This window comes from Amaranthus tricolor, chromosome 2 (assembly GCF_026212465.1).
Source record: "Amaranthus tricolor cultivar Red isolate AtriRed21 chromosome 2, ASM2621246v1, whole genome shotgun sequence".
NCBI lineage: Eukaryota > Viridiplantae > Streptophyta > Magnoliopsida > Caryophyllales > Amaranthaceae > Amaranthus > Amaranthus tricolor.
In genome coordinates, this window is record NC_080048.1 from 33,683,483 (window position 1) to 33,755,223 (window position 71,741).

General features: G+C 32.1%; 7 protein-coding genes across 12 annotated transcripts in view; 3 read left to right on the forward strand and 4 right to left on the reverse strand.

Moving 5' to 3' along the window:
* LOC130806363 (DNA polymerase kappa) overlaps nt 1–6,029 on the forward strand; it is a 16,157-nt gene extending 10,128 nt beyond the window's left edge. For 2 of the 4 annotated variants that reach the window (XM_057671401.1, XM_057671404.1), the window contains exons 12-16: nt 52–90; nt 792–1,123; nt 1,301–1,620; nt 1,873–4,047; nt 5,120–6,029. In XM_057671401.1, coding sequence (XP_057527384.1) covers nt 52–90; nt 792–1,123; nt 1,301–1,620; nt 1,873–1,993 — 812 coding nt within the window. In that variant the 3' untranslated portion in view covers nt 1,994–4,047; nt 5,120–6,029. The remainder of the gene's footprint in view (nt 1–51; nt 91–791; nt 1,124–1,300; nt 1,621–1,872; nt 4,048–5,119) is intronic. The other 2 variants (XM_057671402.1, XM_057671403.1) reach the window with 2 other exon arrangements.
* On the reverse strand, nt 5,306–10,871 carry LOC130806407 (mitochondrial outer membrane protein porin 2-like). The gene is made up of 6 exons (XM_057671470.1): nt 10,584–10,871; nt 10,324–10,391; nt 8,024–8,134; nt 7,854–7,940; nt 6,623–6,831; nt 5,306–5,774 (listed from the first exon to the last, which is right to left on the reverse strand). The coding sequence occupies exons 1-6, from the start codon at nt 10,633–10,635 to the stop codon at nt 5,471–5,473; spliced, it is 831 nt and encodes a 276-aa protein (XP_057527453.1). The 5' UTR covers nt 10,636–10,871; the 3' UTR covers nt 5,306–5,470.
* An 11,684-nt stretch (nt 10,872–22,555) lies between these two features.
* On the forward strand, nt 22,556–25,476 carry LOC130806419 (phosphatidyl-N-methylethanolamine N-methyltransferase). The gene is made up of 2 exons (XM_057671491.1): nt 22,556–23,146; nt 24,991–25,476. The coding sequence occupies exons 1-2, from the start codon at nt 22,902–22,904 to the stop codon at nt 25,235–25,237; spliced, it is 492 nt and encodes a 163-aa protein (XP_057527474.1). The 5' UTR covers nt 22,556–22,901; the 3' UTR covers nt 25,238–25,476.
* Nucleotides 25,477–26,283: 807 nt separating this feature from the next.
* Nucleotides 26,284–30,839, reverse strand: LOC130806381 (photosynthetic NDH subunit of subcomplex B 1, chloroplastic). The gene is made up of 6 exons (XM_057671428.1): nt 30,052–30,839; nt 28,726–28,916; nt 27,902–28,159; nt 27,420–27,525; nt 27,201–27,286; nt 26,284–26,589 (listed from the first exon to the last, which is right to left on the reverse strand). The coding sequence occupies exons 1-6, from the start codon at nt 30,628–30,630 to the stop codon at nt 26,415–26,417; spliced, it is 1,395 nt and encodes a 464-aa protein (XP_057527411.1). The 5' UTR covers nt 30,631–30,839; the 3' UTR covers nt 26,284–26,414.
* A 779-nt stretch (nt 30,840–31,618) lies between these two features.
* On the reverse strand, nt 31,619–34,363 carry LOC130806385 (G2/mitotic-specific cyclin S13-7-like). Of its 2 annotated transcripts, none has more exons than XM_057671434.1 (6): nt 34,157–34,363; nt 33,753–33,949; nt 32,557–33,147; nt 32,316–32,477; nt 32,053–32,234; nt 31,619–31,969 (listed from the first exon to the last, which is right to left on the reverse strand). In XM_057671434.1, the coding sequence occupies exons 1-6, from the start codon at nt 34,191–34,193 to the stop codon at nt 31,825–31,827; spliced, it is 1,314 nt and encodes a 437-aa protein (XP_057527417.1). In that variant the 5' UTR covers nt 34,194–34,363; the 3' UTR covers nt 31,619–31,824. The 2 variants fall into 2 exon arrangements, with proteins under 2 accessions (XP_057527417.1, XP_057527418.1); XM_057671435.1 differs by having other exon boundaries at nt 33,753–33,943; nt 34,157–34,306.
* Nucleotides 34,364–39,584: 5,221 nt separating this feature from the next.
* LOC130806390 (uncharacterized) lies at nt 39,585–47,756 on the forward strand. Of its 2 annotated transcripts, none has more exons than XM_057671445.1 (5): nt 39,585–40,432; nt 45,889–45,946; nt 46,028–46,111; nt 46,215–46,356; nt 47,087–47,756. In XM_057671445.1, the coding sequence occupies exons 1-5, from the start codon at nt 39,952–39,954 to the stop codon at nt 47,453–47,455; spliced, it is 1,134 nt and encodes a 377-aa protein (XP_057527428.1). In that variant the 5' UTR covers nt 39,585–39,951; the 3' UTR covers nt 47,456–47,756. The 2 variants fall into 2 exon arrangements, with proteins under 2 accessions (XP_057527428.1, XP_057527427.1); XM_057671444.1 differs by having other exon boundaries at nt 39,594–40,432; nt 45,886–45,946.
* A 10,496-nt stretch (nt 47,757–58,252) lies between these two features.
* On the reverse strand, nt 58,253–61,871 carry LOC130806392 (probable WRKY transcription factor 40). Its single transcript, XM_057671446.1, has 4 exons — nt 61,274–61,871; nt 60,253–60,591; nt 59,856–59,972; nt 58,253–59,072 (listed from the first exon to the last, which is right to left on the reverse strand). Exons 1-4 carry the CDS (start codon nt 61,484–61,486, stop codon nt 58,644–58,646), a joined length of 1,098 nt encoding a protein of 365 aa, XP_057527429.1. The 5' UTR covers nt 61,487–61,871; the 3' UTR covers nt 58,253–58,643.
* Between the last annotated feature and the right edge of the window lie 9,870 nt (nt 61,872–71,741).

Genomic DNA, 71,741 nt, shown 5'->3' on the forward strand with positions numbered 1-71,741 from the left:
TTATCATATTATCATTCATTTCTTAAGCTATGTTGGGATCTTGATATGCAGCAAGTTTTCAGAGCATTATGGTCATCATGCAATTTCTCGGTAGGTATTCAAGGTCCCTTTACCCTTGAGGGCCTGAGGCCATGAACCATGGTTCATTTATCAAATTTTGGTAATTTTAGTGAAGCGATGTAGGACCAAATGTTATTTGTAGTGTGTATCTAGGAATTTCTTGTCTCTTTGTGAGTAATATGCCACTTCCGGTGTTCTGCCAACCCATGCGTGCCCTGAACTTTGATTTTAAATTTGGTCGTTTTAGAGGCCTCATGATCAGAGTTTGAATGCTATTTAAATTTGAGGCTATCTACTCACAATTTCCCTTTTTGGTAACTTTAGCTCGTGTACCAGACTATAGTCTGTGATTATGTGAGGTCACCTGCTAAATTGTGCTTCTCCTGAGCTTGTGCTCTCAGTATTTGTTTAGCTTTGAGTTGATCTATTCCCTGACTGGTTTCTACGAGCCCCTATAAATCGATTTTGAACTGGCCAGTAGGCCCAGCACAAATCTTTTATTATGCGCGGTTAAAAGTCCTGTTCTGGGCATTTCTTTCTGTGCCTATTTAGCAAATCTTAATAGTGTCTGGATCTGGTTCTCTATTTCAGTCACTTACAAGATCCGAAACCTTTTGGCCCCTGAGCACAGGCTAAGCATTCACTAACCATGTTTATATGTGACCTGTTGCATCTATAAATAGTTATAAGGTAGTACGTTTAATGTGTTTTTATCTTTTGTATTTTAACAGGCCTTCGTATATCTCAGTTTAGTGAAGATAAAGCTGGTCCATCTGATCCCAAGCAGAAATCTATTACCAATTTTGTCATTGTAGGAGATACTTCCGGAGCTATTATGCGTAACAGTGACTATTCGAGGTTGATGGAAAAGGAAAATTCTTTTTCGAATGATTTTCGAGAGGATTTTTCCGCTAGTGACCTCAGTATTACTTATGATCCCAGTTCTATATGTGCCCATAATGATGCATTCAACAGTGATCAATTCTCAGATTTTTGCTGTATAGATGTAAACATTAACAATATAGACCGGAAAAATGTGCCTCTGAACAGTATTCAAGCAGAAGTAAGCCTCTACAACTTTTTATGTTTGTTTTCGTTCTTCGTTGTTAGAAACACTAATTGTTAACAATAGTATGAAATGATAGGAGTATATCATTACTTAGATCTTCTAAAACAGAAAATTCTCATTGTTTTTGGATGCTTGATTGTTTCCTTTTTCTTTCTTCTATTGTCCTCCCAGCAGAGTGCTAGGCCTGGTGGTCATATTTCAGAGGCACATGAACCTGTTTCTTTGCAATTGGAGTCAAGAGTTGGTCGCAGTAATACAAATCTCGATGAATTGACTGGATGCACCAATAATAGAAATGATGATGCTGTCCCTTCAGTAAGTCTGCAAGCACAATTCCAATGGGTGGACGAGTACAAATGTTCTATTTGCGGAATAGAATTGCCTCTCGAATTTGTTGACGAGAGACAAGAACACTTTGATTTTCATCTAGCTGAAAGATTGCAGGAAGAGTGCTCTAGTAGTAGCTCAATGAGTCACTTCTCTGAAAAAAGGTAGATATCCCATCCGTTTCCTCTCTGTTTGATGATATGTTTCTGTTAAATATGTAGTGCACCGATCTTATCATTCTGGGTAGACGCACTAAAACTGATCTCTATTGTATACATGTAAATATGTAATTGCTTTGGGTCTTTTGAAGAATATGTTGATTTTTGTCATAAAGATCTCATTGGATATTTTTGAAGAATTGACAGGCAGGTAGACTGAACAGTTTTTAATCTTTGTAATTTATTATTTCTTGACAGGTATATTCAGAAAGACCAGATTGTGAGCCAAAGTAGAAATAAAAAGCGCAAGTCATTGCCAGAAAAAGGCAAATATGTTTCTATAGATCAGTTCTTTACAAAGAGGAATCAGAATACCTAGTATTCTGTGTGTAAATGTAATCAATTTATAGCTTTATATATATCATAATGCAAATTATCCTTCGGCTGTTTCAAGCTTACCACAACCGATATATAAGCCAATACAACCACAAAACCATCCACATTGTTGGCAAAAGCCATTTTGTGGTTGAGACTAATGGCGCAACAAAAACTGCATTTTTGCACTTAGATATACAAGTCCTAGGATACAGTCATTCGATGGAAGAAATTGTTTGTTCAATGTTATTCTATGTCATTTGTTCCTGTGTATATAATTATCAGTGAATGTGTGCAATTTGTTATTTGAATAAACAGACTAATGTAAGAAGCTTGTTAGCCTTTTTTACAAGATGAAGTTTACATCTCCATTATACTTTTCCGGTTCAATTTTTTCATGTTTTGCAATTTCATAGTGTATACTGTATAACAGCTAATTTGTGTGAAAATACAATCTTATCATGTTGAGATTTTTCTTTTGCTTAATTATGTGCAATAATATGAATGATAATACACATCGCTGTTCAAGCTATTAACAGGTCAAGTGTCGGCTGCATCCTACAGCATTTGAGTAGGTATTTATTTAACGTCGATCTGCTTTCAGTTTAATATCTGATTATCAGTAGCATCTGTTGCACTGTAGGTATTATTTGGTAATAATCTGCCCTCTTATTTTTTAATATATCCGACGGAAAGTCAGTTTATTGTATAAGCTGTCTCAGTTCTTAACAGGATTTTTACGTACAACCACAATAACAGCTGCACTAGCAGCACAGAATCAGGTAATTTATCCTCAACCTATTCTTTGCCCTGGATTTCTTTCTTTTTACTTTATTTATGCTGAGCCTTGAAAATTGATATGATATTTCAGATTAATGTCATAAAGATACGCTTTCTAGAAATATCTGACGATCATAATCAAAAGGGATGGAAGATTGGAAAATGTATGTAATTTTTTTTACCATAATAAATCTGACATTTAGGTAGGATTCATATGACCGATTAAGATGTGAAATGTCACTAATTTTTATTCTTTATAAATAATCCCTTTTGTTCCATAAATTTTGCCTTAATTTTCTTTTTAGTTTGCCTCATTAAATTTACACTATTTTTCTTTTTGGCCATAATCCATGCATTTTTTTCAATTTCATTTAAAATACCATTTTATCCATTTTTCTTATTTTTCCACTATTTATTATTAGGGAAAAATCGGTGGAATAGTGCAAATACTACTTTTGTTGAGCTTTCTCAAATCGCACTTAATAGATCATCCATCCCTGAGTTTGCTATAATTTTTTATTTTTTCGTTCCATTTAATTTACTCTATTTTTCTTTTATTTAATAGGAATTTAATTCTGACAAAATATTTTATTCTCTTCTATTAACCGTGGAAATTCTCCACCTACCCTCAAATCAAGAGTAGGAATGAGTCCGTAAACTGCAAATGCAATCAGAAAATAAAATCAAGGAAAAAAGAGGACCATCATCTGCCACGTGGCCTTACATCTCCCAAGATTTACTTATCCATTACAGAATTCCACTTTCTCCTATATGCTAAACTATATAGCAAATGATTTCATCAATTCTGTATCAAATTAATGTGGAATTTATCATTTTACCCAACAATCTACAATCCCAAATCAAAATTACACTTTCCCAAAAACTATGAGTATGAGCATAGTAAGAGCATCAACAAGAACACCATCCTCAATAAGTGGTATTAATATCCCAACAATGGAAGATATATTAAAAACCTCTAAAACTAGAAATCTTGATTTAAAACTGCAAAAGTTGGGACCCTTTTTTAGAATAACAGCAAAGAGCTTAGAGACAAACAAGGAGCTTGGAAAAGCTGAAGGAGTCATTAGGGTTTGGATTGATGGGAAAATACTTCATTTGGATTCTATAAGATTGAGCAGAGAGATTCTGAATATGCATAGATCAATTTTTGGTGTGGGATTGTTCCTTGGTGCAGTTGCTGTTAGGCATGGTTTTGATTCAGGTTGTACAACTGCTCAGTTGCTTGCTATCAATGACACTGATCTCTATCATTCTAAGGTTTTCCTCTGTCCTTTCTCTATGCTTCCCTGAATTCAATTTTTGTTTTAGCCCAGAATAATCAACACATTACTGATTTCCTTCTATAATTTCAACTTTTATTAAACATAAATAATCACAATTACAAAGGGTGCTTGCTAAAAATGTACTAAGATAACCATTTGGGCAACAAGATTCTTAGGTGACCCTAAAAGTAGGATTATTTATGGTTAATCAAAAGTTGAGATTATTATCGTGAAAATCAATAAAAAGTTGGATTATTCTAAATAATTTTTTTATGTGATTTCTCTGTCTCACATTATACTTTGCATTGAATAGCTGTAATGGAACTAATGATGTATTGATATTCATTGCAAAGTTGCATGAAGTATATTGAGAATTATAGTGCAAAAACAAGTCTACATTGTACTCCATTGTGTAGATTTAGAAAAAATTGAATCGTTATTTCTTGTATTAGTAAAAAGACTAAAAGTGCAAAAATAAGTTTCTATTGTATCCCATTGCATATATTTCTCGAGTTGTGAAAGACAAAAGGGGCAAAATAATCGCATTTTAGGTTGTTTCAAAGGTTATCTCATGCTTCCATAGTTTCGTTTCATAATTGATGTTACTATCAATTTCGTTATGACCATTGATAATTTTAATTATCTTTTATTTAATAGTTTAAGGTTGATAAGAATTGCATTGATAATATTTACGATCATATCAAAAGAAATGAGTTTTTAGTGTTTTTTTATATATTTTGAGATAAATTTATGAAAATTGTGAATTTATTATTGAGGCTCTAAATTTTAAGATTAGAACGTTTGCGGCATTTTCCCACTATGAATGTAGTAGATAAGAAGTGAGATTGATGTAGGAAAAGGGGGTAAAAACAAACTTAATCCTTTCCTTTTGTTTTCTTCATCATCCATAGGGGAATATTGTCCATGGGTACTTCCTATGAACTACTCATAGGTATTCTACCACCATAAAAAGTGATTTGGAATGTCTTTAATGCTCAAACTGTCCATTTTTGTTTGTTGTATTGATCAGGCAAGTTCTATTATCTTATTTTGAAGACTTTGTGCAGCTAGTAAGGTTCTATACTAGAATGGGATTCAAGGTTGTACAAGAGGTGGATGGTTCATCAGTTGCAGACCTATCTCATATGCTAGTTTGGGGAGGGAAAGGAACACGAATGAACGCTAATGTAGAGGATCTTCTTCTGAAATGGTGCACCGTGTTCAAACCCAGAAATCCGAAGGAGAAAGACAAATAAGAGAAACAAGAAGCCAATATAGAAGTATGATTTCGATGACTGCTGCGCCAGTTTTTCGAAACAACCCAATAACAATACAATTTATGTGAATCTGTTACATACACAAAATGTAGGAGATACATACATGTCAATGAACAGATTGACTGACCGGAGGATGGCTACTCATGGCGTTAGCGCAAGTGATAAGCCAAATTTGGGGTTTGTATCAATAGAATTGTAATCAAATTCAGCTGCCATTGTTAATATGGACTTAGGTTTGAATTCATGCTGAAGAAGTGCTCCGAAATTCCCCTGGTTATCGAGCTTCAACTTGATTAATGTCAGATCATCAACAGCGTGTGATCCTCCGACTGTCAAAGTATTCCCATTTTCGGAAAATCGGTTTTTAAACTCCACAACTGTTGTGGTTCTTGCTTGATCAAGGTAATATAAATATGATGCTTTAACTAGGTCACCCTTTTCGCTCCTGGAACATGTAGCAGGATACAAACTTCGTATGGTTAGGACAATGCTATACGGATCATCCTCTACAACGAAGGAAAGAGAAGAAGCGAGCACAGTAATTAACAGCGGATTGCACAAAGAACAATGGTCTTACAAAACAAACATTAGAATGTATAAGATTAAGCCTGTAAAAATTCTCAAGCAGGAAGCACCAAGAATTACAAATTTCAACGTATTTCCTGTATTGTAAAGGTGTAATGAAAATCGCGATTTAATATCTCATGCTCCCTACTGATATTTGGAATATCAATGGCCACATCATTCCTATTACAGCATCATCGTACCATTACCAGGGCCGTTATTACCAGGGTTGTTCCTGACCCTAGAAAAGGTAGGCATTTGCCTAGGGCCCAAAAGTAGAAGGGTCTAATACCTTAAACTTTTGGTTAATGAATGAAGGCACTAATTAAAAATTTGCAATTTATTATTAGTTTTTTTATTGATGAAAAAGTACATATGACACACCCGAACTACATTTATATTGATAATTATAATATATGGTATGTCTCTGTTATTTTTCAAACACCCGTTAAAGTTCAAAATAGACTTTTTATAGAGAGGGCTTATTTCATTCAGTTTGTCTAGAGCCATAAAATGCCAGAAACAACACTGACCAATACGGCGATCGAAACTATTATCGGACCTAATCTAGACTTACTATTCTTCTTTGAACTTATTAGCCTTTATTAGAAAGTATCCAATTAAGTTTCCCGAAACCTATTTTCTAAGATGATGACCGAAAAAGCTTGAATCTTTTTAGCAGCAAGATAGCAAGTACCAAAAAAGAGTAAAATAAGCCAAGAGCCTTACAAGATAAGAGATGTACAGGAATCTGGTTTCATAATGCTTATGCCAGCATTATACTTAGTAAAATCAGCAGCTGAAGTATCATAACCAGCCTCTACACCAATTACAGTATTTGGAGTGCCACAGGTGGCTGAAACATCAAAAACAGGGGACTTGTTCAAAGAAACAGATGAACCAAATGTTGCATGTTCATGAAAGTACTGAAGCTCAAGCTGCAATGAAAATAACATAATGCAAGCACTTTAGCTATGATGAATAACGAAGCACGACAACATTGAAGTTGGTGAAACATAATTAGCTAGTTAGTTCGCCTTTTGAATTCGCAATCCGCTCAAAATTCTTCAAAAATAGCCTAAAACCGACCATAATTCACTTTTTCCGCTTCGCAAAAAAATTAGCGAAGCATGTGACACTGATTGAAGTAACCCAACTTTTAAACGTTGAATTTCTATTTAGAGTCAAATATCATGATCTTGCAACTTAACATTTTGAGCTTCATTAGAGAATGAAGACAAATGAAAATCATTGATGTGCTTTTTTCTTCTGAATGATTGATAATAGACTCCATATTAGGGAATCGGGATTAAGGCTTTGGCATTGTTGTTGAATAGGAGTAATTGATAATAAAGCACAAACGCAATCGGATAACTCTTTCAAGCCATTGGCGGAATCAAAATTGACAAATTGTGATTAAAGTGCATACCTCACAAAATCTTTTGATAAACGTCCCATGCCTCAACCCTGAGGCTTTTTGATAAATATTTACCTCCGCATTGGCACTACCTCCTTCATAAATCTTAAATAGAATGGAATTCAGGCCAATAAAATCTACTAGTGTTTGCAGTATGGTTGATAGGCATATTACACTTTTAAAAGGCAATCACTATGATGAAGTCGAGATTTCATTTGTTTTGAATTATAGTGAACTATAGTAGAATGACTAATCAATTCATGTGCACTTCTTATTTAGATGAAGTTGCTGTTGATTTTTTCTATCAAGCGTCATTCAGAAGAAAGCTCTTTGTTATCACAAGTGTAAGATCGCGTACAACGTATATCAGAGCCCCAAACCAAACCAAGTTGGGAGCCCTTAATGGCATCGAGGTAATAAAATGTAGTTTTTTCCAATTATCTTTTTGGCCATACTATGTCCTTAACCAAATTTCAACGTTCACTACTTTGAGAAAACTTAAATGGTCAAATGCCGAGAAAATGAAGATGAAGGAGAATGTACCTTGGCAGGGGTGTAGTGAGGGAGCTTGATAGAAGCTATTGACTTAAGAGATGGCACGATATCAGTTAAAGTAAGGCTCGTGGCTATCTGCCAAAACAAGAGCAAAAACTCCTAATATTTTGCTTTGAATATAAATGCACAAATGAAGTAAAAATCGTATAAGAACCTACATTAGACTGCGTATCAACTTTGACATCAACAGCCGCATTCTTGTATTTGTATTGTGCAGCCACATTGCCAACTGAATGACTTTCTTTTTGTACAGTACTGGAAGTAAGGGCCTTCATGCATAGAATACATGATTCATTAACGAAACTTGTAAGTGAGAATTTTTCGAGTATCTACTTGATACATAGACGAAAACATATCAAGGGAACAATTTATACCATGATCTCAAGCAAGCACAGGCTCTATCATAACAAAATTAGACTGAGAAGGCAACATCTCTAACTTAAGGTCAGATGACCAGAGGCTAACAGATATGGGCGAAACATTAATTATGGACCTCTAATTACTAAACATACCATTATAGGCTCCTAATTATTAAATATTAAAGCGTCATTTTTCTAACTTTTTGGATTGGCCCGGGGCACATGCCCCTTATAGGGTCGGCCCTGCAGACAGCCAACCCAAAGATAGATGTTGAAACTTTTGAGTTGTCCAAGTGAGGCCTTACCATAGAATGGTTTGAGAGGACACATATGCAGCAGTCTCATGTACCATTTAACGATAACATATGCCATCTCTATATCGATAAAATCAGTAATTTTCGATAGTGATGAATTGATCAGCGAATCTGCTTAGTGCTTCAGTAATACGCTTTATTTTAGGTTTTATCTTCCCAATTCCCATATATAATACTAGCTATTTACTTCAAAGTCGAATTTTGTTTCACAGCTTCTACTAGGCAAGACTATATACAAAAACCGCTACTGTAGTCTGTAATGTCATATTGCAACATATTAGGTATATAAGCCAGCTTCTTCAAGATTCAGTTATTTTCTAAGAAATAGATGAAAAAGAATGCAAGGCAAAATCACCAGGACAAATTTACAATATAGTTCTCATTAAAAATGGAGATTGAAGAAGAAAGAATCCAGCTCCTATTTTCTCACAAAGTAGTTTATATATCCTGTGCTATAATACAACCCACATTCTAATCAAAAACCCACCCACCAATGCAATCATCAATTTCATTCAAACTAGACAAATGTTCATGACAAGGATCTAAGCCATATCATTATTATCATCAAACCTAGTAAATTCTTGTTCATAGGATCTAAGTCATATATAATTTCAAAATTTTAACAAGCGTGGCAACAGAAAAGACAAATTCATTCATAGTTCATGCCATTGATTAGTGCCTAGGATGTTAGATAAGATATAATAAAATTAGAGTTAATTATTTTGTTGAATTAGCAATGCAGCAGTGGGACAACAAAACAATTATTGATGCATATGAAGTTGCACAAGGTCAAAAGTTGCTGCCCCTCCACTCGAACCACTCGAGCAGGTAGACTCGACGTGTTGCTGGTCGCTCGACTCGGTTGAGCAGGATGGCTCGAGTTGGTCGAGCAAGCTACAGCCAGTCTTGCGTTAGCTACTATTTTGCATTATGTTTTGAGCGGGAGCTTTCCTTGATGTCCTTTATGTTTCCTTAGCTATATATATAGTCCTATATTGCATCTAGACATAGAGAACAAGTGAAAGAATCTTGTAATGCTTAAGAAGTGAGATTAATCTAGATAGAGAGAGCCAAACGATTAGGGTTCTTAGAGTGAGGGTTTACAGTTTCCCTTTGTAATCTCTATAAATTTTCATTCTCCATAGTTAGACCTGGATTAGTACATTGTAATTAAGAACTCTAATCATTAAATTGTCTTCATTTCTTTGGGTGGGGTTTTATAGTCTAATATCAGTTTAATATTAGGATTTTCCCCACCTTCTAATTCTTGGTGTGTTTGATTCTTTTTTAATTTTGCAATCTTTTTCGTTCTTTGTTTTAGAATCTTCAAAGAAAAAGCATTTGCTCTAACATCTAGAAATTCCTTTTCTCAGTCTAAGGAGCCAAAATTTCGGATGAAATCAAGCATGATATTCAACAAATATGATGATACAATTAGGTTCCTTTCATCCACATCTTATCAAATTCTTCGTGGAAAACTTTACATATACAAATTAAATGTTTTCAGCATAAAAGTTGATTCTTCAAAAAACATAATTAAATAATCCAAGAAATAAATAATTATAATAATTTTCTACACCTTTCTCCACAATGTTTGAATAAAAACACCAATAATGGCTTCTGAATCAGTTCATCTTTCTAACCCAAGTCACACTATGCTTACAATTTAAGTTTAAGAGCCAAAAGAACTTTAAAATAGACAAAATTAAACCCAGAAAATTGCATATAACCAAGAAAAATAAAATTTTGCAAAAAAAAAAAAAAGTGAGATAGAAGAATTAATACAAGTCCATCTGCAGTTTGGGTGGTGACAATGAATTTCCTTTCATAGTCAAAATCCTTGTACAAAATTTCTGCAGAAAAAAGACAAAGAAAATAAAAATTAAATTCAATAAGCAAAATAATAAATAAGAAAAAACCATCGCATGAATCACAATACTTCAGCATTTATATATAATAACTTTTTTCATTTATTATAGGATATCGGCTCTCTAACCGAGATAAAACCCGATTCTTAACAGATTAGAATGTTGAATTGTTCATACCTCTGGCTTTTTTGCCAATGTCTGAGAAAAGAGGGAATTGCCCTTTGCTCATACTTTACTAAAATGGAAAACTAACAATCGGATTTATTTTTTCCTTTCTTATCTTTGATTGAATTCTGGCTATATTTAGTTGAGATGATGGGCAAGTGGGGGCTGGGAGATGAAGAGAATTCTAGTGTAGTGTTGTACAGAAACAGAACAAAAAATGTTGGGTTATCTGAACTTTTTCTCTGCTCAATTGCCCACTTTCCAATTTTGGCTTGTCTTTCCAGCTCCCAAATTCCAAGTTCCAAATCCCTAAATTTGAGGGTGTTGGCAAAATTGGTCATAGTAATAAAAAATTTTGAGTTGGTTCAATTCACGCGTGTTACAATCTGGGCATTTTTTTATTTTTTAGGTAATTTTCAATTTTGATCTTAAAGATATCAATTTTGACCTTAAAGGTATCAATTTTCAAAATTGATACCTTCAAGGTCAAAATTGATAAATGCGCAGAAAATTGAAATATAGTTACATGCGTGTGAAATGGGCCGGCCCACACTTCGTCTTAACTTGCAACGGTCTCGTCCAAGTTTTTGTGATTTGTTTTAGGATTATTTTGAGCGGTTAATTTTATTAGTTGGTTTAATTAGTTGGTTTTAAACAAGTTATTATGAGCAACTGGTTTAAAAATAGTTTATTTATTGGGTTCGACAAAACTAATTGATGATCCAAAAATCCGATGATTCGATCTGATATTTGATTTAAAATTATAATTTGGATATTGGATAATAAAATTTTTGGGATTTGAATATCTAAATATTTGACCTTTTGAAAAATCAAATATCTCATATTAACAAGACTAAAATTGTAATTATTTAAAAGTATCACTTTTAACTAAATTTGAATGTTGGATATTGAATATTTTAGATATTTGATTTGGTTTTTCAACTTATCACCATCGACATCGAATATCTAATACTTTATATATTCGATTGAATATTTTCAAATTTGAATATTCAAGATGAATCAAGTTAGATATCAGATAGCGAATATGCCAATTTTTGAACATCAGATATATGATCCGACTGCATGTTTTAGATCGAATATACGACTTTGCTCATTCCTGCTTATTCATACTAACAAGTTGTTTCAACCAGCTAATCTATCAAATAATAGCATCAAATGGTTTGGCCTTGTATAAATAGGTTGAAATTGCACAAATAATACAATAAAAATGTTTGGTAAATGGTTGTATGGCCAAACCATCTGACTGTCATCATACTCAGTATATTCCGTATATAAAAGTTATGATCACTATCTTGAGAGAGATAGAAGATGGTACACCATAGCCTTGTGATAGGGGCTGCAACTAGTGAGATCCTCGGCTCGGTAGAAGTACCTTTAATGAAAACAATGACAAGATAAGATACGTAGCAAGACATAACAAGACGAGTACCTAGGCTAAACAAAACTATAAAAAAATATACACAAAAAATATAAAAGTCAAAAGTTCCAAACAATAAACAAGGTAAAGACTAAAGATAACTATATTGATAATTTAGGACACAAATTAGGGGTCTCTAGTTCATTATATGGATTCACATTCATAGAGAGGTAAAATTCGTTCATGTCATTCCTAATTTCCTCATCTCACATTTTAAGTCTACCGCAAGTTCTTTTACCATGAGGTAACATTCTTCACCCTTCAAATTGGTGGGAATAAAGATTTAGCAATGGCTATCAGAAGAAAAAGACATGTTGCGTTGCGGTAGGATACTACTAATCTGAAAGAAAATGACGATCCGAAATAGGTGGTAATCGTCACTAATCGGGATCACAACCTCAACAATGGAGTCTCTAAAGAATACAACTAAAGAATTTGTTAAAACATGAAATAAACTGTCCAGTATACTTGAATTAGGGTTAGTTTAGCAGTTACATAGTAATTGGTGGTTACTTAATAGCAGTTATTTGATAGTGGTGCAGTTATATGCAGTTATGGATTGCCTTGTATAAATCAGAAACTTGTGATTGAATGAAGAGTAGTTTTTCAGAAAATAAACTTCAAAATCAGATGTTAAACCAGAAAATCATGGTATCAGAGCCGCAGCGATTCTGAATCGTTTTTGCAGCTTCATCATTTACCTAATAACTTACCTGAAATTCCAAAATGGATGAAGAACCAAGAAACGTCATAACACCAGATCAACCAGTTACGATGGGGCAAGTGTTGCAACTGATCAACCAGTTAAACACCAACAAATTACCCACCGAAAACACCAACACCCTCTCAATATCAGAGAAGCTAACAAACCAAAATTACACAAAATGGTCCAGGCTGATGCACTTGGCCATCAGTGGACGAGGTCATCTCAGTCACATTATCGACAACCCACCATCCAAGATCGACCCAGCGTACAGCCAATGGACCAGGAGTGACTCGATTGTTATCTCATGGATTTTGGAGAATATTGACCCAGATCTGGTAAATCAGTATCTCGATTTCCCAACAGCCAAGACATTGTGGCAAGGGATTGAGACGTTATACAGCAGTGGGAGAGACGGCCTGCAAATATTCGACCTAACAGTCAAAACCAACAAAACTCAACAAGGGACAAACACAATCGAGACTTACTACAGTACACTACTCATGCTTTGGAAGGAAATAGATAGAAGACAACCTAACCCCATGAGAGATCCAGAAGACATTATCATCTACAATCAATTAACACAACAAAATCGGCTATACCAGTTCTTAGCCGGAATCAATGAGTCGTTTGACAAAGACAGAAGGGATCTTCTCCTTTTAGACCCACTCCCAACAGTGGAGGAGGCCTATGCAAGCATAAGGAGGGAGGTAATGAGGCGTCAGATCATGAAGAAGGAACCCTCCCCCGATCTTGACCCATCAAGCACAGGTGGAATTTACTCAGCAAAAGGGAAGGTGTACCGACGGGATGATGAAAAGACTCACATGAGGTGTACCTACTGTGGTGGTACGAGGCACACAAGAAACGAGTGTTTTAAACTCGTGGGGTACCCGGAGTGGTGGCCGGATACTAAGAAAAGGGGAGAACGAAAGCCGGCTCGATTCACAGATCAAAATCGAACGGGGAAAGGAGCCATTGGATGGAGCACAGAAGGCCCAGCATCCATGGAAGACGGGGAGAAACAAGGAGAAGCTATGCATGTGAAGAAAGAGAAGCAGAGGAAGGACGAAGGTAACAGAAAGGAGGAAGAAGAAGGAGGCGCTCTTACCTTAGGGTTCAGGGGAGGAAATGAGGGAAAAGGAGGCATCCCTCCGTTTTTTAAAGGGAAAGAGTCACGTGACTCACCTATCCCCCAAAAAAAACCTTCACCTCCTTTAAATAACCTTTCATCTTCGTTAAATTCATCGTCTTATTTTAAAGTTTTTAAAGGAGGTTGGATCTTCGATTGTGTTGCCACTGATTCAATGTCATATGACCCGAGCGATTTTTTAACGTGTGACAAACCCATGAAAAACATCATTAAAACAGCTAATGGGGAAAAAATTGCAGTGAGCGGTTCCGGGACTATTTCTTTTGCAAAAAATCTCACTTTAAAGAATTTTTTATATGTCCCTGATCTGTCACATAAATTATTGTCAGTCAGCCAACTCATCAGAGATCTCGATTGTACTGTTCTCATTAAACCTGGATGTTGTTTTGTGCAGGATGCCCAGACAGGGAAAATTATTGGCATGGTATTGAGAGAGGTGGACTTTATTACTTGGAAGAGGAGTCTCAAAAAGGCAAAGCGGGTCTTGTTCGCGAGTCAGAGGAAGGACAGCTATGGACGTGGCATCGACGTTTGGGACATCCATCAGTAGGGTATCTAGAAAAACTATTTTCTAATTTTGTAGGGTTGAAATCTGAGTTTAAGTGTAAAACGTGTATTCTTGCAAAAAGTCATAAACACTCATACTCTAATAGTTTGAATAAATCCGATATGCCTTTCATGTTGATTCATTCTGATGTGTGGGGCCCTGCTCCCGTAGTAGGCTTACATGGGTTTTCATAATTTGTTACATTTATTGATGATTGCACCCGAATGAGTTGGATTTACTTCCTTAAACAGAAATCTGAAGTGTTTCATGTGTTTGTTGAATTTTATAATATGATCTGTACCCAATTCCAAACCCAACCTCGCATGTTTCGAACTGATAACGGGAAAGAATACATTAATTCTAACATGCAACAATTCTTTAAACAAAAGGGACTTATACATCAGACTTCTTGCCCTAATACACCCCAACAAAATGGAGTGGCAGAACGGAAAAATCGCACACTCCTTGAGATGACCCGTGCTATGATGCTTGACTCCCATGCTCCCACTAACCTTTGGCCTGAAGCTATCGCCACCGTCAATTACCTTACCAATAGACTTCCCACAAAGAGTCTTCAATACCATACACCCTTAGCCACACTCCAAACACATTACTCTGTACCTTCCTCACACACTCTACATCCTCGCATATTTGGGTGCATAGTTTTTGTTCATTGTCCAGCTCGGGTACGAAACAAATTTGAACCAAGAGCGATCAAATGTGTTCTTATTGGATATGGTAGGAATCAGAAGGGTTACCGATGTTATGACCCCCTAACTAGGAAACTCTACACCACCATGGATTGCGAATTCGTTGAGCATGAATACTACTACCACCAACTTCGATGTTAGGGGGAGAAGAAAAATGACGATCTCAGGTGGTTAGTCATTCCGTGGTTGTCCAAACTAGACCAAAACGATCAAGTAGACAATGCTACAGAGTCACCTCACCAAGATATTTTTTACCACTCCTCTACCACTCTCAATCCTGTCTGGTCATTAGGTGAGTCATGCAAATCTTGATAGTAATGCTCCAGAAGATACTAATAATGAAAATGTGATTGTTAACACTTTAAATGATGAAAATGTGGCTGTTGATAGTGTGAATGAGGAAATTGTTGCAAATACAATTGAAACAGGGAATCATGATGATCAGGATGTTGAAAATGAATCATATGTTTTACCCCCTCGTTCCACTCGAGGAGTTCCTCCAAGGAGATATGATCTAGAGTATGAATCAAAACGTTCGAGATATCCCGTAGAGAAGTCTGACGCAGGAGGTTTATCACGGAGTGCCTTAGCATTCAAGACAGTCCTAGATACAACCAAAAGCCCAACCACGGTCGAAGAAGCTCTAACTTCCGCTCATTGGAGAAAAGCTACGGAGGAAGAGATCAAAGCTCTCAAGAAGAATGGCACATGGGAAAAGTGCACCTTACCAAGTAGAAAGAAAATTGTCGGGTGTAAATGGGTATTCACAGTCAAGTACAATTCAGATGGCACAATTGAAAGATACAAAGCCCGACTCGTGGCAAAAGGGTACACTCAGACGTATGGAGTTGATTACTCAGAAACTTTCTCTCCAGTTGCTAAGCTCGACACAATTCGAGTTCTCTTCAGCATTGCAGCAAACCTAGACTGGCCTCTTCATCAATTTGACGTGAAAAATGCGTTCCTACATGGAGAACTACAAGAGGAAGTGTACATGGAAGCTCCACCAGGGTTTACATCAGGATTCTCAGAAAACGAGGGGTACAGGTTGAGAAAAGCATTGTATGGGTTGAAACAGTCACCTAGAGCATGGTTTGGAAGATTCACCTCTGCGATGAAGAGATTTGGTTATCGTCAAAGCAACTCAGATCACACCTTGTTTCTCAGACGCAGAGGAAGGAAAATCACATGTCTGATAATATATGTTGATGACATGATCATTACAGGGAATGACAAAGAAGAAATAATCAATCTCAAGGAGAAACTATTCCAAGAATTCGAGATGAAAGATCTTGGCAGACTGAAATACTTTCTAGGGATTGAAGTTCTCAGATCAAACAAGGGAATCTTCATATCTCAGAGAAAGTATGTTTTGGACCTGTTAGCTGAAACACGGATGCTGGACTGCAAGCCCATTGAGACACCAATAATGATGAACCATGGACTTCAGATGATTGAAGGAGGGAAACTGGCTGATCGAATGCAGTATCAACGTATGGTAGGGAAGTTAATCTACTTAGTTCACACTAGGCCTGATATTGCATATGCAGTAGGAATAGTTAGCTGGTTCATGCACAAACCACAGGCTCAGCACATGGACGCAGTCTACAGGATTCTCAGGTACCTCAAAGGATGCCCTGGAAAGGGAATCTTATATCAGAAGAATGGTCACCTTAACCTTGTGGCATACACAGACGCTGACTGGGCAGGAGACAGAGACGATATGAAGTCAACATCAGGCTACTTTACGCTATTAGGAGGAAATCTAGTCACGTGGAGGAGCAAGAAACAAAAGGTGGTTGCCATGTCTAGTGCGAAAGCTGAATTCAGAGGTGTAGCCAAGGGAATTGCAGAAGTTCTATGGCTAAGAAAGTTGCTAACTGAACTGGGATTTACCCCTATGAGGAGTTGTGAGCTATACTGTGATAATCAAGTGGCGATCAACATTTCAGAAAATCCAGTTCAACACGATCGCACAAAACATGTAGAAGTTGACAGACATTTTATAAAAGAGAAACTAGAAGCACAAGTGATCAAACTTCCACATGTCAAGTCAAAGGATCAACTAGCGGATATTCTCACAAAGGCAGTTGGATCCCAGTTCTTTGAAGAAGTTTTGCGCAAGTTGGGTGTTGGTGACCCGACTACCCAACTTGAGGGGGAGTGTTAGAACATGAAATAAACTGTCCAGTATACTTGAATTAGGGTTAGTTTAGCAGTTACATAGTAATTGGTGGTTACTTAATAGCAGTTATTTGATAGTGGTGCAATTATATGCAGTTATGGATTGCCTTGTATAAATCAGAAACTTGTGATTGAATGAAGAGTAGTTTTTCAGAAAATAAACTCCAAAATCAGATGTTAAACCAGAAAATCAGAATTCAATAACTCTCTCACTTGTTTGTACTCACATTCCACACCTCATACATTTTCTTATTTGTGATGCCCCTTTATAGACAAATAAATCGGAAAACAAATATCCAAAAGAACCACACACACAAAATACATGACAAACAAGCACACTACTTACTCAAAGAGTAGGTCACTCTAGACTTATCACTATGTTGTCACCCGTTGTTCGAACTAGTGACCCTTTTGCTACTTCGAGCAACCATTGCTGCTGCACCATTTTGCCTCCTCAAGGCTCCTTATTTAATGCACACCGCATCACTTGCATCCGCTTTACTCCCTTTATCAAGGCAAGTTAGTTAATGACTTGTGATGTGATCGAAATCATCTCTATTTGTGGGAGATTTTGTTCTTGCCTTTAAAACTTTCAATAATAGTGTTGTGCGACAGCGGAAGCAAAGATCGAAAACAATAATGAAACAATAAAGATTCAAACAAACAATAAAGAAAATCACACCGAGAAATTAACGTGGTTCACTATCAACGTGATAGTTACATCCACCGGCACCGAGAATAAACTTTTCACTATAAACCGGGAGATTACAAGATGAACACGAGAAACCACAACAATGACTCTCCAAGATTTTTCTCTCTTAGTTTTCCTCACTTTGTGTTTTTCATTGCATCTTGTTCTAATTCTAATTACATGGGGCCTTTATATAGTATACCTCATAATAAAAAGAAATTAGGGTTAAGAAAATACAAAAAACCGTCAAATACTAAGAGTAACCAGCCAAAAACAGTGGTAACCGTCCCAAAAGACGTTTCCCGTGAAAAGAAACTTCAATTACGCGACCCGTGTAAAACTACGCGAGCCGCAGAGTGAGATCAAAAGCAACTCTGCGCCCCACGGAGTATTACGCGCCCCGCGGATCAAAGCAGAAGCAACTCCGCGCCCCGCGGACTGCTCTTTGACCCATTTCCTCTTCATCCTATATAACGACTTGTTCGAGTCACTATATTTCAACACATAGATCAACGACCTGAAAGTAGGGATGGTCATGGGGCGGGTCTGGAGCGGGTCTGGTCAGACCCGGACCCAGACCCTTTTATTTTTTTTGGATCCAGACCCGGATCCGGACCCTAAGGGTCCAAAATTTTCAGACCCAGACCCGAACCCTACGGATCTGACAGGGTCTAAGGTCCTTAATGGGTCTTATACAAAGCCTCTTTGATTTGTCAAAATTGAACCTTTTTCGGGTCTTTTTATATTTTTGTAAGCAACTTATTATCGTATTACAAACACTTGTCACAGAAAGTTATCAATCGATACACCAATTTAACAATTCATTTCAGTACCCAGAAACAAGTCCATAATTAGTATCACACTCCGTAAACTTCCAAAACCATTAGAATTAAACAATAAACATCATAATTGAAACTTTAACTCAATGCACAATCAAATTATTTCAGTACCTAAAAACAAACCAAAATTAGAATATCGTCGCCTCCATAATTTCCAAAACCATTAGAATTAAACAATAAACACTGTAATTAAACTTTAATCTCGGCGAGCAATCAAAGTATTATACATGTACAACAAATGTGCAAATATTATCAAAATTTTAACAAAAATAAAAAAAGAAAAAAAAAAGGAGTAGAAATGCTCAAACCATTCCAGACACTAATTAGAGCTTCTTTATATTAAAACTAAGAAATCAGAAAATTAAAATATAAAATTTAAAAGTTTAGGGTCCGGGTCCGGGTCTTCACCTTAGGACCCGGACCCGGACCCGTCAAATTTTTTTGGATCCAGACCCGGATCCGGATCCGATGGGTCTAAAAAATTAAGACCCAGACCCTTAAAAAAGGGGCGGGTCCGGGGCGAGTCCAACAGGGTCTTGGACCCATGACCATCCCTACCTGAAAGTGGTAGTAAACAATTTTGATATGATAATGGCCAAATTATCAGAAGGAAACTCACACCAAGTAGTTCAATCCAGCACAACAAATATGGAAATCTATTAATAGATACATAAATGTTGTAAGTATTTTAATCTTTAATTTGTAGAGTCCATGATTAATTGGGTAAAATCTAGTGCTGCTGTTAGGGCTAGGTTCAAGGATGAAATTCTTGAAAAGGCTGTAGATAATTTCTTGAAATTTACTCAAGTTGATAGTTTAGAAACTTATATTGATTATTTTGAATATGGGAAATCTTTGATAGAAATGCATGGTTATGAACTTTCTCACAAGTTTTTATTGGATATTTTTGTAAATCAAACCCTTTGTTAAGGCCTTTAAACCTGAAACCTTTGCTCATAATCGTATGAAACTTAAAGCAAATAAGCATAGGACAGATTTGTTTATAATGGTGACTCAAACAAGTAAGTTACGATTGTTGAAGATGAATAGTGGAGTGTATTCCAGTGGCCAAAAGCCAAGTCGGCTTTTGGTGGGGCAAGGGTAAAGACGAGTCGTCGTGAATGGCTAATTTGAAAGTGAAAGCGCAAGCCTCAAAGAGGTTTAACAAAGAAAAACAAATGAAAATTATAATGCAAAATGAACGCAAGTGTTTATGAGGTATCTTGAATACCTCCCCCTCAAATATAGTTTATTATAATGAATTCAACAATTACAAATATAATAAACCTCCCTTATCTTGAGAACAATCTCTCAAGATCACAAATACTAAAGCAAAGTAAGAACACTCTCAAGTTTCTAACAATGCAATAGCCCTCTCAACAATATGTGTGTTTTTGGTGTATGTTACTATGAGTGATGAATCCTATTTATAGGCAAAATATTCATCACTCTTAGTATTCCCTCATAAATCACCATAAACTCACATTTAACAACTCAATTAACATCCTAATTAACTATGACAATAAACATTGCAATAAACAATAGAGTAATGCACCACATAATTGCATAGTCACTTCATATTCTGACCAAAACAAAATCCAAAGTAGTCTGTTGATCTTCCTGTTGCTTTGATCAAACAACTCTCATCAACCGTTCCAAACTTTAAACCATCCATATTCGACACATCTTTATCGACCCCCTCTAAAGTACAAGACAAAGCATGTTCGACTAAATGTTCAAAGTTAACGTCGTTATTAAGATTATTGGCACTTGCTTTAACAGAAAGCATTTTTCCAGAAGGTATCGCCGACTCGGCGTCGAGGTCATGTGGTGACAACCGAGTCGGCTGTGGTCTGCGAAGAGCACGGGATTTGTTTTCCCACTACTCTTAAAGTTTATATTTGTGTATTTTTGATGTAATAACTTTCTTTTATTGGGTAATTATTATATAAACGTTATTTTAGGGTTAGGGTATTATGATTCACAAATTGAGAGAGAGATTAGAAGAGAGTCATTGTTATTTGTGAGTGTTATTGTGATTCATCTTGTAAATTCTTTGCGATTATAATGAAATTATTTGATCTCGGTGCTGGTGGACGTAGTTATCACATTGATAGTGAACCACGTTAAATCTCTTGTGTCGCTTTCTTATTGTTTTGTTTGAATTTCTTTATTGTTTCATTATTATTCATCGATCTTGCTTCCGCTGTCGTACATCAAGATTAAAGGTTTAGTGTTGGAGGTTGGGTTTGGCTAAAACTTCATCCATACAAACCATTAACCTTGCTACACAGGCATTGCCAGAAGTTGACTAATAAATACTCAAATCATCTGATCTGATCTTCTTACAACAACAATCCATATTCCAAATTGGTTACAAGGCTCCCCAACAATAGCTGCTACACCAACACCAGAAGCTATTTTGGATACAAGGACAAACAACTACATAAATAACTTTTTGATTTAGTTTTGTTATATTGAAATATATTAATAAATTTTTCAAAGCAAACAAATAGTTTTAAATTGCTTTTTTTAAAAAATCGACAGTTAAAAACAAAAAAATTTTGTATGAGACTATCTCAATGTCAATGGTAAGACATATCAATAAAAAGTGTACAAATTCAAAAACTAAATGGGATAAAGATAGTTGGAGGCGTCATATCCGTGTATTAGATTACTGATGTCTTCTTAGATTACCTTTTGCCATCTTGCTGCTCTCATTTTTTTTATTATTAGTTTTTTGTTTTCTTTTTCGTAGTTGGTTCTACTTATTTTTTATTTATAGGTTCTGTATTTATCTTTACCGTGTAATTACGTCTCTTTATCGTTCTCAAGTCGGAGGACTCCTTTGGCCGCGCTCTTATTTATGGATATGAGTTGTTGCAGTTCTTCCCTCCTCAGACCATGATGATAATGATAATATCTTGTGATAAAGTTGTCTTAAATGAGATATTATAAAAAAATTCGAGAGAGTAATGGGCCATTTGCCAACAAGAATCTTTAAAAATAAGCAAGAATTCATTAACTACACTCGTATTTTATTGGATAATCCAAAGATAATTGAAAGCATTATTAATTAGAACAATATATAATTATCTAATAGATAAAACAAAAACAAAAACAAAAGCAAATTGACATGGACTATAAATTTAAGGGTAAATTATTAAAATAAACTAATTTTGGTCGATTTGGTGAAAATAAATCCAACTATAATTATTATTTATTTTTAAATAAACTCATTTATTTTGTATAATTGTTGAAAATAAACTCAGTTAATGTTTATTCGTTATTGACTTACAAAGAAGCTTTGAAAATGTATATAAATAATAAATGAGTTTGTTTTTAGTAAAAATACCTATTAGATAAGTTTATTTAAAACTATATAATGAGTAGTTTATTTTCAACAAATCATATAACGACATTTGAGAATTATGGTAAACTAGTATAGAAACTCTTGCAATGCACGAATATATAAGTATGAAATATATAAAAATATAACTTCAAAGAATAATGCAAGTATATACTATCGTGATTAAATTTATCGAATACATAACTTTTTTAACGTAAAATTATATACTGATTTTTTTAAATTATTTATTAAATACATCAATTCAATTAGATATATAGAATTTTTGGTTAGTTATATAGAATTTTTATAATTTTAAAAATAATCAAATTTTAAATTAGGTAAATACTATCATATATCTAACTATTGTTCACTGAAATAATTACATTTGTCATACGTCCTTAAAAAAAATACCAATTTTTAACAAGGACATTTGAGAATTAGATAAATTACTAGGGTAAGGTTTTAATCTGAGATCCTAAACCATGCTCACATCCACAATTTATAATTTTGTTTCCTCTGATATAGGACTATAGGACTACAGGTACTCCATAGATTATAGGGAATGTATAAATCAAAGCAAAACCTCCAGATCATAGTATTACTTTTTCTTGATATTTGGATAGATTGATATCCATATCTCAAAACCCTAACTAGATCCCAAAATTAGAATATCATTCATTCAGGAAACAAAAATCTGATAGAATCAAATTCAAGAGATGGGAATATGGGCAGGAATCGGAGTGATTGTGCCATTTCCATTTTACTATTGGTTATGGAATCATCCACAGTCATGGGTGAATCTCTGTGGCAAAGACAATGACCCATCAAAGATAATGGCTTATGTTTCTCATTTTCTCAAACTCATTCAATTCATTTCTCTTTTCTCTGTTTCTTCTCTTTCTTGGCCTCCTCCTTTCTACTTTTGGCCTCTTTTCCTTGCTGGTCAGTTTCTCAATTTCAGGTTAGTTGTTCTTTCACTCCTTTTCTTAGATTTTGAATATTACTTTTATTGATTTTAAGCTTTAATCTTTTGATGGGTCATGTTGAAATATGTAATTTATGGATTGTTTTGCATGTGTATGTAATTGTCATGAAACTATGAATTGCTGATTTTTTTTGATTCATGGGGGAACGCAATTTCTAGGTTGAATCATGATGGGTTTTTGAATTTGCTTGAAATTTTGAGAGGGGTATTGGTTTTATTTCTAAGAAGGTAATGTGGATTCTTATACCTCTCTTTTGTGTTGTTGGAGGTTTTGATGTGTGATCATGAGAAATGAATATAAGTATAGAATTTGTGTTGCTTTATTGTTGGGTTGGCTAATTTTCATGGTTATCATAAAGAAAGGTCTACACTTTGTAGTTTGTATGTATCCAAGGAATTGGTGAGAAAGGAAGGTAAGGAAGGTGAGGGGTTTAATTTCCTTTGTTTAATTATCAATTTTGGAGGGGAGAAGAGGTATTCAAAATAGACCCGATTACCCAAAATTTACCTGACTTTGTAATCGAAATCGAATAAGATTTGACCTGATTTCAAAAATGATTTAAAACCCGATTTCAACCGACCCGAACCCGAAAACAACCCAGTGAACCGAATGAGAGGGGGGAGGGATTTGGAAGCAATGAAAGCATAGATTTGAAGGGATTAAGTGCCCTACTTTGGTAATAATCAAATCTCTTTGTAGGTGGAAAGATTTGGGAGGAAAATGATATTCTTTTGCTATCCTTTCCTTTCGACCCAAACAATCAAGAGATACTTCCCTTAGTATTCTATCCGCTTTGTTTCCTTCCCTTTTCCCCTTTTGTAAAAAGGCTTTAGCTGGTATTTGGTTCATTTGCTTGCCTCAGTTCGAGTGTCTAGTCCTTGCCTTTTGGGTTCTTTTGATTTAATGTTAAGGCATAGTGATTAAGATACCCTCTTTTTGAAAGGCACAAAACAAGACTACTACACAGAATTATATAAAGAAAATGCATGGGTGAAATGGAGAATTTAAAAAAGTTGTGTCATTGAGAGACTCATAAGAACTATAGCGGTTCTAGTATTGAAAGGATTTTCTCTTGTATTTGGATGGCTGATCCTTATTAGAAATGATGCATCATCTCTTGATGTAACTTCTCTACCCTTGACCTATACAACGTTGAATCCGTCTCCCCTAGTTTGTCTGCAATGTAATGGAAACCTCGAGGGACTAAACTAATCTTTGCAGCAATTATCTCAGAGGTTAAGCATATGATGTGAATATGACAATTAGTTAGAGTCCTTTTTATGATAAGAAGAAGAGCAGTGTTGTTCCCATTAATTTTTTGGCCTAGGCCAATGAATTTTGAGCCCTTCCTAAATTAACTTCAAAACCAAAAAACTATAAATTTTTGACCTTATTGAAATAAGGGATGTAGGGAAATATTACATTGCTTTGAAGTTATTTAGGAAGATGAATGTTTCTGAAGTTTTTATGGGGGATATTTAAATATTTTTCTTTTGATACAATATTCCATTACCCGAATGCTATTATTAAGTGACTCTTACCTAGACCATCGCCGGGTAAAATCAAAGACATGGTTTGCAATTACCGGGGTCCATTATAAGTGATAAGATTACGGAAATTAAATGAGTTTTGAGGAAGCATAGAAGTTGGAGTTGCACTTTGCAAAGTGATTAACGACCTTCATGAAAGTCGGTCATTGTTGGAGTCTTATCTTTCTTTCTTCTGATCACTCCTCTTTCTGTTGTTTATCTGTCATTTTGAATACACCTTTTTCTGGTTCTTTTTGTTATACTCTTTCCTAACGGGAATTCGATTATAGGGTATATCAGTTGTTGGGTGAAGCTGGCACTTATTATGGTGTTCGATTCGGAAAGAACATTCCTTGGGTTACAGAATTTCCATTCGGGTACATCAAAGATCCTCAATACGTTGGAAGCATTTTCAGTCTCTTGGCCTGCCTTTCGTGGGTTCCATTCCAATACATTTTCTTGTGGTGCTTCGGCTATGTTTTCATGATCCTCGTAGAATCAAAGGAAGATCCTACTACTCGTGCCAAACCGCACTAGGCACACGCTGAGAAATATCGTCAAAAATACCGAGTGAACACTTTGTACGGAAAAAGCTACGGAGTATTTCCTATCCATTTAATATCTCTTGTAATACTCTGGTTAGCTCTAAATTAACCAGTGGTGAGTTACTTGTCACATTCATAATCTGAAACTTGATTTGTGAGTCCTCGGCTAAAAGAATATGGAAACTGAATAATTGCCTATTTTCATTTGAAAGTTTTGAAATTTTGTTTTGCCTTGTGGTGTGTACCGAGTCATGTGTTTTCATTTGCAGCTCATTTTTTGAGCAGAGGGTCTCGTTGAACCTCTTTATCTCTTTTGAGAAAGATATGATTTGCCGTCATGTTGGATGTGGTGACTCGTAATCCAATCTTGTGTCTCCTAATAATGTGTATCTTTGGAGTTATATGTTGAAAAGAGTGTATTTGAAATTCTGAAGTAGTTGTGCAACATTCTGTCTATCAACCTGATGCTCGCTCGACTAGCTACTCAGCCCTATTAAATAGCTCGATCTAGTCTAATGAATTAGTCAAGACTACTGTTCTTCCGGTCAACTGACTGCTCAACCCCATTAAGTTGCTCGATCGGGTCGAGCGAATTAGTCGAGGCTACTGATCTCTGTTCGCACAAATATTGATATAATATGTTATCCCTTGTTTCCTAAACCTATAAAAGGCTTATGTACATTTGTAACAAGAAGGAAGATCTTTTGATCTAACCAATTGGGAAACTAAGACAGAGTTCCACAACCAAACTTAGAGTTTCTAATGAGAGGATTTTTGTGTTTTCTATATTCCTTCATAGATTCTTTTTAAGAGGGTTCTCCATTTGTTCGTTTGGATTATACAATTGTAATCCAAAAACTCTTAATCAATAATATTAACATTAATTGTTTTAAGGTGGGTTTTATAGTCTAATACCAAATCGGTATTACAATTTTTCCGCCCTTCAAATTTGTGTGTGATTTTTTATGTTTTGCTATTCCTTATTCATTCATTTGTCGTCAATTAACCCTGAGTTGTATATACCGAGTACGATGATGATGATTTGAACTTTAGATTTACAATTGAAAAAGCTTACAAGGATTACATGCTCTTTGTGCTATCTTCCTCATCTTTAATTTCGTCCTTGATCCGACAAGGAGCTAGATAGCATAAGTTCAAAGGGAAAGAATTTACACCAAAAGTGGAGCTGGAGCTGTATTCTCAAACACTTTAAGTGCATCTTTTACAAGCTCAACATCAATATCTGCCAAATTTCCTGTTTTAGATGCTATGATTTTGCACTTCTTTTCTTCAGCATTTGGAATGAAATGTTTTCCTTTCGCTTCCGAACAAAACAAGGCGATACTGCAGAAAACGCAAAGTCTCAATTTTTGTTCGTAAGGGTACATGCAGACTAGCTACAAAATGTTAAGAGGTGTTTGGTTCATGGCTTTTGGCTTATTGGTTGGTCCAACAATCAAAAAACGTGTTTGGTAAATGATTTTTTAAGCTAGCTGAAAAGCTGGCTTTTAAGCCAAAATAAAAAAAACTATTCCTGTTAGCATTTTTTGTTGGTTTTTGGCTTGTTAGCCCACTTTTTATCTAATAAACAGCCAATGGTTAATATTTAAATCGATTACTCTTGTGAGAGACTGTCTCTCAAAGAGACGACCTCAAAATTATAAACTCACATTCTTTTTTTCTCTTTAATTTATATTAATTGGGTTATTTAGCCTATATATCAAATGTGTCTCTCGGAAATACTGTCTCTCACAACAATTTGTGTATTTAAATTTACCAAATATCTCCATAAATAGCTGATTTTTTCTTTTTCAGCTAGCTTAAAAGCCAACAAAAACTGCTAACAATCTAACATTTTTAGCTAGTCAAACAAGCCAATTAAAAAGCTAACAATCAATTGCTAAACACCCATATGCGAAATATTAGTAAAGAATGTATTTTGGTCTAATTCTAACCTGGGCTTTTCGCGTGCATGTGCGAGCTGAATTGCTGCTGTGTTGGTGGCTATAACACCAACCGAATCGTTGATCAATGCTGCTAACTGATGCATATACAATAAATTTAGGTACTAGTACTAAAACCTCGAATTGCGATTCTTGAAATTGTTCATGCCTTGAAAATCAACAAGTTAAAAAAAAAAAAAAAAAAAAAAAAAAAAAAAAAAAAAAACTTACTTGACCCGGTGTTGTTATGAACACAATGCTGGTTTCATCCCCGACAATTTCCTCTACGTCTTCTCGTACTTTCTCGTGTGGAATCACAAAGACCGGTGTTACTCCCCTGTTTTACATGTCGATTTGATCAAACTGACTTCGTCTGATATATAATACAGAAAGTGTCAAGGAACCAACTCAACCAAAAGTTTAAAACTGATGGTTGAAGCTTCAGAATATGTTATATATTCTAACACGCCCCCTTATATGAGAGCCTTTAGACTAGAAGTGTGGATGCAGCACAAACCTCCTCATATCTGAGGTTAGGGATGGTTGAGATTGGAACTTATGACCTCTTGTCACGCTGGCTTATGATAATATGTCAAAGAACCGACTTAACCAAAAGCTTAAGCAGTTAAGCGGATGGTTGAGCTCCTAGGATATGTTATATACTCTAACAGAAAATATTCTTCGTTGTTTATACTGTAATCAATTTATTTTACCTGATTGCCTCGGAGATATCTGCCCAAATCTCAATAGGGAGCAAGCTATCAGTATCTCCTTTGGACTGCATTGAAGCCTTTGAGTCACATTTTATGCCATGAATCACTACATATTTTCCTTTTTCTGCTCCCGCAGCTTTATATTTAGCCTCGACAACCTCCTTTAGCCTTCTTGAAATCGACACCTTCAAGGGGGGAATGGGTTGTGGTGGTACGTTCTTGGCTGGTCGGCCTAGCCATTCGATCATCTGATGGTACCTGCACATCAAGACTCCAACAAGGTAAAAATAGGGTGAAAAAATGTTACTATTGTTTTTCAGTTTTCACATAATGTTCTATACCTTTGAATTTGCTACATTGTGAATTTCTATGCATGTGAACATTTGAACCATAATGCAACCAATTGAAAGGAGCAGAGGTATAAACTATGGAAATTCCATGTGGTAATCTTGAATTTTCAGCTTTTCCATGTGGTAATCTTGAATTTTCGGTTTTTCTATATGTAGACAAACATTTTTTTAATCAACCTGGTGAGTGGTGACCTTGACCTTCTAACTCTTCCGCGTGTCAAACAAAAGTAAGTTTTTTTTGTTAACTTTACGCTATTTTTACCTAACGTTGTGACTTTTTTTCAAAAAACAAACGTCATGATCACCCTAATTGACCATATATTTCGAAATCCAGTCTAAATAAGTACTTAATCTCACATGGAAAAGTTGAAAATCCAAGATCACTATGCGAATTTAAAAAAACATTTATAAAAATGCGAAAAACTAAGAGTATCACGTGAAATTTTCCGATAAACTATTAAAAACAATTCTTACATGTGATATCCTCCTTCTGAAAGATTCATACTGTCTGGTGTAAATGTTTGAGATAGAAAAAGTCCAGCTCCTGCTGCATTTACATCGGGATAAATGTAGCTAACTCTGTCTCTAGCTGTGGCCATAAATAAAAATGCTGCATGCCCTATTCCTGCTAGTTTTGTGGACAGTATCATGTCATAGTATCTATTCTGCAAGGCAAAATAACACATAACATGTCTCTTCGTTTTGCTATGATAAGATAAAATGTATATTAAGTTGTTTACTCCAATTTACATTCTCTTCATTGTTCCTTTTAAGATTTCAGTTAATTTAGCTCTAACATTACCACAAAAATAAATAAATGTAGATACTTTTTTGTCGGTTGAGTCTACTAGTTAAGGGTAGAGTTATTCAAAACAAACTCGATATTCACCCGACTTTATAACCGAACTCAAATTGAACCGACTCAAAAATGGATTTCAAATTCTGTAAAAACCAATATGAACACAAATTCAAATTTGAACCGATCCGAAATACCTGACTCAAAATAAACCCAATAATCCGAATAAACACCTCTGACACCATCACACCATTGTAGTGTGAAATGCGAAACTATGCCAGTATTGCGTCTCAAATCTTTAATATCAAAACTATACGGGAACATGATTCAAAACATTAAATTAATGTTTTTTGTTTCTTATTTGCATCAAGATGGAAAGACTAGCTTTTTTCTTTTACTGATTTGGTTATATTATGCTCTATTTTCGTGATACAAGACGTTTGTTATATAATTAGTGGTATAATTATATTTCCTACTTATGATCAACAGATTTGGACTACATCATGGCTTTATCTTAGCTTTTATTGATCAAATTTCATTTCTTAAGGTTTCTGAAATCACATTAAAATTGATGTTTAGATTTCTTGTTTAAATTGAATTTTACTTCATGTAACATTCATTGTCATAAATGTTTACGAGTAGTTTAATTGTTTGAAAGATAAGACCAAAATTAAAATTGAGTGGATGGTATCAAATGAAACACAAAATGTGTTGATGAAAATAAAAAAAAATGTAGCAAATTAAGTTTGGACGAATAAAAACTAAACTGAAATTGTGGCAAACTCAGGAGTAGAGGTGTTCAAAATAGATCCAATGACCCGACAATCAACCGAACCTGACTAAACCCAACATTAAAGTGGATTTACAATTATGTAAAAACTAATGTGGACACAAGACCCAATTTTAAACCCACCAGAAACACATGATCCAAAATCGACTCGATGACCTAAATGAACACCTCTATTCTGGAGATTACAAGTATATGACTTGACTAACTAACCAACCTTAAGAACTCCAATCATGTCAGTATATTCGGCTGGATCAGGAAAGTGATCATCAGGATCATAAACAGTAGCCCACCTCACATTTTTATTCATTTCATAAGTTTGTTTTCCCCTTCCTGCGGCAATCACATCAATTTGAACACCAGGATACCTATCTTTGATCAACTGAATCACTGGGAAGAAAAGTAAATTCTCATAAACACCACCAGAAACTACACAGCAACATCTCCTTACATCTCCCCTAACTTTGGATGCCAATGATGCAATCTCCACTGCATATCCCGTTGGGAACTTAAGGAACCCATATGGGTTTGTCGGGTTATCCGGTGGCCTTGGATCTTCATCTTGTTTCCCATCAGTAAACAATGACCCATATTCCATATCTGGGTCCTCCCCATCATCAAATGGGTCTAACCATTGGTTTTTGTTCTTTGCTTGTGGTAAAAGAATTGATCTTTTTGCAGCATTCGAGTATTCAGATGTGTTCGGGAATGAAAATTTGGTGGTATTGGGATTAAACAAGGAAGGAGGAAAGGAGAAACATGGAGTTAGATAGTTGGGTAGTAGAGAAGTAGCCATTGCTAGCTTGTTAGTCAGAAAAGTGGTTTGAATAGTTTTGGTTTTGGCTGTTAGTTTGTGTGAGATAAGTGGATAAGTGGGCTTAACTCATGTTACATTTTCTGCCTCACATTGGCTTTGGTTTATTTGTACTTCTAGTGACTCTTATCCTTATGCTAAGAGTCGTTCATTCAGGGCCAGAGCTATGTTGGTAAAGTTTGGTCACCAAACACCACCTACCCTCAAATGGTCAATTTGGTGAAAGTTGACCCATAAGAAATTTTTGTGTTTTGTCGGTCTTGTCAACCTATCCTTATGCAAAGAGTCGTTCTTTCAGTGGCGGAGCAATGTCGGCAAAGTTTGTTCACGAGCTACCCTGAAATGGTCAAATCGGTGAAGTTTGACCCGTAAGAAATTTTTGTATTTTTGTCGGTCTTGTCGACCTATCCTTATGCAAAGAGTGGTTCATTCAAGGGCAGAGCTATGTTGGCAACGTTTGGTCACGAACTACCCTCAAATGGTTAAATCAGTGAAATTTGACCTATAAGAAATTTTTATAATTTTGTCGGTCTTGTCGACCTATCCTTATGCAAAGAGTGGTCATTCAAGGGCAGAGCTATGTTGGCAACGTTTGGTCACGACCTACCCTCAAATGGTCAAATCGGTGAAATTTGACTTATAAGAAATTTTTGTAATTTTGTCAGTCTTGTTGACCTATCCTTATGCAAAGAGTGTTCATTCATGGGCCTGTGTTGGAAACGTTTGGTCACGACCTAACCTCAAATGGTCAAATCGGTGAAATTTGACCCATAAGAAATTTTTGTATTTTTGTCGGTCTTGTTGACCTATGCTTATGCAAAGAGTCGTTCCATGTGCAGAGCAATGTTGGCAAAGTTTGGTCACGACCTACCCTCAAACAGTCAAATCAGAAATTTTGTATTTTTGTCGGTCTTGTCGATCAGCATAGCAAAACTACTCTAGTGTAGCAAAATTCCGACCAAATTGACTCTTACTTGAAAATTTCCGATAATTTTCGATTCCAACTTAAAACAAATTCCGTACAATTTTCTGACTCCTTAACTTGCATACAATGTGACTTCTTCAAAATGTGGTTACATTACATATCAACTTCAATTAATAATAACCAGACCATTACAAATTTAATGATTAAACCTAGAGATTTCATCACTAAAATAACAACTTTGACAGTAAAATTCATGAAGTAGATGCCAAAAGGGCTTTGGCAGGAGACCGGAGGGCGACAGTGCCATTTTCGGGTTTTGAGAACTTCTTGTAAACTGCTCTGAGTTTGCTTTCCGGTGCCGCCACATGAAAGCTCACTAACAGCCTAGCACATTCCCTGCATATCAAATCCATCAGTTTCACATTACTTATATGGTTTATGCAGCACATATGCTAGCTGGGTCAAGGACAAGTTCTTACATAAGCTGGCTTGCTGAATGGCCTGTGTAATGCTTGAGTGTTTCGGTCCAAGAAGGACTGCTATTCAGCGTGCAGCGTGCAGCGTACACGCTCGATGCAGCCAGAATTGACGGAGGGTACTTGATTGTCGTCGAGTAATTCATGATCCCAAGCTCAGCATAGAAATACACCATGCTCTCCATCTAACAAACAAAAATCCATTTAGTAAAAAACCGAGAGGTGGTTCTGAACAGTGCAAGGTGTCGTATGGACTATCGAAATACCTCAGAATCAGCAGGAATAGAAGCCTTAATATATCTTGTGAGAAACATGTATGGAGTAGGGACTGTCAAATACCATTCCAACTTCTCTAATATTACTTTCTCCATAGCTAAAACCTGTTCTCTAACATATGCCTTATCTGCTATATGAACAAAATCATTTACCTACAGAAAACCCATCAAAATTAACACATACCCATGAAAATATACACTTTCTATTTATAGAATGTGCTAAATTTAGTACCTCAGGAGCCCAAATTTCTTCATACTTGCAAGCTAAAAGCATAGAAGCAATACCCACTAATTGAAGCTCTTTCCTTGGAACAACCATCATTGAAAGAAACCTATCAATGATGTTTATAGTAAGGTAAAGTGTTTCTTTCCTTAACTCAAACTTGTAATGTACTTCGATCAACCAATCGACCAAAATTGATCTCATTTTATCGTTGATATCAGGCTGCGAACCCATGTAATCGATCAATCGGTTTTCATCTTCGGCCATTTTGTAGAACTTATAAATGACTTCAACATACTCAACAACTGCTAATTCATCTTCTAAACTTCCTTCATCAATATTTACAATCAATTCTTGAGGTTTTTTAGTTAGCCCACAAGCTTCTTTACTTCTAGCAGTCATAAAAGAAGTAAGACTTGCTGATTTCTTGTGAGAAACATGTTTTTGCTTTTGTTTCCTATGTTCATAAGATGGGGTTTTTGTTACCACCATTTCTTCTTCAGTTTTCTTCTTTTCTTGCTTTTTTTGTGCTAATGCTCCTACTCCTCCTGGTTTTCTTACCCCACCAATATTAAGATCCACTGCTTGTTCTCCTTGTTTCTGTAAGTTATTCAAAACGACGAACATCAGATAAAGATTGAGGTCGATTTCATAAACTACTCACTTTCAATTAGATTTGTCAAAACATCGTGTTTCAAGCCTGGTCAACTTTAGATCCCATCATATTTTCTTTTCGGGTCGTTTTTATTTTCCGTCGATTTAGATCAGCCCAATGAGTTATTTTCATTTTGGGTCAATCCAATATAAACCTTTAAAAGTAATTTGCATTATAAAAAAAATTTTAAAAAAATAAATAAAAAAAAAAGAAAGACAAAGATACAACTTTTAAGCTTCAACAAAGAAATTTAAACTCACAATACATAAAATAACTAGAAATGTAATAAAACCATCAAAAAATGAAAATGTGAAACTCAAAATTTGACAAAATTAGTAAAGTGAAATTAAACGATCGGGTTCAAGTCAAGATCGAATTACTCAAAATTCGACAAAATTAGTAAAGTGAAATTAAACGATCATGTTCAAATCAAAATCGGATTTGACTCTAACTTTTTCAATTTTTTAGGTCAAATCATTTTCAAAAAAATCCACCAATTTTACTAAATTTTAGGTCAATTAATTTAAAAACAAAAAATTGATTGTAATACCTTCTTTTTGTCAACAGCAATTTGAGCATTAGCAACAAGTTGAGCACGGAAACTCCTTGTGAGAGGACGATTAATCGCCGAAGGTTTGATGACTCCATTAATGGCAGGAACTCCTCTAGTAGTGACTACATTTCCGATGTCTCCTAAAGCTGTCCTATTTTTTCTTTCTCCTTCACCATTCTTCTGCTGAACTGCACCTACATTTTCAAGATTCTTAAGTTTGGGATTTCAATTCTTTCTCAAAATACAAAAATCAAACTACCAAGATCCATTTTCGGGAAGATGATTAACATCCATGAAATGGGTAAATCTTAAAATCTAGTTTTTGTTCAGAACAATTCATCTTTTTTGCAGATTTATCAAAAGAAAAAATTCTTTGATAAAGAAATGAGAGAATGAAATACCTCTAACTTGATTCTGATGAAGAGGTCTTGTAGCCATTTTTGTTGTAGATCTTGATCCCACCGCTTTCTCTGAAAGTGAGTTTGCCTGCTATGATGAAAGGATGTAATGAAGAAAGTAGAAATGGCGGTATATAAATGGAGGTAAGGAAATACAACGGTCGATTTTGTGTAAAGTTGACGATCGTTGATGCGCTCCAATCTAACGGTAAACTCCACGTTGCTTTATCGTACTTTATTTTTTTTAGCCTTATTTTGATTCGGGCCTAAGTGGGCCAACCGTTGTAAATGCACTGGGAAATTAACTATCTATTTTCTTTTTTTTTGGGAGGTGACTTGCAATCTAAATAAAAATGGATACAACTTAATTGTCTCGTCATGAGACGAGTTTATATAATTAATCTATTTTTATAATTAATTATTTTATGATTATGAATGATCATTTTAAGATCGTAAATGTATATGAAACCAATTCAATAAGGATAGTCTTACTATAAGATTATCTCATTCGAAATTTTGTATTATGGAAAATTTATTGCTAAAAATCTTATTGAAAAATTAATCCATAAAAAAAATGACATTTGCTTCCTTTTTTTTTCATGTTATCGAATATAAAAAATATGTTATTATGGTGTTATTTGGCATCATAACAATTGCTCGGGAGCCAAAGGTTTGATTGAGGTCATTATGGTATTATTTGGTATTTTAGGTTGTATTCAATAGAGTTATTTATGGGCGGGTTACCCTTTAGACTCAATCTTTCCGGCTTGAAAAAGGGCGGGTTTAGACAACGCATTTCAAAACAATTAAAATTTGAACGGATAATACCCGTCCACCAAGATAAACGAACGGGTAGCGACATCAAAAAAATATCTGCAGGTATACACGTCCGTCCGTTTAGTTTAATATATTAATTATTAAATAATAATTCTATTATTTTTTTAAAGTTGCTCTGATCTACTCGTCTATATTCATATTATCAATTAAATAATGATCACCCAACTTAGTTTTATACTCTTATTAGTACTCTAAAGTCTAATCTATTCATCTACTGTCTAAATTTCTCTGTAGTAAGATGATGATAATTGATGATGGCGTTGCTTTGCTTGGAACATCCAACATAATGTTTATATTTATTTAATTTGAGTATTTTGAGACTTTTATGTATTTGGAGTATTTTTGTAGCCCCTCTTGTTTGAGACCGACTCACCATAAGACGAGTCTATACAAAAGGTTCATTATGCTAAACGATTATATTATTGAGCTATTTAACCCATGGGCACGCCTCACGATGAGATCGTCTCATACAATAATTTATCTTTTAATTGTTATTAAGATTTAACTTTTTAATTTGTATTATATTTTTAATCATTATATAACACTTACCCGCGGGTCCCGCCTGCTAAAAAATTGGGCAAGTAACAACAAAATATAGGTCCATAAAGGCGGACGGACTTTTGAATATTTGAGCCCACGGGTAGATTTTAAGTGATTATCTGATTCGCTATCCGCTCAAGCCCGTACATGAACAACTCTATGATACTTGGTACAATGAATAGAGACTTAGATTTTTAACTTTCTTATTTGGGATTACCAATTTTTAACTATTAGTTTTTACTAAACTAAACTTAATCTTTTAAAAGACAAAATTAATTTTTTGATATTAATTACCATTATTTTAGAATTTTAAAGAGAAAATATATTCTATATTAATAAACTTTTATATAAGTATTGAATTTTACCATAAATTATAGTTTTTGGAGAAGTCTATATTACTCTTAATAAATTGATATATATAAATATTGAATTTCTTATTTATGTTGCAAAAAAATATTAGGGGCCCTATTATATATGTTTCGCCCCGGGCCCTTTAAATGTCAGGGTTGACCCTGTAAATTAGAGATGAATATTTTTAAATTTTTAACAAATTAATTCAAGTTATTTTTATAAAATTAGTATTAATTAGAAATTGTGTTGAGTTTTTATTTAATTATAATACTTAGAAATATAATTGTTTAAGCTTTTATTTAAGTTAAAAAACATCTCTCTTCATTATGCAGGTCCCCAAATTTAGAAATTTATGAAAAATAAATTGGGCATCGAAATACTTTGTTCTGCCCCTACAAAAGATGACCACGTTTGTTGTTTAGAGGTATATTTCTATACTTTTTCATTGAGAAAGGAACTGATTTACTATATCATTATTGAATTTATATTTACATTTAATTGGTTGGTTTCTTGAACCTAGCTACGATTTATGACTAAACTTAAAAAACCTTTAATATGTTTCTATGTCTTACTTTGATAATGTATTCTACTACTACATAAACAATTATACATCTTCAACCCTTGTAACCTTCGCATAGAAATTTTGAGATCTAAATGGGGGATTTTCATTCGTCAAAGAAAACACATCCTTCATTTACTAGCTGAAACGGGAATGCTCAACTGCATACTCGTAGAGACACCCGTTATAGCCAATCATAGGCTTCAGATCCTTGACGGTGTGAAATTGGCTTACAAAGAACAATATCAATGAATGGTGATAAAATTGATCTACTTGGCTCACACAAGACTTGAAATAACATATGCGGTGGGAGTAGTAAGTAGGTTTATGCATATTCTACAAATACAACACATGACAGCTATGATGAAAATCTTAAGGTACTTTACAAGCAGTACATGCATTTACTTTCAACATTCTTAATTCCTTCACATTTAACACTATAAACAAAGCCTCAAATAAACGAATATTCATCACCATAATCTTACATATGGTGTGATTCATTTCTCCACCCATTCCCTTATGCTTTATGTTAGACGGGGCCTAACAAGAGTGAAAGCGAAACCTAAAAGTTTCAAAAACAGTTGAAGATCATAGTTTGAAGGTGTACTAATGACACGAGGTCATTTGCAAGTATTAAGATGATTTTAAGCATGAAAAAGTAATACAAACATTAACACCATAGTCGTCCCCTTTGCTCCCAAAGCATCTTAATAATTATAGCTAATATACAAGTCAAACCCCCAAAAAATTAACCCTAAAGTATGCTTTGTTGTTGTTGATAATCCTAACTCAAAATGTAATCAAACTGTCAAAATTTTAAATACCCATATATCAAATTTCAGAAACTATTGTAAATTTTAGTATGATAATAAGTGAAAATTTAATTTCAATTCTTATATAAAATTGAGATTTGATGAAAGCTCAAATTAAAATTCCTACCCATAACCCCAAAAACGTTCCTTAATTTTCAAGAATCAAAAGAATAAAATTGTTTGATACCCAGATATCAAAATTCAATAAGAAAGACGATTTACTGTAAAAAAAAAGAGATGTGAGATTAAGATTCCAATAAAACAGAAAAATGAGAGAGGATCAAAGGTAAACAGAAAAATGAGGGGACTGTTGGTGGTGCTGCTGTTTGGGTGGGGAAATGGTGGTGAATGGTGATGAGGAGGGGTAGAGAGAGGCCGGGAAAGAAGGGTCTAGGTCTAACCAAGGTAATTAGATAATTTAGGTTAGATTAATGATTTTTATCGAAAGTCAAATGTTATTACCTTGGTCAATGGTCATTTAGTAAGTCATCTATATAATTTGAAGTGACTGTATTGATGTCGTCTTTATAATTTGAAGGCTATTGTTCGCAAAAAAAAAAGTTCACAGCTGTTGTTTTTAAAAAGTTAAAACTTCAAGGTTGTAGTTAAAAATTAATCCTTCTTTCTTCTCCAACCCTCTTTGTATCTCCATTGTAGTTCTCTATTAAAAGCTTCAAGGAAGCTTGTTATTGACATCAATGAAACACTTAGGTTAGAGGTGATGTAGTTCGCATTGGGTAATTCTCATTAAAATATGTGTATATATTAATTGTTGCTCAATTTGCAAGCGTTCAGTTTTGAATTAGGGTACCTAAATATTGAATTGTGCCTATATCAATTGAGAATCTAATTATTAATCTTAGGAGCATTATTATGTGTTCTAGTTGACTTAAGACACCTCAAAACAACAACTCTTGTACGTCAACTAACATTTTTTTTTGTCTTTTTTTTACTATCCATATAATACCAACTATTTTCATTGTGAACTAAAACTTTTCATATTTTATTAATTATTGTAATTTAATTATTTGTAATATTTCATTTATTCTACAATTTGGTTAAAATTAAATTTTCTTTACACATTTTTCAAATATTATTTGAGCCTTAATATTTGTAAATATATAGTATAAACAATCATAATATATATATATATATATATATATATATATATATATATATATATATATATATATATATATATATATATATATATATATATATATATATATACTCTACACCCTTTGATTTAACTAAAATAAAAAAAATAATGATCACGATTGAGCCAAAAACTCATAATTGTGAAAGTAACAATGTTACACTGAAAGGTAACTATGAAATAATTTTAAAATTGTTTTTAATTTATAACATAATATCCTTTTTTTGTATATATAGTAACCGAACAAAATCAAACAAAAATTCTTCTCACCCTTCCATCCTTCTTATTTGATTCTACATCTATCTATCTATCTGTCTATATATATATATATATATATATATATATATATATATATATATATATATATATATATATATATATATATTAACATCGAGAGGAATCTATAAGATCTTGTATGCATGCATTTTAACTTTTATATATCCATCAAAAACCATGTTTTAATATCTCCTTCTTATATAAATAAAATATTTTAGATATAACTAATAAAATGAATAAGTGGAAATTTAAATTTTACTTTTCACTTTGACTTCCAATTTCATTTGTGTTTGACAATTGAATATTGGTTTTTGGATGTTGGTTTTTTTAGTTGATTTGTTTAACGAGATGAAAATGTTGGTTGTTTTTGTTGGCTTTTAAGCTAATTGAAAAAGCCACCTGTTTATGAAAATATTTTGAAAATTTAGGTATTAGATATTGACTGTTTATGAGAGAAAAAGTGGGTCAACATGCCAAAAGCCAACAAAAATGCTAACATGAGTAGCTTTTTTATTTTGACTTAAAAGCTAGTTTTTCAGCTGGCTAAAAAGTTATTTACCAAATAATTGTTTTTAACAATTTGACCAACCAACAAGTTAAAAGTCAAATCAACTACAAAACAATAATAAAAGTGGACATCCAAACACCTAAAACCTAAATCATAAACACTTAGTGAATTCTCTAAGATTGAAGTCATTCAACACTTGAAAAAACCAAGATAACATGTTCTAAGGTAGAGTAGTAAATTGTCCCCTAATTGGGACACTTATTAATACAATGAATTGACAAAACCTCATTTCTAAAAATCAAAGTGACAAAATGTAATTGGTAGTCATTAATTTAGAAGTATCATCCTCATCATCATCATAAATTATAATCATAAAATCAAACTAATATTATTATAAGTGTCACTCTTTGAATGGGTACTCTAGTCTCCCTACCTTGCTTACCAACTCCTCCAAATTTATTCCATTTCTCTTCTCCTCTTCTTCTTTCTCTCTCTACTCTCCAGAATCATCCCTTCTGTGCTTCCTCTAAACTCTCCCCTTTTCACCTTTTCACTTCACTCTTCTCCATCACAACCTCACTCTCTACACTCAGTGCTCAATTTCTTCTGCAATGTACTAATTTTTCCCCTTTGTAAAACCCTAACTATAAACCCTAATGTACTGACAATGTACGTTATTGGGTAGTCTTAATTTTGAAATAAACACTAATTGATATCATTTTACGAGAAAATTTAGGTTTTGCTTTGAAAATTTCGTCAATGTCGGGAGGTCCAAGGGTCAGATCGACGAATTTAACAGAATCTGAGGAAAGAAAAGTGTTAGTGTCTGCTGGAAATAAAACAAGAACTGTCATTGAAGCTCGTAAACCTACGGTAAAGCTTCAGAAAAAAGTGGATAGTTCTCCGGAGACGGAATCTAAGAGTAAAGAAAAGAAACTAGGTCAAATTACGCCTACATTGTCACCGCCGATGAGGAATCTTAGTGCTCCGTCGATTTTAAGGCACGGAAGTCAGCTGTTGAGGGGGAATTTGTCGCTAAATGCTTCGTGTTCGTCGGATGCGTCCTCGGATTCTTCACATAGCCGGGCTTCTACCGGGAGGATTAGCAGGAGTAGCGTACCGAGGATAAGGAGGAAGCAAATGGTTGATTGTAAGGTTGTGGATGATGGGTTAGGGTTAGTGAGTGAGGTTGATGGCACTTGTTTTAAGAAAAGATGTGCTTGGGTTACCCCAAATACTGGTATGATTTTCTGGTTATTGTATTCTAATAAAGTATTACATTTTTTAATATATATATATATTATATATATGTAGGATTTGCTTTTGTTGATTATATTGTGATTTATAGTGTGAAATGTGAATTTTGTAGCTTTTTCAGCTTGTTCTAAAAAAAATTAGGATTTTTTGTTGGTGTTTTTGTTCTGTTAAAAAAGTTATTTTAGTTTGATGTTTATATGGAATTGCTTTTGTTGGTTGTCTTGTGAATTATATTGGAAATGTTTTGACTTTAAAGCTTATTCCGGTAAAGTTTAGGAATTTTGGTTAGAGTTTTTATGTGGTTATGAGGAATTTAAGAGGAAGTGGAAGAACTTTATGATAGTTTGTTGCTTTATGTTAAAGTTGTAGTTCTGCTGGGAAAGGAATGTAATGGCAATAAATGGCAACAATGATGATGATTCAGCTCTAATAGGAGAATTATCGATATCTATGTGCATGTTTGTCCATTTCGGAGGATCTTTTTTGTTCATAATTTTCATTGCCGCACAATGATATTGATCCTTGAAGTGGTAATGGATTGTGTAATTTGAGGAAGGTGAGCATATGTTTGAAGATTACTGAGTTGCATTGCTATGAAAGCATGTACATTGGCTTAGTACAAATTATAGATAGATATATTCTTGTTTCTAACAATGGGGGAGGATAATAACTTGTAGTGTAAATAATTAAGGTGACAAGTAAGGGTGTATAAAATCGGATATCGAATCAATACGGATCTGGATATTCGGTTTTCTGGATAGTGAAAATCATGATCCGGTTCCGATCCGAAAAACCGGATATGTGAATATCTGATTTAATCCAAATCGAGTATCGGATATCCGATTTTTAAATTCTTATATTATTTGGCTTTTTTACAAAAATTTATAAGCTCACTTTGCTTTATTTTTTTTAATCAAGCTTATTTTTTAAAGTTAGAAAACAAATTAATTTGGCAAGATGGTTGAAATTAATTAACTATATTTAGTTATGCAACTTAGTTGTAGTTGAAAAACGTACTTATTAGTATATTCAACAACCTAAACAAAGTTTTTGCATAAAAAGCGTATATATATATATCTCATAAAATAGTAAAAAATATTAAAAACATAGATAATCCGATATCCGGTTTTGCAAAGATCTCGATTTGGTATCCAGTTTAAAGATAGATACCCGATCCGAATTATATGTTTTTCAAAAAACGGATAAATTATCCTAGTTTTAAATTAGATACATGATTTTCGAAATCGGATAATTTGGATCGGAATTTTTGCACACCCCTAGTGACAATTGAGCAAAATTTAATAAACTTAATACTACGTTGTATGTTACTCTTGTTTTTAAACTTTAACATTTTCCAAATATAGAAAGCGTGTGTATTTTTCAAAAGTTTCCTCATTGAACCACCAAATGCTTCCTCTTTTTTTGATTGCACAAATTCTTCTCCTAGGCTTTTAGTCTCTCACAATGTGATAGAATTGGTGCAATTATAAAAGAACGATGTAGGGGGTATATGAGAGTTACAAATTAGTAATTTTTGCAGTTTGCTTTTCCATCTAAGTTTGAATTGGTTCCAAACATATGCAAGGGTTCAATATTGGATATGTTTTTTAAATTGTTTTCTTTCCTTTTTTGTTACATTTTTGCCTAGGCCCCAACTCAATGAAATATGATTGTTCATTTGTGCACTTTCTCAAACCTACCCTACCTTATGTTACAATGCTACTGACTACTACAGACTTCACTACTATTGAGGGCATTTGACCCCATTACTTTTTTCGATCCCAGAAGTGCCTACCCTCCACCCCACCCTCTCCATTTCCATCTCTCAAATCCTTTTCTTTGCCATTGGCTTTCTTCTTATTGACCATGTGTTAGAGTTTATGGTGAAATTGTGTTGTATTGTTGCTGTTGTACCCTTTTTGAACTATTAGAAATGATATTTTCTCACTTATCTGTGTTTTAAGAAGGTGAGAACTAATTGGAAGAAAGGATTCTCTTTTTTTGTCATGTGGTTTAGAATGTCTCTTTAGCCAACAACTAATATTTAATTTTACCAAACATCTCTTGTTGAACTGCTAGCTTATCCAAGTAAGCTTGAAAACCAACACAAATAGTCGACGCTTCCAGCGGGTCAAACAAGCCAACTGAAAAAGCCAACGACTAAGTCTAACAACCAACAACGAACAATTATTTGTCAAACATTCCCAATGTTGGTAGTCAATTTTGGATTCCTAGACCGTAGTATGCATTACTTAAAATCATTCTTTTGTGTTGATTCACGAATTGTGGAATATTGTTAAACTAATTGGAAGTAAGGAGTATTTCTTTTACTTTGTTAATGTTGCTCAAAACTTTGACTTGCATTTTACAATTCTTATGATCCTTCCCTCTTCTTTCTTCGGTCTTTTGGTTTCTTGTGATGGACGAGTTTAGCTCGATTTTGACTTGAGATTCAATTTGTTGCCCTGGTGTGGTGAGCTAATTATAAATGCATAGATAACAAACTGTGGATTTTTGGGTTATGAGCAATGATAAAGTTGTGCCTTTGTAGTTTTTTCTTTGTTGGTTTGTGAATTAAGGTTTTAGCATTGGTGTTGTTTTGGTTTGTGGATTAATGAGTCTTGTTGAGCTCAAAATGGTAATCCTTATCATTTACACTTAGATACAATTGGCCATGTGTTGAAATTTTTGGTTTTCTTTTTTGGGTTTAATCAAAAAGTAAAGTTTTCATTTTTAAGAATTTCCATAGCGAGTCTACCTTGAATAATTCACTATTCACTCTTTCCAGTTGAAAATTTTGATTGTAGCTTTTCTTTCTTTCTCCTTTTTTCTTTTATAACTATAGCATGCACTAAAACTGTTTTTTAGAAAAAAGATTTCCTCCCTCTCTTTTAAAAAGGCAAGCCATCTGATTGCATGTTCTAATTTCGCATTGTGAGAGTGGGGATCCCAATTTTCCCTTAGGGATGCGCATTAACTATTATTTAGTTTGAAATTAGTTCCTAAAAGAATTGTTGTTTTTCAAGTAATTTAGAAACAAAAGTTCTAAGGGCAAAGTTCTGAAATTAGGTCAAAGAGAAAAGTCATCCAAAGAATAGTCTAATAAGTGAGAGAGCCCATTTGATCTATAAACCCTTCGTTAGTAGATGATGTAGGACAAGTCCCTTACTTTGCTATGGCCTCAAGTCTATTACAATGCCATTCATAATAGAAATTGTAGGTTGAGGATAGTCATTTGCATCATTGAACTCGAGGATTTTTTAGAATTTTGTATTGGGAGTTATCAAGAGGTGATCAATTGTAATGAAAATCTTTATTGAGTTCTTCACTTTGGGCATGAATATTTGAACAAGCCAAATAGAAATTCATCATCATAGGACCATAATCCAATGATTTGATCATCAACTCCTAACACAACAAAAACTTGTGCAGAAAATAAGTGTCTATACTGGAATGTAAAATACACGCCAAATAATTAAGATTTTATTTTGATAATTGGCTCCGTGAAACTCCTAATGGTTGGGGTTAAGGCCTTAGGATTGTTGTATTGGTTTCCAATGCAACATAGAAGGCATTATTTGGTTTCGTATAAAATTAACTTTGATTATTCAAACCATATATTGAGGTGTCTTATGATGCTTCAATTTTGAACTGTTTCTCTAAGAATCTTTTTATAAGAATAATTAACCTCAGCCCTCAAAGGTTAGACACTCAGCCAAAAAAATTACATATAAGACTGAAGAATAAGATAGAAGCTTAACACTTGGCCATTTTCGATGTTATTTGCTGATTGTACAATGTGATTGCCTTGAGAAGTTGATTTTTAAGAGGTTGGGGCTTGGAAGCCTTGAATCAATGCATTCAAGAAGTTTAGATTTGAAATTTGTAGTGATTCAAGCTGTGTTGCCAATGTGTGTAAGCAACTACATCATTAGAGGATAAATAATTTGCTATAATTGCAGAAGTTAGATGTAATTGCAGAAGGGAGATGCTTGGACTGTTTCATCTTAGTGATGACATAGACATAAATAACTCATGAAACCAGTTGATCTGCAAACTGTATATGCAGCCTTCAAACATCAAGGATCAGAACATTCAGAAGTTCTGTAGAATCCTCATTTCCATCTTGTGATTAACATTGTGAAAGTGGCTTGTGATATGAACAAATGGGTGTAGTGGTTGAAAGTTTTTTAATTTTCGGGAGAATGAAAGAAATACTTGTCGTACTTCTGTTCTTTTGATGCTATTATGCTCACTGCCCCAGCATATGTAAGAGAAGTTTAAAAGCCCTATAATTATGCGTATGGCTAGAGTTATGGTGCTTTGAATAATGTGTCTGGCTATGTACAATTTTGTTAATATTTCAAGAATTTGTGAATTTAGAGTTTCTGTGAAAAGAAATCATTGTATCAATACTTTAAGATTTGGTGGGAGACTTGAGTAGAGGGTAAAGACCAAGTGGAGACAACCTACAACCTCTTGGTAAATTGGGGGTAAGATTGTGTATGTTTGGCATCCTTTACCTATGAGCATCTTTTCAAACATCTGAACCAAAGATACTTCAATTTTTTTTCTCTCCTAGTGTTGAATAGAACTTTAGATACAGTTGGGCCTTGGTGTACAGTGAACTTGAAAAATGATCTTTTTTCTGTAAGCATTGAAGTGATGATGGTGTTGGTTTCAAGCAATAATTGAAATCATAGATCTGTAGTTGTATGTTGAATGTTGTGTATAACTCCATTAACAATTCTACTTTGGACTTTTGTTTTTTATTTTTTATTTTTTTTATTTTTATGAATTATTATATACCTAATTTTAACTTATGCTTCAATACAGAATGCTTAATTAGTAGCTCAAATTTGTTGAACTATGATTTATGAGAGCGGCTTTTTACCTCGTCACTTTTATTTGTAAATTTTCTCCTGACTTCTGCTGATATTATCATTGAGTGGGAAACACTACAATACAACATATGTTCTTTTGCTGTGGAAATACTTTGTTTAGGCTGTTGGGTTTAAGAGAAAGTGTTAGCTATTTAACTAGCCTAGGACTGATTTGAATTTTAGACAACTTGCTTTCCCTTACCATGGTGGTATAGCATAGATATTCATTTCTCGATGTTTATTGTGTTCTTTAAGAATTCTTTTAATGCTGACAAGTTTAAATATACTTCTTTGATGTTTGATTACAAGAAAACGGATTTTGTTTCGGAAAGGCCCAAATAAGAAAATTTATGCTGCTAAAACCTATTCTTCCTTGCGTACTTGTGTGTGTTTGCTGGGAAGGGATGGGGGATAGCTCAATCCTGTTCATCAAGAGATTAGTTTATGGAAATTCTCACGGTTGTTCATGACTCATGAGTTCCTATTTTGCATGTTATACTTTTTTTGATGTCGTATTTTTGTCGATATTCTAACACGATTTCCTTTTCTGAAGAAGATCCATCGTATGCTGCTTTTCATGATGAAGAATGGGGAGTCCCGATTCACGATGACAAGTATGTCATGAGGGAATTTACATATATCAGTTTTCCAATTTGTCAATCCTGATCAATTTACTTGCCTTTCTTTACTTGTAGCAAACTGTTTGAACTGCTAAGCCTGTCTGTCGCTTTAGCTGAACTAACATGGCCTACTATACTAAGCAAAAGGAACATCTTCAGGTATATTAGTATCTCCACTTTGTGCTACATTTCTCTCTTAATAGCCATCTATTTCAGAAACTCCATTTATGTAAACATATTTTTAAGTGTTAACTTACTGCAGGGAAGTCTTCTTGAATTTTGATCCAATATCCGTTTCTAAATTAAATGAGAAGAAGATTAGTGGACCTGGAAGTCCTGGTAGCACTCTATTATCAGAGATAAAACTACGCAACATTGTTGAAAATGCACGTCAAGTGTGCAAGGTACACAACATTCATTTTATATGCTTGATGCACTAGCATTTTTTCGTCATTGCCTCATTGACATTGTATGTACAAAGATATTGAGCATATTTGATAGATACGTGTATGGATATGGAACAATTTGGGCCTGATAGTTTAAGGGTTGATTCATAAACATTTTTTCTTGTCATTGCCTCATTGGCATTTTATGTGCAAGTATATTTAGCACATATGGAAGAGGCATTAGTGGATCAATTCGGTCCTGATTGTGGTATTACATGAACTTAATTGTTTAACCATACAATAGTTGGAATAGAAGCAAATGACAAACACCAACTGAAGTACAAGTATATGTGCTGAACTGCTGATCAAGTATTAACCAACAACAAAGCTTCTCTCTAGAGTTTGAAATCGTACTCATGGAAGCACAATTTATACACCAAGAAATTGAAATGACTAGTAGTTGGAAGAAAACTTACTTAATTGTTTTGCGGATTGTTGTAAACTCTTTCGAGCCAATTAGTTTGTTAGTCATCTACTTTATCGGCTGGGCTAAAATTTTGCTATATAGACAATGAGATAGAAGTACAATGTCATGATCCTCGTGCATAGAAACAACACAGTTTAGAAGGCTGAGCTAAAAAAATCACTAAGACCATTACTGTTTTGTTGGTTGTAAACAAACAAATCCCTTCATGGAAGTACTGCTTTTTTCTCGTTTTTTGATTCCTTTCTTGGTGTTATGATGTAGATAACTGAGGAGTTTGGATCTTTCGACAAGTACATATGGAGCTTTATAAATCAGAAACCTATAGTAAACAAGTTCCGATATCCACGTCAGGTGCCAGTGAAGACCTCAAAAGCAGACGTGATTAGCAAGGATCTAGTGCGAAGAGGGTTTCGAGGAGTGGGGCCCACAGTAGTCTACTCGTTTATGCAAGCAGCTGGTTTAACAAATGATCATCTCATAAGTTGCTTTAGATTCCAGGAATGTACTGCAGCTGGTGAAGGTTTAGAAAAACACGATCAGGCGAAACTCGACGAGGAGAAGCCAATAGATATGGATAAACTGGAGATGACTAAAGCTTTGGACGAAATGAGTTTCTGCTCGGATTGCTAAACCTTCAATTTTATTGATAATATCAGTGTTTCGATTCGTAGGAATTTGCAGACGGCAGTTTATTGTAGAAATGTGAATCATTCAGTTACCCCCTTCAATCCAGAGTGAATTGAAGAAAAAGGGGGCAAATTGTTAAGTCATGGGTTGTAAGCAATTCTGTAATGTGTAATGTATTTCAGGTAGATTTCCTTTTTCGTGTACAGTTGCAATGTTCGTTTAGTTATCCTTTTGTGTACTCATATCAAGTGTATTGTCCAAATTTATCATCATTCATTACACGTATGCCATGCTTCATTACTTAGTTGCCCAATTGAATTATCAAACTTTCTATTCTGATGAAATGTTTCATTTGATTTTGCATATTTGTTGATGTTAGAGGTGTTCAACGATGATCTGATAATTATCGGACTTTGTAATCGAATTTGACTTGATTCGACTTCAAAATGAATTTAAAATTATGTAAAAACCAATGTGAACTCAAAATTCGATTTTGAAACAACCCTGAACATGTGACCCGAAAATGACTTGAGTTGATGTACTATTTTAGTCCGAGATATCTCTTATTGTTGTTCCTGTTTACTTTTGTGGAACAATTAATTACAAACTTAATTTCTTGATTTTGACTAATCAAAGATTAATACTGGTGATGTGGAAACCTATTTCGCAATCCTGCCAAGTTATGCAATAAGACCGCTTCTGAAGATACTTGTCCCCGTAAGAAATAGCAAGGGGTTAATAGGGTTCGGAATGTTTTTCCGAGGACCATTCCGACACCTAAGTCAGTATCAGTCTTATATAATTCGCCTTATAGGTCCTTCTAGGAGTACAGTGGCTACAAGGTGGATTACTACCTATGACTTATTTTGACGTGAGGTCTTTATGAAAAGATGATTTGTGGAAAATATTCCCTGTATCTGACAAATGTTCTATAGAAGATTAATAAGAACAGTTGCAATTACTCTCTTGTATTTATGATATGCTTTTAATGTTTCTGAAAATCAACGTGGGTTATTGAAATTCAGTTGTAATAACTCTTTTGAAATGAATTACTAAGAGCTCTTTGTATTTCGCTAAATAGTAGAAATTAGTTACCTCATTTATGTGTCCCTTAAAGAGTATTTATAGTCCATCATTGTGTATATAGAATGTTTCTTCTGATTTTCCATCAATCTCCGAAATTCCTGTACATGCTCCTGTAGCTGTCTTTGACATGTTGATTTCTCCTTTTTTTTAGTGGCTTTTCTTCTATTTTAAACGGCTCTCTTCACTTCTTTCTTCAACACGTGTCCCATTATCTTATATCAACTTAAACAGTGGACAACTGTCCTTATAACCCTATGTGATCCTCTCATACACTAAGATTCTTAATACACGTTCACGTCTTCCTCAATCTTCCCAGATTTCTCATCATTAAGCTTCAAGATTTTCATTTAATCTCATTATTTCTTTCTTAATTAATCTTGATTTAATCTTCCCAGATGATTTTCTGTTAGAACTATTTATGACTAATATTTTACACATACAATTGTACTTGGTTAAAATTTATTAAAGTTGATAATAACAACATTTAAATTGAGATGAATTACATAAGATTTTACTTGATTATGTTTTAAATTATAAATTGGACGTCTATTCAGAATAGAAAGGAGTATTAGCCAAAGTAGGATTAATTGACTTGACTTTAAAGCAAGAGGAATTGCTCCAAACTCAACTTAAGTGCATAACCCACAAACAAAGCTCCTAATGGCAATTACTCTATTTTTGGCTAGTTTGACAAATGAGAGATTGATTGGTCAAATAAATAAAAATAGTTTAGTAAATGGCTTTAAAAAAAATTATAAAGTTAACTTTTAAGTCAAAATTAAAAATTATTATGTGTAAGTTTTTTTAACCGATTCGTCTTTTTGATCTCATTTCTCCGAACATATTTTTTTACCAAACATAATCATAATAACTTCTTTAACAACTTTTTTATCGAACAAACTTTAAGCTTGTCAAACCAACTCGAGTCAATTTTTTCAAATAGTTATTTGTAAAATAGTGCTTATATAAGAAAAAAAAAATGCATAATCAATGGGCATTGGTGTTAATGTCATTAGTTAGCCTCGTATTAGTTTAGCTTTATTGATCACTTTGCTCAAATTATTTACTACTCAATTTAAAAAATCATGTTTATGAATGTATTCTTATCATTAATTTTACAATAACCATTGCTATAAAAATAAAATTACTTGTTTGTAATTTGTACATATGAATAATATTAGTGTAAAAAATTTCTGCTGATGTAAACGAGCAACTATAATTATTTAATTTTGTCCAAAACAAAGAAAATAAAATATACAAAATGAATTAAAAAAAGCTTGAAAAGGAGAAAAGAATCAAACGTGAAAAATGATAAAATAGAATTTATTTATAAAAAAAGGTACACATGAATTAATTTATAAAAAGAGGTAAATGGAGATGAATTGATTAACAAAAAAGGAAGATCACAAAAATAAGCATGTCGGCAATTGACTGTTTACACAAAACAATTAATACAATAAATATTATTTTATGACTAATTATTTTGTCTTATACAAAAATAAATTAAATAAAATTGAATTAGACCATACACACGAGTTGTTTGACTCTTGACCAAATTCATCAATTAATTCTTTATATCATCTCATTTTCACGCCTGATTATGACACCTAATCTCCCCATTGGCTATTGCTTTTTCCTCTTTTCATTTTGTCTTAATTCATTAATTTATTTTTTAATTAACTTTAGACTAAATATACTCCCTTGTCTTATCAAAATTTTCCCACTTTTCTTTTTAATCTTTTCTATAGAATATACTAAATTTCTTTTTTATCCTGACCCACACTTTTAAAAATTCTCATCCACACATTTAATTTATTTTTTTGTTTCATCCACTTATTTCTCGCACTTTTTCATAAAATATAATTTTATTTACTTTTTTTAATTTCCCCACTAATTACTTTGGGAAAATTGGTGGAATAGGAGGAGTAATTACTCAAAAAGTCTCCTTGATTATGATTTTTGAAAAAATTGAAAGAAAGTTGATTATTAGTTATTAACAATACTTATCCTCTTTTTAAGACTCTTGTAGATATTGATTTTGGAAATTTTAGTTGGTCTAATTTGTTTGTGATGTTGGTTATTAAAAGTTAGTTGGAATCAACCTTTTGTTCTAAGTAGCAAGGGTAAAAATTGTTCACATATATCAAATATCAGATTTTGTCTTAACTAGAGTGAATACCACTCTATTTAGATGAGATTCTGAGTTTGATTCTCACATAGTCTTTTCCATCTCTTAACCTATCTTGTAATGAAAAAGATGTCTATAAAATGTTTGTTGTATTGACCTCAAATAATAATGAAAATTGATTTAGTTTTTGAAAAAATTCACCATATACATACAATTAGAAATTTTACACACACGAGGTTTACAATACTTGACCTAACACAAAATTGTCTCAAATTTGAATAAATTAATTTAGTGGGTTATAACACGAAAAGTCTGACTTGACTTGAATGTACCGAATTAATCAAGTCAAAGTCAATTGTAATTCGAACTCAAATGTTTTGATCCATTTTCTAAATTTTGTAAACTTTTTGTATTTTGATTTAAATTTTTTTGTTGCAACCTCAAAATCGGAATATTAGTCATATTTTTATAAGAAAATATTTTCAACAAAAAAACTTATTATTTATATTTTTGGAAAAATTTAATAATAAAATAAAATCTTTTTAAAATCTTTCATCAATTAGGTTAATCCAAACCCAACATGAGTATTTTCCAATTGAAATAAAATTTGATTGGTGCAAATCAAATGAAACATAGAGAGTATCATTAGATCGAAAAGTAAAACTCCCTCTACAAAATCAACTAATACATATAGAAATTAGAGTTGAATTTATTGGATAGAGAAATTAAAACTAGCTGAATTTGCCAGTGTATTTAGACAACTTATTTGTCCAATTCTGTTAGAATGGGAATACAATTACATATTAGGTAGTTAATTAAGTAAGGTATTTAAATTTGTTAACCAAACGAATCAAATTAGTCTAAAACAAGGGATCCACTATTATTCAAATAGTTTGCCTCTGACATGAAAATTAATAAATTAAATCAATATATTAAATTAAATTAGTAGAATATTTAAAAACAAGAAAATATAGAGTAAAATAATATCAGTCATATCTATAAAAGAAATAAAACAAAATTATTAAAACAGACTAAAGTAGAAAATAAAGTAAATTATTCAAATGGAACAATGCCTTTCAAGACATAATTATGTTGGTGTAATGCACGTGCGTAAAATAACTTGCTTTCAGTTCGAAATTGGGATATTAGACAAATAATTAAAATGATGAAATAAATAAGAATTCAATTTGCCAAGAAAAGAAACGGTACAACATGGATTCACATTTGTATGCTCACTAAATAATTGACTGAAAATGTGGTCAAGGCCGTCTTTATGTTTGACATGGCTTCTTTAAATTCCACCATTAGGAAGTGTCTTTTTATTTCAAGGTAGACCCCACAAAATTAAGGTTATGTAAAAATTAAATTTAAAATTTTATTTGAAAAAGTAATATTTATTCTTCAATTAAGATAAAATTTAATTTTTAGTATTAAGAAAAATCTTACTCTCTTCTATTTATTTTACTTGTCTCATTTACTTTTTTACACTTAGCGAAATAATATTTTAACCCTTAATATTTTTAATTATGCATAATTAATATAAAAAACTTTTGCATTAAGATGAATTAAAGAAGATCTCACTTGACTATATTTTTACTTATAAATTATAAATAAAATACAAATTAAAAAAATTAATAAATAATAAAAAAAGTAAATGAAACAAGTAAAATGAATATTAGGGAGTATATCTTAATTCAAAATGATGCGGTAGGACGGAGGAGTGATGGAGTGGTGGACCCAATCCTATCTCAATCTTTGATGGTGGGCTGTCAACGACTTCATAGCCACATACTTTCAAAGGCTTCCCATCTTCTATGTGGGATATCATCCACTCTTAAAACTACTGTCCAAAATTATTTTATTTTTTCTTTATCTAATTTCAAATATTTACCAAAAAAACAAAGCTAAAAATTGTCCTATTTTTTGGACAAGTATGCATTACGTGGGAAATTACATGTTCTTTGTTTTTAGTTTCATAAAAATATTCATCTTGTGTTTATTTTGAAAATATTCAAGTAGTAGACCGCTATTTTTATTGTCATAAATAATAGCTCATTGTTAATTGAAGGGACTGATTTGACTAGTTGACTTTAGTAATTGATTTGACTAGTTGGCTTTAGTAATTGATTTGACTAATTGATTTTGAATATGCTGGTGTGAGTGAGAAGATCTTAGTAAATGACGGTTATTTGTGAGGTTAATAAATTACCCTTATGTGGTTGGATGTGATAGGAGAGAGTTTTGTTATTTTAATTTATCTTTTTTGATTTTGTCTATTTTAATATTATTTTTTTGTTTTTTGTGGTGATTTACAAATCACGGTTATTGATTAGGAATTTTTGGGTGTGAGTAGTTTTGACCTTATGTATATTAGTATATTCATAAGAACAAGTTATTTCAACAAACTAATGTACCAAATATTATCATTAGATGGTTTGACAACCCAATTATCTATATTTACCTAAATAAAAAAAATTTATTTAACAAGCTATTTTGCCAAATCTCCATTTACTATAGCAAGAATGAACCTTAAAAGGAATTAAAATAGTAAGTATTTTTAATTCACAAGTACAATTAAGTACAATCTTTAAAAAATACTTGTTCACTACTACATAATATTTGATATATTGAGTGACATTTAATTATAATGTCATTACTTTAAATTCCTAATAGTGTATATAGTGGATTTAATGACAATTATTAAATCCTTTAGTAGCATAATAAAAAATCATTCTAAAGTTTTTCGCGACATAAAATTTAGTGACATTTCTCATAAATGCCACTGTAGAAAATAGTAACAATTACATATGCCATAAAGGTCAAATAAAGTATCATTAAATTACTTTATATTAGAACTTAAAATAAAAACCAACAATTATTATACGAAAAATATAAATCAATGGTATTTTTTTAATAAACTAAATTTAATATCGAAAAAATTAAATTTATTGTAACAATTATTATTAAATTGGTGCACATAAAAATAATATAAACTAAATCTATACCGGACAAAGTCAATTTATCATATTGTAAAATCAAATGGAAAACATTTTAGTATAAATGTGTCAAAAATAAAATTCAAAAAGGGTTTGATGTTTAGAGTCTTATATATGCAACAATAAGTGGAATTGGTGAGTGGAGGATTTGTCTACGTTAATTTAATCGTCAAGTAGACAAACACAATTTTAACTCCACATTCGAATAAAAATTATTAGATAATCCAATTACTACAAGTCCATTACACACACGTTTACATAGGACAATGGCCTACCTCCTTCAATTTAAGTAGAACACTTTTATTAAGACTATCGGATCGGTTTCCATTATGAAGTAATATTGTAAAATACAAATTACAATTAAAAATTTGTATTTTTTTTTTATTGATGACTAAATAAAACTTACAAAATATACTAAGAATTTACTTGAAGATTATCTTTGTAATGACAACCGTTACCCGAAAACTTAATACTTGTTGTAGGCGTGTAATCACTTTCCTTTTGTGATATTTCCCCCACAAAGGTACTTGGGTTTTGAATTGGATATTCACAACGAGATACAAACAACACAACACACCCTTAGTACTTAGAGCATGTCACTTAACAACAAGTGTTTGATGAATTATATGCTTTGGAAGTTCTAACAAAAGTTAATTACTCTCTTGAAAGAACACAAGTGAAAGAAAAAGAGCAAGATTAGAATTCAGAAAATTGGTGTGTCTTCCATCATTCCCCAATCCCCTATGTATACTACTCTAAGCATAGCAAAGGGTCATGGCACAATAAATCACCCATTGATGATCAACCTTAATGACCTCCCATCAATACCATTAACCAAGGTATTCATGAACATTATTCCTCCTTTGTTACATCAGAAAAGATATGGAATAAGTGAAGGAATCCAATACAATTAAATCAAGGAAACATAAAGACACAACGGTTATTTCAGAAGAAAAAGTCGAGTTGGTTTTTTCTCCAACACTAGGAAAGTCGACTCGGCTTTACCAGCTGGACAAATTGATTTTTCCAGAACCTAAAGCCATGTCGGCTTTAGGCCCAGTTTTATGAAAGTCGAGTCGGCTTTTCTTGCTGACTCGGTTTCCCAATTTCCTTTTTGTTCTATCCTTGGAACCCCTTTTTGGACCTTGTATTTTAATACATATTGTCTCACTACTATTTGTATTACTTGGTGATTATATACTTAGGATTATTTTACACTAAATGTTCAATAGTTTCGAGTTTGTAAAAATTTATCCATTATAAGTTATAAAGTACTTAAAAGAAAAAAGGAAATTTCACGTGGTAACCCTGAGGCTTTGGGTTTTTCACGTGGTGACCAAAACTTTTACAAAATTCATGTGGTAAATCTGAGATCTACCAAATTGTTCCACCATGACCTTTTTGTATATAAAATGTTAGCAAATGTTAAGTTTGAAACTTAAATGCTGCTATATGTCTATTTATGCGACTCACCATTTCAAATTCATCAATTTCAACCTTTTCCTCCAAAATATAAACTCTAACTTTACATCTTTCATCCAAATCACATTTTTTTCCCCAAATTCAAATGTGATTTGAAATGGTGATTTGGATGAAAGATGGTAGAGTTAGGGTTTATATTTTGGGGGAAAAGGTTGAAACTGATGCAATTTGAAATGGTGAGTCATATAAATAGGTGTGCAGTAGCCTTTAAGCTCTGAAATTAACGTTGGCTAACGTTTTATGTGTAAAAAGGTTACGGTGGAACAATTTGGTAAACCTCAAGGTTACCGCATGGATTCTTTAAAAGTTTTAGTTACGACGTGGAATTTCCCAAGGAAAAATATTACAAAGATCACATTTAAGAGTCATAGTTAGAGTCATAGTCAGAGTCAAAGTCATAGTCAGAGTCAGAGTTATCAACCAAGTATCTCACATAAGTTGAAGGAGGGTAGCAGACAAATCGTACTCGTGCCCTCTCTAACGAGATTTTAAAAATTTATGTATGATAAATGGCAAATGAGATTTTTAAAAGTTTATCAACTATTTATGAAATTTTTAGAATTAAATTCTTTTTCTTAATTATGTACAATTATGAATTGGTTCTAGAATTATTTTATGTACAATTATGAATTATGTAGAATTATGAATTGATTCTAGAATTATTTTATTTAAAAAAAAAAACTTATCTTGATGATGAAAAATAATTTCTTCTCTAAAAAGAATCCTAGTCTCCATCTTTAGTTTTGGGGCTACTATCAACCTTATTGATGAGGGTAAGCCTCCAATCTCTTTATTTTCACTTTTTTCATTTTTAGATTAGATATGAATAAAACCTATTCTCTCTACATTATAGAGTTATTCTATCCATTTATTGAATTTAATCTACCCATATATTGGGTTTTAAAGTCTTTCATGGTGAGAGTTTAGAGTCTTGTTATCAATTCGATGGTAAAAAGATATACGACGTCATCAGGGGTGTCAATTCTGCTAATAAAGTCAATAGTATGAAATTTTTCTCTATTTTAAATTCACACTAGATCTAAAGACCCCCTCGAAGGAGGCTATATCAAGCATCGATGTGATAGAGGGAAGACTTCAGTGTCATATCACATTTATAATGATCGGGACTTTTTCTATATAAAATTTTGTTTAATTAAAGTTGTTATGTATTTGATTGCTTGTTACTCTGTTGTAGATGCCGTATAACATTTTTATCAATGAATTATTAGTTTTCTTAAAAAAAACTTATCTTGATGATGAATATACATCTCAAATCTTACATGGAACAAAATTATAGGAATTATGGTAAGCATTTAAGTGAGTCACTCCAGATTAGTATGAGACCTTTAACTTGCAAAGGTATTCAAAAATAAGTCCGTGCTACTTTAACCTAAAACAGATAATATCATTAATGTTAATTTTTAATATTTATGTAAGCTTAAATTACTTACATTGTCATCTCTTGATGATATTTGACCTTCATCATGCATTATTAGTAGGCTTGAATTTTTAAAAGTGTCCAAAAATGATAAGTTCATAATCCTAACTGATTAGGATAGAAAGACCAAAGACAAATTCTTTTTAGCATTTGTCCATTTCTAATTATATGATGATACAATTAACAATCTTCAAGTAAACGTTTTAACCTTAGTAGGTTGAACAACATATCAAGAAATAGAGGTCAAAAATAAAGCTACTCCTATTTTTTATGGGAATGTATCAATTAGAATGTAGGCGGTAAAATCGTATAATTTTAGCTTATTTTGACAGTTAGAATGTTAAGTAATCAAATTATTTTATATTAGTGTTTCTTAAATTAATTGGTTGAAACAAATTATTATTATCAATAAATTATTAACAAATTATTTTTCGTAAAAAAATCTAAATTAACTGGTTAAATCAGTTGATAAAATCATCTAATCAAATTAATCACATCAATTAACTATATGTGATCTGCCTAATTCGAAATTCCATAGTTTAAATTACCATATTTAGAAAGTTATACGCAATAATGTAATAACTTATACGCAATTATGTCTAACCACTAAACATATGCATTTTAGTAAATGTAACTTTGATACAATTTATGGTTCGTGATTCGTTGGACTTGTTAACATAGGCATACTAAAAGGATGCTATCTAATATCTATATACAGAAAGAAATATAAGTGGAAGTTTCCCATCATATTTTCTATAAGTGTGATATAATTTATGCATATGATATGATATATAATAAATTTATTTATCTGTCCTGATAGAATTGAATTAAAGAGAAAGATGAGAATTTTTAAGAAAGTTATAATAAGTGAAGAGAAAAAATGAATTATGTGGATGAAATTAAAAGAGAGTTAAAATGCATGGATAAAATTAAAAGAAAATGGTAGATCATTGTCCAAAAATAGAAATTATGCAAATTAAGTGGGATTGATCAAAATGAAAATTGCTTCAAATTCAATGGGACGGAGAGATTATATGATTTTCATCCAAAACATAATATTTCGATTTCCATGAAATCGACTTGCTTGATGCAATATTATTGATTTACAAATTTATGTAACAACCAGTCTCAAATTTCTGCTAAAAAAGTATCAAGAAGGCAATTTTCCGTATCTTTTTGTTTTGCTATGACTATAAGAGTCAAGGAAAATCATTATCACACGTTGATTTGTTCCTACCTAAGCCTGTTATTAGTCACGGATAATTTTACATTGCAGTTTCTAAAATAACTAGTAGAAAAGGTCTGAAAATTCTAATAGTGTATACAAAGAAGTTTTTCAAAGCCTCAAAATGTAATTTAATATTATATTTTGAGTTACTTTATATATGTTATATATATATAATTTTTTTTAGTTTTTACAAAAGTTATATTGTATGATTTGAATAATTATTCACATTTAATTAATTGTTATATAATTCGTATAATATTATTATAGTGATAACTATATTTGAATGAAAATATTTGAATCTAATAAAGATACTACGCAATTGGATCATTAATATAAATTTATATTCTTTATTTTTAATACTAAAAAATCTGTACATTATACGGGTTTTTATACTAGTTTACGTGAAAACAAATAGCATTAAATATATATTGCAAATAATATATTAGCCTTGGCAAGAAATTGAATTACATGTTACTATCAAAATTACAAGGCTTCAATATAATCTGTCATATAAAAATCTCTAAAACTAATTATTGAAATAACTAACTGTACAATTGCCTAAACAGCTTTTAATAAGCTGCATTAGCCAAAATCATATTTTTAGTAAATTTGAACACTTGTACATAGAAATATTTTTTCTGACAATTCAAAATGGACCTACCACTTTTTTTTGCCCATCTCATCAGCTCCTCATATTCGATCACTATATCTTGTTCATAAAAATTTTTAATCAGAGTTTGAAAATGATTAAAAAAGATAGACAAGAAGGCCGGTCTATCCAAGGAATAATGCTAATTAATCATTAATATTTAATAATGGAATTAATGATTTAATTAATCACTAGAGCTTTGCTGAACAAATCTTCCAGTAATGGCGGCGGCTAGGGCGGCTGTAAAGTTTGGATCTTTAGTCAAGGAAGAAGCCATCTGCTCAGCCAATAGTTTTTGGAATTCCGGTGAGCTAAATTTGGCTACTTGATTTTGATTTAACGTATTATTAAACATCTTGTTTGTATTTGTACTAGAAAAGTCGTGTACGTTATTGCATTTGGTAACGTTAGACTTTGGCTTTGTTAGGTCAAGTGTGACTGTTGGGTTCGAGCCGTTACTTGGGACCGAACTAAGCGACACGATGGATCGACTCGAGCTCGATGGTGCGGTTACTGTTCCGGCTCCACCCTCTTGTTGTGCTGGTTGTGGATGGTTGTGTTCTCCTTCATACGTTGCTACTAGCATTGATTGGTCTTCTAGACTTCTTTGAACCTGAAATTATTTTTGTACAATATATAATTAGATACATGAATTCTAAAATGAGACGGTTTTATGCTGAGAACACTTCTATTGAATTGATACATATACATTTAATATATTAAAGTGATTAATTATAATTTTAATGTGAGTAACTAGAACAGTGAGATAATTATGAGTCTGCCTCATGATAAGACGATTTCATACAAAATAAGCTGAATTAAATAAAATTTTAATTGTATGAAAATGATGGGTATATTTGAGTCATTTATTTTCAATAATTTGGCGAGCAACCTATTGGAAAAAAAGGATCATGTAGGTCATGTCATGGAAGTTAATGTACAAGTTTTAAAGTCAAAATTGTTAGGAATGTTGTGGTAGTCTTGTGTTTGTTTCAATTTGCTAAAGGAGATTTTATCTAGAAGCCACAACTTCTATTATACTATACAACCCATACATACAATTGTGTGGGAATAAATATCTTTGAATTTTAGTTTTAAAAGACGAATAATGGGCATTATATAAAATTATATCATCCTCTATCATGTATATTTTTCTAAAATTATATAACACTTAAAAAATATTTTTATTTTATGTCTATATAACCATTGCAAGGCTCATTATTCATCAATATTTCTAGAATAAAGGCTAATTTATAATGACTATAACGACTATATATATATATATATATATATATATATATATATATATATATATATATATATATATATATATATTAATGACATACATCTTTCAATAAAAGTTATAAGGATTAAGAGATTAAGTGGTGGAAATTACCTTCTTCTTAACTGGGCAGCTTGGAGCAAACGAACACTTAAAATAAGCTCTAGGGCAAGGATTATCTCTAGTGACTTTTTGACCGTATTTTCTCCATTGATAACCATCCTTAAGAATCTGCATAAACAAAATTAACAACATTTAGCAAATTGATTTGAAATCGAATGTTAGATTATAAACCAAATTTATTAAAGAAGGTGTTTGGCAAAACAACTTGTCAGACAACTTTACAATTTTATATCACTTTTGCTAAATTAGTTGATTGAAACAACTTCAAATCATCAATCAACTGATTCAAAAATCATTAAAATCAGTCACCTCAATCTAACTATCAGCCGTTTACCAAACCCTCGAAATCGAAACCGAAATAACAAGCAAGAGCAATCATAGAACTTACAAGAGTGGAATCAGAAGCTTGAGTTCTAACAGCAACCCTAGTAATCTTAGCTTTAATAGTCTCTTCTTTAGGTTTATGATCATAAGAATCTTCTTCATCACTAGAACTTGTATCTCCATTATTTTTAACAATAACTCCATTGTTATTATTTCCATTACTTGAATTCTCCACCTTCCTTTTCTTATTAGCATTGTTAATCTCATTACTACAACTCTTACTCATATAATCAACCAATTGTCTCTTCAAATCATTGTAGTTTTCACAAACTACTGTCAGCATTTCTGTTAGCCTCTTGTTCTCTGCATTCACCCTATTCAATTCTTCCATCAAATCTACTGTCTGTATATTCAAAATTTTAATATTAATTAATCAATCATATAACTTTTAATTTTCTTTATAACATTAACTAAATACAAATTATATAAAACTATATGTGAGAGACCCTTTTTTTAGTAATAATGAACTTATACTTATAAAAATAGCGCGTCTAAATGAAAAACTGACTTATACAACAATTTGTATTTATTTTCACTTAAAAATATCATAATTACTAATTTACTAGTTAGAAAGTCCTTATGAATAAAATTAAGTCAGATTGTTAAGAATAAACAAAAAGTGAGGTTTTTCAAATTTAAAATTTTCAGTTATATTGGTTGTTATTAAGTACGATTTTCTAATTTTTGAATCAGTTGCATAGATTTAAATTACAAAATAAATAAACTTTTTGATGTATGATTTGTAATATTCTTTGAAATTGCAATTATACTAAATCTTTAGAAAATATATCAATTTCAACAAATTAGATATATGGGTTAAATAGTCAAAAAAATTAAAAAAAAAATAGCCCATAAATTATTTTAAGGTCATCTCTTTAAGAGACAATCTCCCACAAGAGCAGTTAATTTTGTACTCTTAACATACGCATCAGGTGCATATGCATAGCTTAGAAAAACATATTAACAAAAATATTTCTTTTAAAAAACCGCATAAAAGGAAAAGAAACAAAAGATATTGTACAAACCTCGTCTTTAAGGCGGAGTTTGCTAGCAACTTCATTGGAAGGCATAGGAGGAGAAGATCTAGGTCCGGGTCCAGCTTCGGGGGCGGGTCCAGTATTGATAAGCTTAGGCTTAATGGATTCTCGAACGGGCGATTCATCGAAAAGACGAAGAGTATTATCAGAATTTTTAACAACCAAAGAAGCAGAGCTCAACCATGTAGCTGAATAATCCATCTTTTTTGATTGAGAATTAATACCTTGAATTTGAAATGTTCTTGAATTTAAAAAGAAATCTTTGAATTTATATTTGAGAGAAGAAATAGAAATAGAAATTAGTCAAATTAATTTCATGAATGTTGAGAGAATAAAAGAGGTTTATATAGGAGCGTAGAAGGATAAGCCAGTTGTTACACTTGCGTAGGAAGGTCACCAGAAAGCGGATGCTGGGATTTTGCTACAAAATATATGTTAAGATGTACTCTAAATTGGAGGGATCTTTTTTATTTATAGGGTACTTTGCGTGGAAACCTCGTGTTCAAAACGGTGATTTTTTTATTGCTAATTTATCATATTTTGTCTGTATTTCGTTTCTTAACGTTATTCCTATTTTTTATTTTTGGCCGATTTATTTGAATCTTTTTATTTATATTACAATTTTGATATAATTAACCTTGTTCATTCTCTTTTTAATAATTTAAGTACTTATTCTCGTTTCTTTTTGTTTGTCCACTTTATCTTTTGCACGCATTTTTTATGAAATTTTAAGCCTTAATATCTAGTATGCATCATAAAAAATTATAAAAATTATATATTAAAAAACTTTACATCAAGACAAATCTAAAAAGATCTCACATGAATATATTTTATGTTCAGTATATACTTCAAAATTTTAATTTAAAATTTTCTCTCTTAAAGTGAACAAACTTAAAGTAAACAAATAAAAACGAAAGGAAAGAGTAATATTCATTATCCCCACGTATTTTTCACTTACTTTATTTTAACATTTTTATATTGCTAAGATCTTTTTTTCACGAACTTTACTTTTATATTTTTTTTAATAGTTGTGTTTCTCATTTTTTTTCCGTTAATTTTAATTAATAGAAGAATTTTTTTAATGCTTAAGGTCCTCACTTTTTTCTACTAGGTTAAATTTATTATTTAATAAATAATATATCCACCATCTGAAATATTTTATTCTTTTACATCTTGCGAACAATCTTGTGGGAACAAATTTAAGAAATGGAGAAATTATTATTTCTTATTTTCAAATATTTTTCATTTCATTCATACATTCAAACTGTCTTATAATTTCACCCATACAATTATATCATTTTTTTTTATTTATTACTCAATATTCATTTTTTTCTTGAAAATATCTCACTTTCTTTTTGATGCTAAATTAAAGACAAGAATTATTTTATTATTTATTTATTTATTGAAATATATATTTTATATTAAGTATGGAAAGGTCAAGAAGCTAGTCAAGGTCGGCTTGATAGGAGAAATGGGTTGATATTAATCTATTATTTATGAATATATGGCAAATAAAAGAAAAGGGATAATATAATGAAAGTCAAGGTCAAGCACAACAATACTTTGAGAAAAAAAAGAGGTGGTGAATAATTAATTAATTAATTAATTAATTAATTAATTAATTAAAAAGGATGGACCATCATGAAGACAACAAAGTAAGAAGTCTATCTTTGACCTCTTAATTTCCTTGTCGCGTCTATTCCTTCGCCTTTTTACTTTGCCTTTTTGTTTATGGGTATAGCTAGTACAATGTATTTCTACCAAAACCCATTCCCAATCTTGTCCTTTATATTTTTATTTGGGTTGTCCATTATAATCCGATCCGGATCAGGTATCTGTTTTAAAGTTGAATTCAGATTCGGGTCACATATTTTTGAAAATTAGATATCCGGTATTCGATTTTATTTATTTATTTATTTAACTTTTTTCGCAAATAAAATGATGATGGTATCTCTTAAGCTAATCTTAAGTTGAATATTTTTAGAGAGTTAGTATTTGAATTTTATAATTGTTCTTACTTAAACTAATGAACATTAATATTATTCTTTAATTTTCTTAATTAATAGAGATAAACAAACATATGGTTAAAAGACAAAAAGACAAAAAAGTAAAAAATAAAAAACAATTCTAATAAAACAGGGTATCCGGATCTGACCTAGATCGCATTTTTAGATACCCGAAAAATCGGATTTCTAGATCCGCGTTGACCTGGTATCCGATTTTGAACACCCCTAATTTTTATTTTGTATTATATTTTATTTTACAAGATTTTTTATTTGAATAATATTTTTACTTTTTTAATCCTTATCCACATATAAACTAATTTTGTACTCCTTTTTTAATTTTTGATTCAATAATAGATGTATTGCTCATTACATGCATAACACTATTTAAAAAGGAATATTTATTTTTAAAAATCTACGTCTGGTTATTATTTTAAAAATCTAAGCTTTCATTTTTTAAAATAAAAATTCGAGCTTTGCTCATTGTTTCTTTTAAAGGGCTTCCTAGCATCTCTTAACATGTTAAAAATAATATATGACATGTGTTATCTAATCATTTTTTACTCTATTTTCATTACGTGACTCTCCACTCATCCCTACCCAGATCACAACCCTCGTTCGCGCAAGGGGTGGTTCCAAGGGTTTAGGAAAGGAGAGGTAGGAAGGGGTGGAGTAGGAAATTAAGTTTTATTTTATTTTTTTCGTTTTTAATATTTAAATATAAATAACACATAGAAAAGTAATAATGTACGATTTATAAGTTATTTGAACCTTGAAAAGCAAGAAAAAAAATTAATTTCTAAAAAAAATAAATTTAATTTTTAATTTTTAAACAATAACCACCTGAATTTTTTAAGTGAAATTTCCTCATGAAAATACCTTAAACTTTGAAATTTTTTTTTATTTAGAGAAATTAACTTATAACCTCAAAATGAATCTCATTATATCCTAATTAAAAATCTCAAATCTTTTTTATAATATAGTAATTGATGTGTAAATTTATTGGGAATTGTGAAGAAGCTTTTTTATTCTCGTTATGACTTCTATATTTGAATATTTTGTAATTTAATAAAAATAATATTTAACCCGCAAATCTACTCGCTTCTTTATTCTCTAATGTTCTTCATATTTAAAATATATATTTAAAATATAGGGATGAACCATGAGGGATAATTTTCTATTAAGAGTAATTATTAATTGAAATAAGTAAATATTTAAGTTGATTGAATCATAAAGGATGTAAAGAATCATCATCATTATCATCTGTATCCTGCTCATAGATAAATTATGGACAGGGTCGGGGAAGGGAAGAACGGCGGCAACTCATACCCATAAAGGAGAGCGCGGCTAAAAGAGTCTCCCGACTCGAAAAAGATAAGGAGACGAAGCTACACCGAAAAGATAAATTAAATGCATATAAATAAAATAAATAAGTAGGACCAACTAAAAAGTAAAAGAAAACAAAAAAATTAATAATAAAATAAACGAGAGAAGCAAGATGACAAGAACACCAAAAGGTAATCTAAGAGAACATCAGTAGTCTAAAACATGGATATGACGCCTCCAACTATCCCTATCTCTAGTCAGGCCCTTAGAGAGGTTTAACTCATGTAAGTCAACTTTTATTTGCTCATCACAGAGGCGGCAAAATTTTAACAGTTATAGTGAGAGTAGGAGTATCATAAATATGAAAAAAAATCAAGTAAAATTTGACAGCTAAAAATATAAATAAATGATTTTTATGTAAAATTTTCATTGAGCGAGATACACTGAGTATGATGATGATAGGGAAATAAATTAACTTTGTCTAAAAATTAAAATAGAAAAATTCCTAATAGAAAGAACTTTTAGAAAATTTTCATAAAAATATGAAAAAAAAACCGCATTAAATATTTTTAGGTTATGAGCCATTAATTCACCCATAACATAAATTTTAATGAGATAGCAAATGTAACTTTAGATCCTGTACTATCACTATGTATCAATAAACTAACTCATGTAAAAGCTCAAGGTAATATTTGTAGCCATAAGATTTATTATACTCCCTCCTATTCACCTTAGGTGTCCCATTTACTTTTGAGACACTATTCATCTATCACTCTTAAATTGCATTTTATTATTAATCTATAAGTTAAAATATAGTCACGTGGGATCTTATTTGATTCGTTTTGATGTAAAGATTATTAATATCAACTTTTTATAATTTTTTATTATACATAACTCGATATATTAAGGATTGAATAAGTGCATTGGATAGAGTGCATAAAGTAAATGGAACACTTAAGATGAATAAGAGGGAGTATATTTTATGGATGCATATGGATGTGACATATTTTTTTATGGATGCATATGGATGTCACATAAACCATACTTATAATTTGCGCTAAGTATTCTATCATAACTAAGTTAAAGTGAATGATGCTAAGATTCATATCCATGATCGTTCGTTATGCTAGCTCTGAATCATATTATATAACCAAATCGACAAAAACATAAAGCTTATAACTTCAAAATTTATTATATATAATATTATTGTCATTAAAATTAATAATATTATTGTTGTTGTGATACTCATCCAAACAATCTAAGAACAGATCAAAATATTTCACTAAAAATAAAATCCTATCCATGATTATACAAATATATGCTTGGATACATTGCACCAATGGATCCATTGTTTTTAATTTCGTAAGCAACTCCGATTATGATCAATAAAAAATTATCAATGACTAGCGACATAAAAATAATACTCCTAATTAATAATATGCACTAGATGGATATTGTAGACACCTAAATATTTATTTTGTCTCTTTTAATTAGCGCAATTTTTAATTTCAGTCCATTTTACTAATTTTATAGGTTTTTTTTTTGAAAATGGTCCCACTCTTATTTTCTAATCTTATTCGTTAAATAAGTTTATTTTCATTTTAACTACTTATATCTATCACCCGTTTATTTTTTACTTATTTTTTTACATGGCTACACAATTCTTTCCGCTAATATTCAACCAATAAGCAATTGGTGCTAATTGAGAAGGATAGAGGAGTATATTATAATTTATAAATATTTATTTAATAATGTAGATTTAACATGAGCTAGATTCAATTAACTAAATAATCAATGAAATAGAATATACTTTTCTTTAATAAATAATTAAAAAAAGGGAGAATATCCAAATTTGCTGTACTTGATATAATCATAACTGTACTTACTGTGTGGACACGCTTATGCCAGAATGTACATACGTAAGAAATTGACCAAATTAAATTGTTAATTTTTTTTTTCTATTTATATTTTTTAATTTTGATTTTGACGGTATAAATTTTAATATATTCATCTTTTTAGAGTATATCTTCAGATATTTACCTTGCTGATGAGTGATGATGTTCATGGTCAAATTCATACTTGATTTGACTTTATGAAATAGATAAGAATATTTTAAATCTTTTTATGTCGGCAATGGAACTGTTATGAACAATTTAAATTCTTATTATTATAGGAATTAAAAAAACTGTACAACAACAAAAACACGTGACTTAATTCATAGGTTAATATTGATCAGAGGAATACAAAGACTGAAAATAGACAAATAATACTTTAGTGGATTACTGTAGGTGGGCCATGTAATTTAGGAGTAAGTTTTGTATCCATTTAGTTTATAAAAAGTATTTTGCAATAAATGAATTTATGTAGTGTTTTATAAGGAGTATTTTATTTTAAATTATAAATTTTAATTATGAATTTATAAATAAAGAATTTGAGAATGATAAGATTTGGGTAGTTATTTTTAAATTTTTGATTTTAACTACTTTAAAATTAATTGTGAAATTTGATCCAAATTCAAATTTGAAAATTTTTGATTTGTCAAACAATAAATTTAAGCAAATTCTAAATTTCCAATGAAATTATGGCTCCCAAACATGACATGAGGAATGTGAGTTATAAAGTATGACTAACCAGTGGATCAAAATGAGTAGTATAAGCTTGTGAATGAGATTTAAAAAAAGAGTGTACAATAAAGAATAGCATAGATCAAGTTGATATTAAACTTGAACATAATTTAATAGGTGATTGTAGCTTTTAATATAGTAAAACGAAATAAATTACAAATTTTAGTGAGATATAATAGGTAGTGTCGTTTCCCAAATTTCTTAGGCTCTAGGAAAAATAAACTATAGAAGATCGATTCTGATTTTTAATAAGCACTTGAAAATAATAATGGAGATAAATCCTTTTATATTGAAATAAATTATTTTCTTAATTATTCATATCTACAAATGATAAAATGACAAACTAAATCATCATCATCGTACTCAATGTATTCCACTCATAAAAAATTATGATCAAGTTACGGAGGAAAAAAAGGTGACAACCCATACTTATAAAAAAGGATGTGACTAAAGGATTCCTCGACCATAAAGTAAAATGCGGCAATCTATACCCATAAAATGACAAACTAAGTGATAAAGACTAACAAAAGTAGTATACAAGGCAAAATTAACTCCACTACTATAGTTAGCCCCTATTTTAATCAAATATCTATTTATCAATCATCCTTAATTTGTATTTTATTATTACTTTTAATTTTTAGACATAAAATGTATATCTTCAGACAAGGTGCGACAAGAATCCCAAAAAGATAGTCAAACTAGTGGTATAATTTATATACTATTTAATATTTATACTTCAATATTATGTTTATATTGACTAAAAATTTTATATTTTCAGCTTTTTTTTTTTTTGAAATTATATGTTCTGGTTTTTTTTTGAAGTACAATGTCTTTGTTCAGCTTTTCTTGTGCAGTAATTTCTTTGATAAATATGGACATAATCACATAATGCAGCAATTGATGTAGTGTCTTATGACATTAATATATTCAATTTAAAGTGTGTTATTAATGATAGAAGTAGTAATTGTGGACTTCATGTTGCATATTTCATAGAGAAGCGTGGAGCTGGTGATGCTAATATGACATACCTAAAAGACGGTGGAAGAATGTTATAAAAACACTATAATAAAATTAACTTTTCGACATATATAATTAAGTAATAATAAAAAGAGTCATTAATTTTGTATTTTTAGTATATTAATTTTTAGTTTTTATTTTAAGTTCCACTATAAAGTAATTTAATGATATTTTATTTGGCCTTTAATAATATATACAATTATTATTATAGTCTATAAATTGACATAAGTTATGTACATTTTAATTATTTTGATTTAATCAGTTAACCCATCTAATTTTAATTCACTTTTTTTATGGAATGTTAGCTACATTTCTTTTTGAGGGGATGTTAGGTACATTAGTACTTAATAGGATTGCTATTCTTTATTGTAGTTCACTAGGGGTAAATTGACGCATGATATAAGGTTTGTATCATATACAATTACAATCACAGTAAAACTATAAATAGTAAGTAATCACTCAAAACACTCTAGTTGATCACAAATATTAAAAGTGATAAATATAAGAATGTTTAGGCATAAGTTTGAGATTGTAAGTGATCACTTTAAGGTTATTAAATACTAATGATTTTAAAATTGTTTACTTGTAAACAATACGTGATCACTTTGAGAATATATGTGATTATTTTAAGGTTATAAGTAATTACCTTAAGGTTGTTAGTGATCACTTTAATACTGTAAGACCACTCCCGTTGGTGTGGAAATTTTCAGCGGAAATGTTTTTGTGAGGTTTTTACTAGAGTTAGTAAAAACCCACAAAAAAACATGCAAGTGTTTCTAAAACAACTTTAAGTGAGTGGGACTTTTTGGGACTTCCTCACAAGGGTCCCTCCATACAAAATAAATTTTAAAATAAAAACTAAGAGAATAAAAAGAAGGGATAGAGTAAAAAAAAAAAAAAATAGGAGGGAGAAAATAGTGAGGAATTTGTTTTGTTTTCTCATTGATGAGATGAATTAGATTAATAAATATTTCCACATAAAATTTGATGTTGAAATAGTTTGCCAAGATCGGTACGATGCTAAAAACTTTGATGAACGATAACAATAACAATGAACTAAACAATGTTTGATAAAGTAAAACTAGCAGAAAGAACACAAAGATTTAAAGAGGTTCACCTAATGATGGCTACGTTTTCCGTCGTGTGCAGTTTCTTGATTATATTATATCAAATGAGTATAAAATACTCTTACAAATGAAGTATTACAATTGAGTAAGAGATAAAATCAAAAGGCTATGTGTTTGGCTTAGGGTTTTTTTTTTGAGTGAGTATGAGAGCTCTATTTATGGTACTAAATACATTCAATGATAATTGCTCACTTAATACATGCATAATGTTGAATAATGAATGATATGAAACAGCTCTAAAAACTTGAAAGGTCAAAAACAGCATCTTAGGAGTAACAGAGGAACCACTCGACCAAAACAGAGAGCTCGCTCGGTCAAGCGGCTTGGTCAAGCGAGCTACATACAGCTTCTGGATGCATTCTGTCTGACCACTCGACCAACCCAAGAGCTCAGTCGGTCGAGCGAGCTGGTCGAGCGACCTTTAGGCTTCTTCTGTTAGTTTTTACTCGAGCAAAATATCTTCCAAGACCCTTTGCACTTCTTCATTAATCACCATTAACACCAATAATTCCCATGAATACTTCACCACAATAAATCACATTTAAACACTACAATCATTAAGTTATCAACTTAAACACCCACATTAACGTACTCATTGGATTCCATACCAAGAGTCACACATGAATGCACACATCAATTGTGCACTCAAGTCACACTATTCATGATACCATTCATAACAGATGTGGTAGAAAGGAAAATTGTAGAGAGAGATTTGTGAGGAAATTTTTTTTACACTCTTATAAGTGATCGCTTTAAGGATGTTGAGGACACATAAAGCTTTATTTGGAATGGTTGGATCGTCATTTGAAGGTTTGGTAAACTATGGTGACATCTAGACCAAAAATAAATCTTTACAACATATCGTGAGGCCTCAACCATTAGGTTAAGCTTTTGGTTGAGTTGGTTCTTTGACATGGTATTAGAAACCAACGTGATAAGAGGTCACGAGTTCAAATCTTAACCACCCCTTATTTAAAGTGAAATATTTAGCATCAGGTATGAGGAGAGTCTATGTTCCATCCACACTTCTTGCTCAAACACTTCTAGCCTAAAGAGATCTCGTGTGAGGGGGCGTGTTAGAGTATCTAACATATTGTGGAACCTCAACCATCAGCTCAAACTTTTGTTGAGTTGGTTCCTTGACAGTGCTATTAAGAAAAGGAGTTGTTGGATGATACCGGTAAAACTGTCATTCTAACTCAACTTTTCATGCACTATAAAAAAAATTAAGTCAATTTAAATGTTAAATGATACAAATAACGCATTAAGATCATTATTACCTCAATTCTAAAATATTTTTAATTAATCGTTACATGTTGTGTGGAAAATATAAATAAACAGAGAAAGTACATGCATGTCGATCATCAATAAGAAAAGTTTCATTCATTTTATATTGTTTGACATTAGTAATTTTATTTCATTTTTATTAGTATTTACGTTATGATATCATATGATTTAACTTTAAATATATTCTTGAATAAATTCTGATATTGACATTTAGTAAAAATATTGAACCAAACAAATGAGCCCCCAAGTCAAACACACATACACAAGAAAATCATAAAATGTATTTTTTTAATTAATAAAATGATTGGTGCTACCACCTTGTAATATTTAATTAAATTAATCTAAAATTGACTAAAAACTTAAGAAAATCATTCTTTCTAACCTAAGTCAGCCTAGGAACAATTCTAGCCTCTAGGATGAAAATGTTGTTCAAGAAAAAATTACTTCTAATCCTTAGAAATAAAGAAGGGTCTTCATTGGACAAAACAAGTAGCTACTAGGCTGCGGGTATTATTGTCCACATACATTTATTGATAAAAAGTCTTGTATTTTCACATGATTTTGAATAAGCCTTCTTAAGCTCACTATATTCAATTTTGCTGTCTCCCTATCCCACAATATTTATCAAAACCCATGTTCTTTGAATGAGACTTCAAATAGGAATGGTTATAAGTTTATAATCCCATTAAACTTATTTTAGATCTGATCCTAATTTTTAGGTCTGAGTATAATCTTTTTATATTTAATAGATTTAGATTTGAGTTTGAATTTTAAAAATAAATAGATATGGATTCAAGGTCTATAAAAACCTAATATTTAGACCAGACCTATTCTAGAACTAAATCATTATACAACTAATTAGTTTAATATTCATTCTAAACCTGTTTTACACTTATTTATTGGCTTAATTTAGACCTATATATAATATATAAATCCATTTTAGTTCTGATTAAACATTTAAAGTTAATATATGAACCATTAAACTTAAGATCCATCTAGGAAAAATTTTGAATCCATTTATGACCGTAAACCCTTTTAATTGACAGGTCTAAATCATCAAAATTTGATTATT

Bases quoted from the DNA above. Each gene is read 5' to 3' on its own strand.
- LOC130806390 (XM_057671444.1), top strand. From the start codon at position 39,952: ATGTCGGGAGGTCCAAGGGTCAGATCGACGAATTTAACAGAATCTGAG. The intron at 45,947-46,027 runs GTATGTCATGAG...CTTTACTTGTAG, and splicing joins GTCCCGATTCACGATGACAA to CAAACTGTTTGAACTGCTAA. The intron at 46,357-47,086 runs GTACACAACATT...GTTATGATGTAG, and splicing joins ATGCACGTCAAGTGTGCAAG to ATAACTGAGGAGTTTGGATC.
- LOC130806419 (XM_057671491.1), top strand. From the start codon at position 22,902: ATGGGAATATGGGCAGGAATCGGAGTGATTGTGCCATTTCCATTTTAC. The intron at 23,147-24,990 runs GTTAGTTGTTCT...ATTCGATTATAG, and splicing joins GGTCAGTTTCTCAATTTCAG to GGTATATCAGTTGTTGGGTG.
- LOC130806385 (XM_057671434.1), bottom strand. From the start codon at position 34,193: ATGGCTACAAGACCTCTTCATCAGAATCAAGTTAGAG. The intron at 32,478-32,556 runs GTACTAAATTTA...GGTTTTCTGTAG, and splicing joins AAGAAATTTGGGCTCCTGAG to GTAAATGATTTTGTTCATAT. The intron at 31,970-32,052 runs GTAAGAACTTGT...TTTGATATGCAG, and splicing joins CATTCAGCAAGCCAGCTTAT to GGAATGTGCTAGGCTGTTAG.
- LOC130806392 (XM_057671446.1), bottom strand. From the start codon at position 61,486: ATGGATTATTCAGCTACATGGTTGAGCTCTGCTTCTTTGGTTGTTAAA. The intron at 59,973-60,252 runs GTAAGTTCTATG...TTGTTTATGCAG, and splicing joins AAGCTTCTGATTCCACTCTT to ATTCTTAAGGATGGTTATCA. The intron at 59,073-59,855 runs GTAATTTCCACC...AAATAATTTCAG, and splicing joins GCTGCCCAGTTAAGAAGAAG to GTTCAAAGAAGTCTAGAAGA.
- LOC130806381 (XM_057671428.1), bottom strand. From the start codon at position 30,630: ATGGCTACTTCTCTACTACCCAACTATCTAACTCCATGTTTCTCCTTT. The intron at 27,526-27,901 runs GTAAAATAAATT...CATGTAAAACAG, and splicing joins GATATCTCCGAGGCAATCAG to GGGAGTAACACCGGTCTTTG. The intron at 26,590-27,200 runs GTTAGAATTAGA...CGTTTTCTGCAG, and splicing joins CATGCACGCGAAAAGCCCAG to TATCGCCTTGTTTTGTTCGG.
- LOC130806407 (XM_057671470.1), bottom strand. From the start codon at position 10,635: ATGAGCAAAGGGCAATTCCCTCTTTTCTCAGACATTGGCAAAAAAGCC. The intron at 10,392-10,583 runs GTATGAACAATT...TTTTTTCTGCAG, and splicing joins CATTGGCAAAAAAGCCAGAG to AAATTTTGTACAAGGATTTT. The intron at 6,832-7,853 runs GTACATTCTCCT...TTTTCATTGCAG, and splicing joins CTCACTACACCCCTGCCAAG to CTTGAGCTTCAGTACTTTCA.